We start from the raw sequence: 60948 nt of genomic DNA on the forward strand, positions 1-60948 counted from the left end.
AAGCAAAGAATAATATGGAAGCCGATGGCTGTTTTTTCTATCCTTCAGAATATATTCATCTGTGTTCAACAGAAAAAAATAAATGCTTGGCAATTTATAAAAATGATTTGTAATTTAATTTATAGGTGAGTTAACACTTTAAAAACATACACAGGGCTACAGATATATGCTACATAAAAGTTAGACCACATATTAGGTTACCAGACAGAGATGTCTAAAGTAGGGCCCACTGGCCAAATTTTGCCCATTGTAACCTTTGATTTGGCCCACCATTCCACTAGCCTCAATCAAGTTTGGTTCTTGGCCCTTCATAAGAAAAAGTTTGGGCACCGCTTCTGCAGACCAACGTTATTCAAATGTATGCATCTTAGATTTTAATAAGATATGAATGTACACCCGCTTCATTTTCTTGTAGTAATTCAGATTAAAAAGGAATATGTCGAATTTAAAATCTGTTTTCAAGAACAACCACAAGATGGCAGTGCTGTAGAAAGATGAAAAAAAAACTGTTCGCCAGACATTTCACAAGAAGCCTGTATGATGAAGGCTGAATCAAATATTTGTCCATTTCCAGCTCTTCATTGAAGCACACTTTACCTCACGTAGAAAAATTATAAATTGTCAGTAGTTTAATTAATATTACACATATCATACAAACACAATTGAATACAATTATTTAATAAAATATTTGTATTAATATACATTTTTAAAGTATTTATGCTAAACAATGCTGCATTTATCAGATTATGAAAACAATTATAATGCATTAAAATAGCATATTAAAATTATTTCACAGACATTAATTTTTTTTTAAAGGAAACAAATGATAAAATAATAATGAAAAAAATATCAACCTTCTGTTTTTATGTAAATTGGTCTAATCCTCTTCAAATGAATATTTCTTGCAGAATTTATGTTTTTAAAATAATCCATGAAAGGTTGCCAGATTTTCTAGAGTTTGTCTTTTTTCTTTTTTAGGGACAATCTGATTTTCTCCAGTTCCAAATGTTTCATCACATCCCTCATTAGATATATATATATATATATATATATATATATATATATATATATATATATATATATATATATATGTAGGAGCAGCTTTCTGTTTCCAGTTAAATTATATTGTAATGTAATGTGTACTTATATAGCGCATTTATTGTGTCTATCCACACCACCACCAGTGTGCAGCATCCACTTGGATGATATTAACCTCCATGCTAGTAGAAAGGCAAATGGAATTATTGTTCTGTACTGTTTTTATCTGGAAATCAGTGATGCCTAAAACTGCAATACCAGGATCTGCATCTATTGGCTTTTGACCTATATTTGAGAATGTTAAAAAATTAATTCATTTTTAAATATATTCAAACAGAAACAATTTTAATATTTAAATTAATGCAGCGTTAGTGTAGTGTAGTCAGTACACTGTGCTAACCTACAAAATCAGACATTTTTGTGCCCAGTGTTATTTTAAGGCCAATCTTTTGAACAAGAGTGTGTTTTCAGGGCTTGTTGCCCTTGTCATTCTGGATTACACATGGGGGAGGGAAGAGTTAAAGTCTACCTGAATGAGCCTGTCCGGTATAAGCTGTGCAAGAGCTGCTTGAATGTGGATAAACTGACACCATTAGTTCTTACAACTGCAGGAAGAGGCGTGTTAAGAGGATTAATATGTTCCTCATTTAGATCCTGGATACTTTTGGGATATGCTAATAGTCTAATCGGCAGCGTGTGAATCACATGGACAAACAAGCGCAAAAATGATTGTATGTCTGCTGTAACTTTTTGACTAATTTGTTTAAAAATAAGCATGTATAGCAGTGTTGTTTTAGTAAAACAATCCTTTTAGGAACCATGGAAATTATATAGATCAATATCTAGATATATAGGTCAATATCTATATAATATTTCTATGTATCCACACTAATACATAAAAAGTTAGTTGTGAATTGATTACATTTACACTGTGTATTTATACTCAGCAGTAGTTTATGCGTTTTATAAGGTTATTTTGTGATATATAATTGCAATCTGAAAGCCACTGAGTGCATGAATTCCACATATATTTGTTTTTATTATAAGACTATGTTTTCCTGTTGCAGGGAACGTTCACCCAAAAATGGACATTTACCTATAATACACTCTCCCTAAAGTAGTTCCAAACTTCTGAGTTACTTTAGCCTGTTGAACACAGAGGAAGATATATTTTGAAGACATTTTAACACCTACCATTGATTTCCTTAGTGGAAAAAAAAATACTATGGAAGGCAATGGTTACAGACCGCCAACATTTTTCAAATGTCTTTCTTTTATGTTTAACAGAAGGAGGAAATTCAAGTAAAGCGTGAGCAGGTGATGCCACTGGCTGCAAACCTGATTGAGTTTTTTCTTCTGTTAAACACAAAGGAAAACATACCGAAGAATGCTGCAATAAATGTATTTTTTTATAGATCTGAATGGCAGCTTTTCCCCCCAAATTCGTCACAATATCTTGCTTTGTTCAAAAATTCATAAATTTGAGTGTGGATAAATGTTGATTATTTTGTATACATTAACAAATATAGTTAGACTGTGTTGAGGTGGCAATTTTTGTAGCATTTGATGTAACATTTGATGTTAATACATTGTCATATATGAGCAATATCAAACTCGTAGCAGTGCGATGTGGCTGTATATCGTCACTGGTGGGAGGTGTGTGTTGTCTTAGCGCCCCACCAGTGACGATATACAGCCATATTGCACTGCTACGAGTGTATTGTGTTTATACAAGAGTTCAATGACATAATCGTGTATATAAAAAACAAAATCAAGCACATAGAGTCTCAAAATCCTATTGGTAGAGGAACTATTTTCTTCCGCTTTTCATTCACATCTGCAGCTGATGTCAGAACAGCAGGAACCATTGCTATCACCAACATTACTTTAGAGCTAGTGCTGGAATGATTCTCTAGTGTAATGTCTAAAGTGATGACAAAACAGGTAATTTTGTCGACATTTTAAAGCTGATCGGCATGAAACGTCATCAGTCTACAGAGACTTCCCAGTATTTCAGTTGCAATGGGGAGATCAAAATAATTAACCAAAAAAAAACTCAAAGCAACGCAATCTCAACTCATTGGAAACAGATGGTTATCTTCAGTTTTAAGACTTAAGATGAATCCCATCTCACACTCAACATACTACAATTACTGTGGTATAAATACAGCACTACAACATTCAAAAGAGAGAGATCGACTTAGAAAGTCACTTACCAGTTTTATAATGATTTGATCAGCTGTACATAAAAATTATGCAGGGTTTTTCCTCTCCTGTAAGGGCTTATTATGCGGTATCTGTGGATGGACAATGACAATGGTCTTTAGTCTGCTTAATGACAGGCTAATGGAAATTATAAATATGTTGAAATAGGCACTATATCCTTATAAATAAACTGCATAGTTGCGATCTAAACAACTATTCTCACCTAAAAAAAAACTTAAAAGTACATTATGTTGTCCAACAGCAGCAATATTTGTCAAACTGTAGAGTGTCCTCTGCTTGTTGCTGTACATGGGCGGAGTAATATACAAAGGTGAAGGGTAAAGAGGCTGGACGAGTGCTGTTACTGGCAGAATATAGCATGGCTATCAGCCAATCAGATTCAAGAACCAGACTGAACTGATTTATACATACCATTATCATAAATAAATAATGTGTGATTTTGGTGCACATTCAAAAAATGAGCTTGTTCAAACTAGTTATTTAAAATTATTTTTTTGGTAGGAAACTTGATTGTTTTATGTTCAATCAACTTAAATTTGTAAAAATCATGATGCTAACTTTATTGATTTGTGTCGGGACAATATGAAGGAATTGTGAGGAACCTGACATTTTATTTTATTTTTACAAACATACAGTGTACGTATATATGTATTCACACACTCAGTGGGGTAAAATAAGTATTAACACATCACCCTTTTTCTCTGAAAATATATTTGTAAAAGTGCTTTTAACTTGAAGTTTCCACCAGATGTCAGTAACAGCCAAGGCCGGCGGATCCATAAAGGCAACTTATACCCCTCTTAACTTCGCAAACCGGTCACTTCGGTTTTCATTTTCAGGTTGAGGGCGGTGTAATTGACGTTTGCCTAGAGCGCCAGTTCTTTAGCAGCTTGCTCTGGCCCGAGTAACAACCAATCCAGTCATCCAAAAAGAACACATAAACAAAGGAAGATGTAAAAAGCCATGGAAAGTCCAGACATTAGCCAAAATCTCTCATAGTTAGAAAGCAGCCCTGTGCTTCATTGGTGTAAACAAATATTAGCTGCTTCCAGCCCAACACCTACTTTACCAGAGGATGAAGATGAAACCAGGCTGGACATTTCAGCAAAACAATGGTCTAAAACACAGACAAGGAAACTCACAACTAGCTTCAGAAAAAAAGTAAAGCTGCTGGAATGGCCCAACCAATGACCTGACCTGAACCCAATAGAAAATAAGAACTAAAGATCAGAGTTGAAAGAAGAAACCCACAGAAATTTCAACACTTTGTTGAAGTTTGGGCAAAAAATCTACACCTGAGCAACACATGTGACTCTATTCAACATAAGAGGTATCTTGAAGCTGGCACTACGAAAAAAAGCTTTTTATACAAAGTAATAAAAAAAATTCAGTAGTTCAGTACTTTCTCCTTATGTTATTCATTGTAATTACACATATTACATACTTTATGTGTGTATTTCTGCAAAAAAAAAAAAAAAAAAAAAAGGATTTTTCAGTTTGGATTTTTACCAAAACCTGGTACAATTTCATGTCTGCAGCACCTTCAAAAATAAATTTACCAAGAAAAATTGTGACGTGTTTGATTAAAAATTGTGACTTTTTAGCTCACTGTGCTTGGCCAGCTACCTGGTGCAAAATAGTTTACAATTTCTTTTACAAAACAGAAGAATATTCTGGTGTAAAGTCTAAAAGTAGATTAATCCAAAACATTTATAGGCAAACATCTTGAGGATTAGCTGTTGATTCCTAGAGAGATAAACTGTTTTCTCACAAAAGTAGTCTATTCAGCATGGTCAAGCCTCTCTTAAACATCCATCCCTTTAACTGCATACCGGAAAAACCATTAAACTTTTTTTTTTGTCTAGAAGGGGGGCATTCCATACTCTCTTAACCCAAATAGTTGGCTTTACTAGAACTTGGCATGGAAACCTGTGGCTTTAAACCACTCAAAGTTTTTTAAACAAGGTGAAACTAAACAGCCCTAGTTAAATTAAAATGGAACTTATGGTGTTAATTTACTTTGTGTAAAACTTTAGGCGATTTAAGGAGATAGAAAGTTTCTAATAAAGCCAGCTATTTGGGTTAAGAGTGTAGTTTGCCACCATTTGCACCTATAGACTACCTGACAAAAGTCTTGTAGCAAATCCATTTTGTAGGAACAGCAAATAATAACTTTTTAGTTGATCATTTGGTATCAGAAATGGCTTATATGAAAGGCAAAGGCCTCTAGATTACGCTTATTAAATAAAACATGATCATGCCTTGAATTAAAATTTTTTTTTAATTAGGACAGAAAGACCTGACTTTGCTTAGAGCCATACTGCAGTGGAAAAAGACTGAAAAAGTCTGACTCCCATGAGCTTGAAGGACTGCATCCTTCTCTGTAATGACTCAAATAACTTATTAATAAAGTCATTTGAAATGATAAAACAAGTGTTCTTGCAGAACTCCCAGAGATCATCAAGATTATTTAGATTCATATTCAATGCCTCCTCCATCATTTTACCACAGACATGCTCAATATTGTTCATGTCTGGTGACTGGGCTGGCCAATCCTGGAGCACCTTGACCTTCTTTGCTTTCAGGAATGAACTTTGATGTGTAGGCTGAAGTTTGAGGAGCGCTATCCTGCTGAAGAATTCGCCCTCTCCTGTGGTTTGTAATGTAATGTGCAGCACAAATGTTTTGATACCTCAGACTGTTAAGGTTGCCATCCACACTGCAGATCTCTCACGGGCCCCCATACTGAATGTAACCCCAAACCATGATTTTTCCTTCACCAAACTTGACAGATTGTTGAGAGAATCTTGGATCCATTCGGGTTCCAATGGGTCTTCCTCAGTATTTGTGATGATTGGGATGCAGCTCAACAGATAATTTATTGGAAAAATCTACCTTCTGCCACTTTTTCAAGTGATCAACTAGAAGTCAAGTTATTACAACTGGGATCGACAACAATACTTTTGTCAGGTAATGTACTCTCAAATACAACTATTTAATTGTTTATTGTGCTTCTTGATGCACTGATACAATGAAGTTTAATTCACTTAAAAATTGGCTGCCATCCTCTTTGATGGTATTACTAGCATGAACTCTGCTACCCGAATATATTTACAACAGTTTTACAACCATGTTTATCATTAGTGTTCTAGATGTGAACGTTCTAAATGCTACTATTTAAATACATTTTGTGTAAAAAAGAGCAATATTCTTACAATAATAAGAATAAATATTCGTTGCTATAAACTTTAAAAGACTTTCTCTGACAGTTCTGCAACAGTATGGAAATGAGTTTGCGCATAACGCATGATTGGCGGATTAGTCTGTGAAGTGGAAGCTGAATGGGATATTTTTGATGCCTACACAGACTGACACAACATATCCACGGATGTCAGAAAGCACAAGGCTTTCTTTGATGCACAGACTTTAACCCTCCCTATGAAAACATGCTAAAAGGAGCAGCCAAATGGACAGAAGCGAGATTACAAGGTCTTTGTTAACTCTGCAACTGCGCTGGATGAGATCACAGAACGCAAGGCTGTGACCTGGTTTCCCCACTTTACCATTGTTTGATGACGGTTCAGTCAACTTGACGGGATGGAAAAAGATTAAACGAGAATTGAGGATATGCAGCAGACATTTGGTCTGGACGGGAACCAACAAAACCATCTATAGATGCGTTAAAACTGGACAGTGTTTATTATGTTACTTAGCATAAAAGATCTGCATTGCGTGTCAGAAGATTTGTTTTTGAAAGAAGTCACGAATGCTGATTTGTTCTATGATCTATGCTGAAAAAAGTAATGTTCATCAAATAATGCTGATCCTGAATGCACCAACAATAGTTTCTTTAAAATTGAACATCAAATCAACATATCTAAATCATTTCTGAAGAAACGTGTGACATTAAAGACTGGAGAAATTATAGTCAAAATTATTTAAAATATTTTTTCACATTATTAATAACTTAATAACTAACGATAACTGATAAATAAACAAGCATTAAATCAGCACATTAGAATGATTTTTAGAGGGATCATGTGAAACTGAAGACTGTAATTACACTGTAAAAAGTGCAGGGTTCCACACAATTCATTCATGTTGTCTCAACACAGATTAAGTTAACTAAGACTTTAAACACATTTATGTGGATTGAACAAAAAATTAGGTTGCCTCAATGAAATCTTAAGAATTGTGATGTTTCAGCTAATTTTAAATAAGTAGTTTGAACAAGTAAAATAGTATGGAGTGTGTGTAAAATCTGTTTTTTTCATAATAAAATTAAATATTTCAGATATATTAAAATAAAAGTAAAAGTTTAGCTTAACTCTGTTTTATTCATGCGTATTTGCTAGAGAGATATAGTATTAAATACAAAAAAAATAAAAAAATCACAAGACATCAACTGTTAAAATCTTTCGGCAGATTTTTTTACTCTCTGAATTAAACAATACAATTATGTATTCTTGCATCAAGAACAATAAAAAAACACAAAACACACACACACACAAAAATTACGTTTAACAGGGCAAGAAAATTTTCACAGTATGTCTGATAATATTTTTTCTTCCAGAGAAAGTCTCTTTTTTGTTTTATTGTGGCTAGAGTAAAATCAGTTTTTAATTTTTTTAAAACACATTTTCAGGAAAAAAATTTTCTTTCGATAATCTACAGAACAAACCATGATCATACAATAACTTGCTTAATTACCCTATCCTGCCCAGTTAACCTAATTACCAAGTTAACCCTTTAAATGTCACTTTAAACTGTATAGAAGTGTCTTAAAAATATCTAGTAAAATATTATTTATTGTCACTGTGGCAAAGATAAAACAAATGAGTTATTTAAACTATTATGTTTGGAAATGTGTTGAAAAAAATCTTCTCTCTGTTAAACAGAAATTGGGAGAAAATAATCAGGGTGGCTAATAATTTAGGGGGGCTAATAATTCTGACTTCAACTGTATATATATAATAAGATAGATAAAATAAAATAAAAAAGAAAATAAAATAAAAAAAAAAGAAAGAAAAACGAAAAGCATTTAAACATGTTTTCTCTGTGCTCTAGCATAACTAAGCCAGGGGCAGGCAAAATAGGTCAGCTAAAGATTTTTATTTATTTATTTTATTTTTATTTTTTTCATTTTTAAAATGTGGGAGGAAGGATTGCCAAATAATGTTAAATGTTTCAGTATTACAACAAGCTGTATTGGAATAGACTGCATCAGATCATGCATCCAATGTACAAAACTGGGTGGAGAAGGATTTTTTTAGTTTAGTGTTATACGGGTTTTAGCACTTATAAAACAGAAGGCGAGTGCATTTAACTGTGAAGATGACAAGGAAATATTTGTAGGGCTAAGTCCAAGTAATGCTATAGGGGGAATGGCTCAATGTTTAACAGAAAACTTTCAGATATTAATTTCAATATTAATGCTAAAAAAGTGCTAACTGCTGTACAAAGCCAGAAAGTATGAATAAGACTAGCTGGAGCTTGTTGACAACGATTACGAATTGGAATAAAACCAGTTATTTACAGCATTATAAGTATTTTTGATCAGATAAATACTTTATTTTACTAAATATGTTTTGTTAAAACGAACTAAACTAATGTTTTGACCAGTTCTGTTCTTCTTTGTTGAATGTTCTTGTTACAGAGCACCAATAATCTCTCTTTAAATAGAGAAAAAAAACCTCCAAGGTCCAAGTTCAATTCTTGGAAAAGTTTGAGATTAAGTCTTCGTTTCTGAGGATAATGGGCCCCCTGCTTAGGAGAGCAATCTGAACTTTACCAAGGCCAAGAATATTTTATAACAGCAGCAGAACCTCCTCCCACACTACTGTGGGTACAGACATCTCACATTCATGTTTATTTGATTTAACCGCCAAACCGAAGCAGATACTACAGTAAACCTGCTGGGCTAAGACAATGTCAACAATGTAATGTTCCTCTCCCGCTGGATCTCTGCCTAACACTCCTTTACCCACATAGTAAAGTTCTGTGTCTTCTGTCCCAATCAAACCGATAAGAACATCTGCACTGTTAATACAACACTTTTCCCATGGGATCACCTAAAGCCTCATCATATACAAAGAGTAGTTTACTTAATGATATAATATATATCAATGGAAACTCAGACAGTAGTTGTTTTCGCAAATACAAAGTGTCCAAGGCGACCTTAAAGTGTACGTGAACCAGAAGTTGCTGAGACTTTAATTTCAGTGTGTTGATGTCATTCCAACTGAATCAGAATATTGAGTAGGCGGGGCTTTCTTTGCGCATCATTCCATCATAGCAAACTAACGGTAAAAGAGGTGTGGTTACGAATATTGTGGTTGAAGATGTCAAACTGATGTAAACAGAGAAGCTACAAACGCATAAGTAAATGGACAAACTTAATTATCTTGCACTGATTAACTGCTAAAAAATGACAATGTGCGCTAGCTATATAAAAACTTTAAATTAGGTTTCACACAGGCTTTAAACTGTTGATAAATTAGGGAAATAAATCACCAAAATTAACAAACAGTCCTTGTCAAAAAGTACAAACACATCTGAACTGGCACAATCGTTTCCATTGGATAATTTTGTAATCCAACCTGGAGTGTTCCACCATTCCACCACACTTCATCTGGGTATTTCAGGTGCACTCACTTTTATTATTTTTTTTTTTAAATTTTCATTGTAAACACACTACACTACCTGACAAAAGTCTTGTTGTCTATCCAAGTTTTAGGAACTGCAAATAATAACTTCTAGTTGATCTTTTGGTATCAGAAGTGGCTAATATGAAAGGCAAAGGCTTTTAAATTACGCTTATTTGACCAAAATAAAATACACAGCAAAATATGAGGACCCAAAACAACTCTATGGGTGTTAATTTCAACACTTTGAAAGTGTCTCATGGGGTCCACTCAAAACTTAGTTAAATCAACACTTTCAAAAGGGTTGGCACATTGACACCGAAGTAAGGGTTAATTTTAACTCTGGGCAGAGTTAAAAATGTAACTATATTTAACACCGCCTGGTAGTAATTTTTTTACTACAATATGTTGTTATTTTATTCAACTCTCTTGAGTGTAAATATGGTAAAAAGGTCAAATAGACTGTAAATTACAAAAGAAAAAACATTTTATTTGAAAACATTCACCGCTTCAACAATTCATTCAGTTTTTAAAATGCAACAATGTCAAATATGCTTTAAATTTTTTATTAGTACAGACAGTATCAACAAAATAGTTTCAGTCCTTTAGTCCAAACTTGATGTTTCATCAGTGCAATTTGAAAGTTCAATATAGCGTCACTCATAGTTTTCTGCTAAACGCATAGTTTTCTTCTGAAATGACATTTTAAACAACTTGGCGTGCAAATCTTTCACTTCTGGTGTTTCCTTGGTCCTCCATATCAAACACAGCAGTTTATGAGGGTATAAATGCTGTAAACTTGTGTGAAAACAAACTTTAGCTAGGAAATCTCATCAAGCATGTCCTGTGAAAGATGTGCTTCCCAGCCACAGGATGACCGTTTTATCCATGATGATGTAGTAGCTGCTGATCGCTCGTCTGGTGGTTCCTGATGCACGGATATAGGGTGAAGCTCATCTAAGAACTCTTCAAGATTCCAGCATGACTAAGAAAAATGTTTGAAAACAAATTGCAATCAAATTCTATGATATATTTAAAAGAACATTTAAAGTAAATAAAACATTCAAGAAATCTAAACTCACCTTTTGAAAATCCACATGATGATCCACAACTTGACTCTCCCAGCTGGTTGAGGTGACAGGATATGGAAAAGTAGTAAAAAAACACATACATCACTGTTGGATCTCCAAAAACAATTAGGTTAACCACTATGACTAGAACTGGAAAAACAGGCAGCTGTCTGTCCAGAATCCTCAATTTAACACAACACTTGGAGCAAAATTTAGAGGAGCTTAAAATCTTTTATATCATTTAGTGATGCTGACTTCCCCAAAATATTGGCCACAGTGTAAAAAATATTCATAAACTTACAGTTTTATGTAAGCGTGTGCCTGCGTGTGTGTGCGTGCGCGTTTCTTTACCAGATTTAACTTGTTAGGCCCTTTCAGGTCCAGTATTGACGCCACCTTTCCTGGAGTCTAGCAGATGTTTCAGGTCCAAATATAATCTAAAATATTAGGATAAGCAGAAGAGGAAAAGTGCAAAGCAAAGAGCAAAACATTATTTAAGTAACAGATCATCCACAATACAAAACCTATCACCTTCATGTCATTTGTTATTCTTGAATGCTCTAATACCCTCTCAGCTTATTGTGAAACAAATACAGAACTTTATCAAACATACCTTCATTATTATCACCACATATGACCAAGAAGGTGTGCTTGGTCATTTCACCAACTCTGGAAATACACCATCCGTCACCATCACAGGGTCTTGTGTTATTGTATAGAGAACTGTGGCTGTTAAAAAACAACAACACATTAGTATCTAACACATATGCATAACCTTCAGATAAAAAAGGGAGATGAACATCACAAAGTATGCCTCACACTTTTTCAGATATCTTTTGATTCAGATGTTGATTATTGATAATAAATCTACAAATCAAACCTGTATCATCATTAGGCTGCTCAAATATGAATCAGTTGATTAATTTTACAGACAGGTGGCTGTTTACAACGCACTAAATTGTCTTTAATAAAACGGAAATGTTGTGTACATGCTAGGTTTAGTCTATAAGCACAATATCATGCGGGAGAAAAAGTTTGACTAAGATGTTCCTGACTACAGAAATAGCCTAACTTACTAACGTCAGACATCCCGAGTTGGGAAAAGTAATTTTCGGGGGATACAGAGTTGATTTGCGGGAAGTAGCGGGAGAGATGGGTACCTGAAGAGCAATGAGATGAGTTGCGCGCGACGTACCTAAAGAGCGGTGGGGGTGACTTGCGCGCGACGTACCTGAAGAGCTGGGAGGCATGCGGTGGAGAGGGGTGTGCAAAGTGTTTAATGACCGAGCGGGAGACGCGCGATTTCCGGGAAATAATCATTCATTTGCGGGCATCTACTTGGGCATCTGGGAGTCTCTGTGCATTTGCGGGATAACGTTAACGTTAGTCCCGCAACTTCCGGGAGACTTCTGTAACGTTAAATGTCCGAGAAAGTGCAAACGCGGTCATTTAAAAGGCATTAATGTTAACATTTCGACTTTAATGGTTGTCAACACTTAATATAATTCAAGCGTACGTTATCACACGAGTCTATGGACTTACGGTATATGGACGGCCACGAATCAACCAGTTTAAAAGGGCCGCGGTGTTTAAAATAACCAAATTAACGTACACGAATAACAAACAATCATTTGTTTTAGTCAGGAAGCCTTTTACAAGTAAGCATGTGTTGATTTACTCACCAGATATGTTTTAGAAACTCTCCAGAGCGAATGGAAACCGTCCTGTGTTGCCGTTAGCATCCGGGCAGAGTAGGCTAGGCTGCTCCGGGGATTCCCTTGCTAGTTTGCTTCAAATTAAAGGAGAAGTGTCGATTTTATTTTATAGATGGGAAACAACGCACAAAATGGCATTAAGCGTGACAGAAATGCGTTGAACATGTACATTTGATGTTTTTATGCACTTTGTATGCGTGAGCATATATAAAAACATTCTTGAAAAGAAGTCAATAGTAATGCAGTTAAGCTAGATACACAAACGACCATGAATAAACCGCAGAAGTTTAAAATTGTCACTCCATTCTAAAGTTATTAAATTAACAATATGTTTACAACTGTATTTCCTTAAAGAAAGTCAGTAAGATACCAACATTTAGGTAGTTTGACTCACCAGTTGCTGTTCTAAATCTCAGATGGAAAATGGCGTCTGGAAAATTCTTCAGTGACTGGGGCTGCATGAATTCCCGGATGTTGGAAATAACACCACCAAGTGTAGAAAAGATAACTCCTTGATTTCTCACTGAATAAAATCAATTTTAACTCTTATTATATTCATTTGTCAAAATCTAACTCTTTAACGTCAACACTTTACTCTGAAATGCTTCAACACCGAGAATTTAACTCTGATGAATTTGCTGTGTATGTTCATGCCTTGATTTTTAATTTTTTAATTAAGACACTAAAGTCTGGCTCTGATTAGACAAAAGTCTTGTCACCCAACATAAATAATGTACAGTATAGAATATAAAGTCATGGTGCAGTGGAAAAATTATGAATATTGTGTATGACTCCCATGAGCTTGGAGGACTGCATCCACAGATCACTGCAATGACTCAAATAACTCAAAGTCATCTGGAATGGCAAAGAAAGTTTTCTTGCAGGACTCCCAGAGTTCATCAAGATTCATTGGATTCATCTTCAATGCCTCCATCTCACTCCAGACATTCTCAATAATGTTCATCGCTGGTGACTGGGCTGGCCAATCCTGGAGCACCTTGACCTTCTTTGCTTTTAGGAACTTTGATGTGGAGGCTGAAGTATGAGAAGGAGCACTATCCTTCTGAAGAATTTACCCTCTCCTGTGGTTTGTAATGTAATGGGCAGCACAAATGTCTTGATACCTCAGGATGTTGCTACTCTGCAGATCGCTCACGTGCCCTCATACTTAATGTAACCCCAAACCATGATTTCTTCTTTACCAAACTTGACTGATTTTAGTGAGAATCTTGTGTCCATGCGGGTTCCAATAGGTCTTCTGCAGTATTTGCGATTATTTTGATGCAGTTCATCAGATGATTCATCAGAAAAATAGGTAGTGTACACTATTTAAACTACAAAATGGCATAGAATAGTATACAAGTATGTGATTTGGGATGCTCCAGCCTGATCTCATAAGAAAACATAAACTATCTGATGCTTTGTCAGTAAGTGGCTAATTCATACGATGTTCAGTCATATAAAAATGTACGATTTTCGAAAGAAGCTGTGGCAATAATAAACTCAAAAGTAATTTGGGGATGAGCAAATTGAACTTAAATGTACTAATTAGATCCTACAAATGCATGTGAATTAGCCACTATATCAAAAAGTTACAATTTGGCATGAGATAGCATTGGATGCACCAAAAATATAATAGTGCTGTAGAAGGTTAAAGTATCAATGTCCAAGTTTATGAGCAAAACAAACATTATTTCAGTCTTTCTGCTTTTTCTCATGTTTAATTCAGTCTTACTTGTCACTGCTTTGAAATTGTTTGTGAAATTTAACCTGTTAGTTTTTATGATACACTGAGTGCTTAACACAAATAGGCAACAGGAATGCTAAGGGGTCAACAGTTAAACATAAACCATTCAGCTTTTCAATCACACAGTAGAAACTCAATGCACTTATGACTTATTGATGATCTGCTAAAATTCAAACTCAGTATCAAAATGGGAAAGAAATATGATTTTGAATGTGTTGTGGTTGTTGGAGAGAGACAGGCTAACTATTTCAGATATTGAAAATCTACTGATATATTCATGCACAACCAACTCTAGAGTTACAGATAATGGGTTGAAAATGAGAAAATGTTCAGTGAGTTATTCAGTTCTGAGAATTCAGAGGAATATTTAGTACTGTGTGTGAAAATGCCTTGTTTATGGCAGAGGTCAGCGGATAATGATAATGCGATGGTTTGATAACAGTTTATTCTGACTTCACAATGCAACGTGGATCCTTTATGGCACTGCACGATAAAATTTCTGATGCAATCGAGCTGCTATATGTAATCATATTCTCATATTAACATACAGTTACATCATTAACTGGATCTAGTATTAGCTATAGTGTTTTCCTACTGACTGTGCAATTTACCTAACATGATTTATAATGTTGTTTAATATAAAATTACATTTAATGATATAACCGTATGTTAAGACTGAGCTTTTTCTGCAAAAACCATCAAATTTTGTACCACCTCTGCCTTTTGACACAAATCAGGCAGGCAGTCACGACTAGCACTGCTCATGTGTTTAATTACTTTTAATGTTAGACTTCTTAAATAAAATTACTTGAAAAAATGAACACAAAAAGTGTTTGCTTTAAGTAGTTTGTTTTTATGATGTTTTACTGGAAAAAGCCTGAATAACAGGTAACATTTAATGGTCTCAACTATTTGGCCATATCTCGTTCTGCTATTTTTGCACATCAGAGAAGTCAAACATATGCTTGTCCGGCTGGCTAAGATAAAAAACAAACACAGACAACAGTAATTTAAAAAGGTTTGGAGAAAAGCATCTCCTAATACACAACAGATCTAACCTTAAAGCAGATGAGCTAAAGCAGCAGCAGAAGTAGAAGAAGAGCACACCGGGGAAACTCCTGTAAGTCAACAACAGCAAAGGAAAAAAAAACATCAAATTTTGTACCACCAATGCCTTTTGACAAAAATTGGGCAGGCAATCACGACTACCGACAGACCCCAAGTGAAGCTCAAGTCATGTGTTTAATTACTTTTAATGTTAGCCTTCTTAAATAAAATAATGTTTTACTTGAGAAGATTACAAAATAAACACAAAATGTGTTTGTTTTAAGTAACTCACATTTCATGATGAGGCTACTAACACAAGCGACGCAATGGTGCAGTAGGTAGTGCTGTCGCCTCACAACAAGAAGTTTGCATGTTTTCCCTGCGTTCACGTGGGTTTCCTCCAGGTGCTCCGGTTTCCCCCACAGTCCAAAGACATGCAGTACAGGTGAATTGGGTAGGCTAAAATTGTCTGTAGAGAGTGAGTGAGTGTGTATGGATGTTTCCCAGAGATGGGTTGCAGCTGGAAGGGCATCGGCTGCGTAAAACGTGCTGGTTAAGTTAACGGTTCAGTATGAATGAATGAATGAATGAATGAATGAATGAATGAATGAATGATATTAACACAGCCAAATTTTGACCAAGTAAAAACCCTGAATACCATACAACATTTGATGGTCTCAAATATTGGTCCATTTCTTGTTTTGCATTTTTTTGCACAATCACTAATCAAGAAGTCAAACATATGCTTGTCTGGCTAGCTAAGATGAAGAACAATCTGATATGAAGACAACAGTAAGTCAAATAACCAGAGGTTTGGAGAACAGCATCTCCAAACACACACATCAAACCTTGAAGCAGATAAGCTACAGCTGCAGCAGAGGAAGAACAGCACACGGGGGAAACTCCTGTATGGCAACAACAGCAAAACAAAAGTTATTTACACAGGCTCATCAAAATTGGACAAAAAGATCAAAACTGACTGTGCAAACGGATGAGTCTTGATTTCTGGTGTTACATTCAGATGATATAAACGTCCTAAAACTAATGCAGTTCTGAATGCTAAAGGAAACCCAATCCATTACTGGTAATGTGGACCTAATATAGTGAACATATAGTGAACACTGAAGTTTGCAACATAGTGCATACAGAGTTGATTTGATAAGACAGATTTTTTTTTCCTTGTGTACTCCAACAAGTGATTCAAAACTTCAAAGTAAACGTATTGATACCAATGTAGTTAATTTGTAGTTTTGGACAAACTACAAAAGAACACTAACATCAGATTAGATTAGACCTAACTTTACAATCCCTATATGTACTCACAGACTCTGCAAATGTTTAATCTAATCTGATTTTAAAGCTCTGGCTGAATTGAACAAACTGAACATTCATTCATTAAATTTCTATCAGCTTAGTCCCTTTATTCATCAGGGGTCGCCACAGTTGAATGAACCGCCAACTTATCCAGCATATGTTTTACACAGCAGATGACCTTCCAGCTGCAACCCAGTACTTGGAAACATCCACACACATTCATTCACGCACATAGGCCTACACTATGGCCAATTTAGTTTATTCAATTCACCTGTGGCGCATGTCTTTGGACTGTGGAGGAAAGCTAAGCACCCGCAGGAAACCCACATGGACACGGCAAACTAAACATAACAATTCAAAAAAATATACTTTAAAGAGAGAAACAGGATAAAAAAAAGCTACTAACAGCAAATTTTACAGAGTAAATCATATTTTAGATAGATGAATAATATATGCATATTTAGATAAAATACATTGTTTTGTTTTACATTAAAATATAAAACTAGCAGCCATTTAAATTTCTAGATTGTATCTTAAAAATGCATTCTAAAATTCCTGAGCCTTGTTATTCATAACAAGATGCCACTATCATTGTCATCAAAAGTAACTGTTAAAAAGTCATCTGTCTTTTGTTTTTACCATTCCATCAACAGTTTTAGTGTAAGTATTTAGCAAGGCGACAGGATTAAACGTTAAATCTTCATTTACCAGTTATATTTGTTGAGCTGTACTGCTTTTACTTGTTTAGTGTAGATCTGTCGATATGAAAATGAATCATTTACTAAAATACTATACCATTAACGTCACCTTTAACGTAGAAGCAGTGAATGGAAACGCCCTGGAAGCTGGTTGGTCCTTCAGCTGAATGGGTGGATAAAGTATGCGTGTTACTATTTGTTTATGTGCCTACGTCATAATCCCCCCTAGCCACAGTGGCCAGCGTCAAAACGTAGAAACCGGAGCCGAGGCTGATCATTTGCACTCGGGCAGACAAAGTAAATACAACAAACCGAAGTTCCCTGCATCACAAGCCAAGAGGTAACTATTTACTCTTTTACATTCATTCGACGTCAGCTATTGAGATAAATAAGACGGTTTGGTAAAAATCCATTATGACTCCACATCCACAATGGATCAACGTGGATCCTTTATTGCACTGTACGCTGAATTTTCTGATGCAATCGAATCGCTTCATGTAATCATATAACGTTACTCGTGCTCATGTACAGCTACAACGTTAACGCTAGCTTTTAATGTCTGCATATTACATATGTTAGCTACATTATTGTGAATAAAAACGATATGCAAAAATATGTGTAAAATTGTAAAGTGGACCAATGCACTCTTGTCAACAGAATAAGGCAATAATTGATATATAATTGATATAATAATATATGTGGATTTGCTGTCAATATGATGAAATTCATAATTAATTAAATCATTTATTCTTACTCCTTCCTGCAAAATTGTTTACATGTAACATTACCAGTATTGAAATATTTACATGTTATACTCCGTGCTATGAACATAACGTTATTATGATTAAACAGTTATGACATTGCCTATTTTAAAATGCAATTTACATATATAACCGTGATATAATAGTCACAACAATTCGTCTGTCTGTTATACTTTTATTTTGCAGGATTATTTATCGAAGGTTCAAACATATGTGTGTCTAGCTCGCTAAGACAGAGAAAGTACAGCATTCACTTCTATATAAATTCAAAGCCAGTCTTGCATGTCTCGTTTTTATGTCTAAATTTGCTCTATATTTGATTCAAATTGTTCGCAAAACGCCGTGTTTTTATTTTCGGCGCGATTCATTCATTCACCCGAGTTCCCGCTCGCTGGGCACATTTTGTATTGTAGTTGACGTCACTTACCCGGAAGTTGTAACGTTATATGCTGTAACAATTGCATCAGCCCAGAACTGACTGGTACCGGTTCTGACTGGCCGGGTCTCATGCCCACCCCGTTACAAATAATGAGTTTGAGTATTACGTCAAAAGTAATATTTGATTCACCCCGTGACGTTCGTTGTGTTTGTATGTGTTTTTGTTGTCATGTGTTTTACACAAGCTGAAAATGTAACTTTAAGATAGCGGCTTTGTTTTGGTAACCAACACATTTGTTTAATTTGCTTCACGTGTTGTTTTTATTTGTTTTCATACATTTTACAACTTTTTGGACTGCTTTAGCACATGAAATGTGGTTTGTATATTACGTATACAGTTCATTTTTTGTGACTTGTCACTAGGATTGTGAATGTAGGAATTAAAAAATGTAATTACCAACTCTTTACCTAATTATTTAAAGTTTTATTATAATATTTTAAGAACATTCAGACTCTTGTCTTTGCAGTGGTTTTCATCACAGAACCAAATGCTTGAAGACTTGATTGACTATTATTTTAAATTAAACAATTTCACAATAATCTGACCTATAACAGATTTTTATATTATAGCACTCTATTGTTTGGTAACACTTAACAGTAAGGTTGCATTTGTCAATGTTAATCTAGTCTGTCGATTAAAAACTAGTTAATTTCTTAGTTAATTTTTAATCACAACCAGTAAAGTTGATGTTATCAATTGGGAACCCTTGTCACTTGATTTTTGCAAACAGTATTGTGGAAGTAATAAATTACAAATGAAAACATTCAATGTGAAAAAAAAAATTAGTAAAAGGCAACACAGTGCTTCAGTGGTAAGCACTGTCGCCTCACAGCAAGAAGGTTGCTGGTTCGAGTCCTGACTGGGTCAGTTGGCATTTCTGTGTGGAGTTTGCATGTTCTCCTTTTGTTCGCGTCTACGGGTTGGGGTCTAACAGTATTTAGGTACAGAAATGGAATAATCTCAATGCAAAAAAAATGCATTTCTTAATCAAGTAAAAATATTGTTTTGTTTTCCCTAAAACAAGCGAAACCATCTGTCAATGGGGTAATTAAATTATTTTATTTGGACTTTATTTGGACTAGAAGACAAAAAGACTTAGTAAAATTTTTTTATGCATAAATAAATACAATTAATCTTTGCTACACTTCCAAACATACATTTTTTAATGCCCAAACTCTCTTGAAATGCTCAGTAAAAGGCTTTAAAACACATGTAAATGATAATCTTTCACTCTATTATGGTTAAACTTAGTAGTGACTCCTCAGATCAGATGTATTCTGTGGCTCCTGGTCAACTATAATTCTGACTCATCATTGCATGTCTTGGTTGCCGATGCGCACATTGCGATATCGATTCTGAAACGATATATTATGCAGCCCTAATCCACACTGAAAGCGACATTTAAATGTATAAATATTCCTTGTTTTATAACAAGCTGTTCACACATTCCTAATTAAAAAAAAAGAGTAAACCACAGATAAAAAATCTCAAGCTTCAGCCCTCAAGCTTGAAGCGTCTCTGGTTGGTATTTTGCACAATCTTTGGAGCCCCTTTAAAAGGGGTCTGTGTGATGGCATCTCGCCAACTATTCGAGAGGTTGCCAGGTTCATTCACAGCAGCATGTGCCACCCTGAGGCCTGAATAAGAACCTTTCATAACCACGAACACTAGAGTTCTCCCATTAAGAAACTCTCATGCTGGTTTCTGCTTGTAATATGGCACCAGTGGGCTGTGGACACCTAAAGAGCTTTGCAGTATCTCCTGGTCATTGTTTGCTATGAGAAGACACGTATTCCTGTTCTGTGTTAATGTTCACCACATGCAGACACCTAAATGTCCATTTACCCACAGATATCATGCTTCTAGGCTCTGCTTATCAGAAGTAATACTAGCCCTGGCTTAGTCAGAAGCAGAGCATGAGAGAGTTTTTCCTTCAAGGATTTAGCAAATCCTGTTATGAGGGGTAACAGTAATACATCTAAATGTTTCTCGAGTTGTCAAACGTAGCATCGATCGTATCACGAATAGTTCACAGTATATTGCAGCATGCCCATTGTTTGAGGAGAAAACAAACTGATTATACTTTGGATATTGGGTTCATGGTGTTTGTTTTGAAAGTTCCGAAGATGGAAACACATTCATTGACCTGCAATACAAAATCCATTGTGCAGAAAGCAGAACCAAAACAAAAACAACACCTAATGTAAGCCAATCGAAAGCCTCGCTCTCCCGTTAAGAAGGTTAACCGGTTGGCGGGTCTTTGTGTAAGCCTCTTAGAATTCATTGAGGTATTTATTTTGAGAAAAGCCCAGTGAGTCACTGTAAAACACTAGCATCACACATACACACACTGTTAATGGGTACTTGAATCTTTAATGTACACGATGACTGTTTAAAGATAGTAATTAGCCTGTGCTTTATGTTATCTTTTAGCTGGTAGCATTTTTGATATCGGTTAACACACCTTGAACCAGATTTACTTCCTCTTACTTTACAAACATTTTGTTAGTCTCATAACTATCTGGATTTACTAAAGATGCAGTGTAACATTGCATCACTACTATAAAAATCTTTTATCTGGTTAACAGTAAGTTTCCTTCGTAGTTCATATCTAGCGAATAACCATGAATTGGCTTTTCCAGAATTCCCTACATGACACTTCACTGTTTTGTTGTTGTTGTTGACATTACTATGGTTATTTTTAGTTTGTTTTCTCATCAGTGATGTACATTAGAGTTTTATGTTACATCAAAAGTTGATAAATAATGTGTATTGCACTACTTTAGTGTCAAAGGTGTTACCATGATGGTATTTAGTAAAAACACCTTGGCTGCATTCGAAACCGCTTACTAATTAGTAGGTACTGCATTTGAATTTAAACGTACTACCCAGCTGTTGGAAAAGTACGTTCTATACAGTATGAATGTGAAAAGTATGAATGGAATTCAGATGTACTACATCCGTCATTTTGTAATGGTCATGTGACCTACCTGCGTGAGTTGTGTCGCTTCACTCCCATTCTTGAATTCTCTCGCGGGGCATCATGGGATAGCACAGTGTGCATGGGATGCGCACTTCAGAATTTCGTCGGAATAAGTAAGCCCTTCTCTATATTAGTATTTTTCTCTTCTAGAGGATTAGCATTGGCTTCTAATAAAAGATGACTTTTTCATCCCCACACGCTTTTGGTGCTGTTTTTGTTTGTATAACTAAAATGCGTATACTGTATGTTAGCACTTCAAAATATATGCTATAAATACAGTAAGTTATTGTAAAACTTGGATTTTTTATGGATGGTACTGAATTTTTAACAGTAAAATTCTGGCCAACCACAGCTGCTGTTTTTATATTCTGTGGATTTTAGTGTTGGACAAGCAATTTTCTAAGGTTTGTAATAACCAGTTATTTTATTTTTGTGTCATTAACTGACAAAAAGGGATGTCTAAATACACGATTGAATTTTACCATCATCGGAGCTGCTTGTTTGGCTTTGGATTTGCTTTGGTAATGCACTGCATAAGACGTTATGTAAATGAGCTGTTGCATCAGTCAGTGTTCTTTTATTTGCACATTGATAATAGAATCATTTAAATTACTCTTTACTCCCACTGTGCTGTCAATAGATTTGAACTTTGAAAAAGGAGCGGTAAAAACTGAAATTTCTAGTCAATATACCAACAATATTATAAAATAAGAATAATTACATTTATCAATAATAATAATAATTATAATTAATAATAATAATAATTACATCATCATCCTTAACTTACCCTTTACTTTACACCAACCTGTTTGTTTTTTTAATGTTGAACACGAATATATTTTAAAGAAAGTTAAACACCTCTAACCATTGACCTCTAAAGTATTTGTCCTCCATCCTGTTTGTCAATGGTTATCGGTTTCCAGCTTTCTTCAAACTATCTTATTGTAGGTTTAACAGGAAAGAAAAGAAAATCGTAAAGGTTTGGAACCACTTAAGGGTGAGTAAATGGCAATTAAATGCAAGTTTGTACACTTGTTAAAAATGAATTGGCAGAAAGTCAAGACAACACATATTTTTATGTTGATTTAACTTAACTTAAAGTTAATCAGGTTTGAACATTTTCAGTTATACATAGTTTAACCTAATACTTTTAGTCAGTTTGATTAATGAATGAATAAATGAATTTATTTATTTAACAGGGACATGCACAAAAATTATTATTTTCCAAAGGACATAAAAAATGTAAGTTGATATGACTAGAAAAGTCCATGTGATTCAACCAAAAATTTTAAGGCCACAAGAATACATTTATTAAATTTTTTTTCAATGTTGGTATTAACAAATACTAATAAATGCTTCAATATTACTATTACTAAATAGATACTAGATCCAATAGATCGTAGATGGATGCAAAATACTATTAAATAATTCAATTGTAGACAAAAACTTCAAAAGTAAAAATTGATTTTGATATTTGGCACCAGTTAAGCAGGAAGTGACAATTTTGTTTGAATGGAAGTGCTGCTTTATTTGCACGTCTTTCATGCAATATTCCGTTTTTGCACAAAGTTAATTCGCATTTTTGGATGCAAACATAGCTAATGATGGCACAGTTTTCATATTTGTATAAGCCATCTCTAGAACTCAAAATTAAAAGATGTAAGATATTAACTAACTTGTCAAAACAGGCACAATCAAGGTCAAAATTGTCCCTTTACAGTAGTTTACCTGTAAATGTGTTTTACAGTAGCAGGGCTGCAATTTCATTTTACAGCAAAATAGCCCTAACACAACTTTTTAGGATAAAACATCATTTACTACATTTTAATTTTACAGTACATGACAATTTTTACAGTATTTTACTGTAATTTATTTAAATTTTACATTAGCAGTACAAAACCTTTATTATTAGTATTTACTGTTGAATAATTTCTAAACAAGTGACATTCTTTCATTAACTCTCACATTTTTGTACTACAGAAGCATTTGATTCAACAAAAACGTTAAGGCCACAAGAATACCTTTTATTGAAATTATTTTAACGTTGTTAATAAAAAAAATACTAAATAATAAACTAATAATAAATAGTTAATGTTAATTAATGCATTTACTTACATGAACAAACAATGAACAATACATTTAGTACTGTATTTGTTCATGTTAGTTAATAAAAATACAGTAGTTCATTGTTAGTTCATGTTGACTCATGGTGCATTAACTAATGTAAACAAGCATGGGCTTGGATGTTAATAATGCATTAGTAAATGTTCAGTTATGATTAATAAATGCTGTACAAGTGTTGTTCATGATTAGTGCATGTTAGTAAATGCATTAACTAATGAACCTTATTGTAAAGTGTTACCAAAAATACTATTAACCCTATGTAATAGATGTAGAGATAGCTAATCACACACACACACGTTTTGGTCATGTTCTAAAATTATCAAGTTCTGGCATTTATTGTTTAATTTCTTTTCAAATGTTTTGCATGTATCAATTGACACTTGTCCTTTTGTAGGAATATTTGGTTTAATTAAAGATCCCAGTTTACACAGCAAAAATATGATTTCTTTTTCAACAAAAATTGCTAGACGTCTTATACTGCTCAAATGGAAGGACAAATTTCCTCCAACTTTTAATCATTGGATTAGGGACCTTATGTACCATCTTACAATGGAGAAGAGTCGGTACTCCACCAAAGGTTGCAGTAAAAATTATTTTCTTATTTGGCCTGTGCTGACATTTATAAAACAAATGGATCCAAACTTAATATTTTCAGTTTGATTGTTGTTTATTTGTTTCTCACATTTTTGTTTCCTTCCCTCCATTTTATTTCTATCTAAATTATTTTATTTCTTGATTTTACATTTGCAAAGCCTATTGTGACTCTAGTTGTGCGTATACAATACAAAACATACAAAAACATATACTGTTTTTTTTATCTTCTTGTGGGCATAACATATCGTAAAGGAATGGTGCAGTGGGGCGGGGGGCTCTGAGCAAATATAATTTGTCTGTTTTTTTAAGATATATTTTAGAAATTTATGTTTTATTGACCAAAATGTTAAAAAAAAATACTATTAAATATTTTAATATTACTAAATAAATACCCAAAATACTATGAAATAATTAAATGATGGACAAAAATTTTAAGTAAAAATAAATGGTTAAATATAACATTTTAATAAATGGGATTTCTTTCAAGTACTAAAATTATTATTACAATTAATTGTACTTGGTTAATCCACATGGCACAATGCTCCTTTTCAAGAAAATTGTTGAGCATTTTAGCACAACCAAACGAAACCAACTTGCAACAGGTGTGTTTAATACTACGATTTTGCAAAGAGATTCTTCTTAATTCTCCCACATCCGAATCAAAGTGCTACGGCAAAATGTGTAGGTCTCGTCGCTGTGCCAGTTTCCCTCAGGAAGAACAGGCGTCATGGTATTCATGAATTTCTCATGGCCAGATCAAAAGCCTTCCAGATTTAATTTCGCCTACGTGTCACCCAGCCATCCTCGTGGAGACCACAAGAAAGAGATTAGCACTGCCGCCCTCGCCGCAGCCTATCGTACATGTGTGCACTGTACAGTCCGAAAAGAAACATTTTCAAGGCTACTGATATCTTTGCACTCTGTAACCTCGTTTAGCCGGTCAACACGTCCAAAGGAAGGGATAATTCTGGACGCTCTCGGCTGCTAGATATATCAGTGCCGCAATTAATATGTCATATATGCGTATTCATTTCTCGATAACAAAAAGATGTGAGTAGGGAAAGAAAGCATCCATTGTGTGCGTTGTGTAAGGCTTAAAGTCCTGAGCCCTTGCCCAGACTGAGCTCGATTCAAACCGCTAAGAATCTTGCCAGCTGCTGTGCCAAGTGAAACAAACCATCTTGCAGATAAAAAGAGTCTATTTCAGCTCCTCTATTGTACGGTGAGTTACAGGGATGTTTTTGTTTTTCTCACCCCCTCCTCAGTCCTCTTTGTCAAACCTGTCTTTGATCCAGCACACAGAGTTCTCTGCAAGCATTTCCACAACTTTCATGAAGACATTTTTAGCCATTTTCATTGTTCTGGCTTTGTTGTTTTTTGCTATAAGTGTTATTTATAAGTGTTAAATAATTATAGGACGGGAAGTCAAATCGTCACGATGTAGCGCTCCATCATGTTCCTGCTTTCTTCACTTGTCGCTGCATCTGTGTTTGTGTGGTATTTGATTGCTGAAGGTTGAGTGTGACCTCATTTGTGCACGTTTACAAATCATCATTTTTATGAGAAATAATCTTTACATCTTGCAATACTGAGTTAAAGAAATCACAAATTTTATTTTATTTTTTATTTTATTTGAAACTTTGTATCTCACAATTTTGACTGTGCATGTTTTGAATTGTTAGTTAATATGGCAGCACTGTTCCCAGCAAGTTACTGCAGAAATACAATAAAGTGTGCATTTTGGACATACGCATAAAAAAAATACACACTAAGATGCGCACAAATTCTAAAAATGGGCATTACTGAGTAGGAACTTTTTATTCGATAAGAAAAAATTTGCTTAAACTATGATGGAAACATTTTTACCGAATCAATTCCAGTGTCTGATGATAAAAATGTGTGTGAATGTACAAACCAGCGGGCCAGCCACATGTAAAACATCTGAAATGTTGTTTTGGTCGTTTTTAGACATCGTAAGCGTTTCAGCAGTTAGTGTTATTACTTTATGAATTACCTCTAGAATAGTCAAGAGTGTCTGTGCTCCACTTCTCACGCCCTCAAGCGCCACCTCGCGTTCAATGCATGTCAGCATTGTCTTTTGAGGCTCAAGTCATTTATTAAACGAGTAAAAGATTCACACAGCTTATCTGACCAAAGCAAATTTTGCTTTTACTTTTAATATTTGGTGCCAGTTGAGTAGGAAGTGACGATTTTGTTTTCTTTGACTCGTTGGATGAAACGCATGCTTTAATCTCACATCTTTTATGTAATAATCCAGTTTTGCACGTTCAAATGTGAATTAGCATTTTTGGATGAACTATTCCTATAATTTAAATTTAAAAGGGATTAACTAATTTGTCAAATCATGCACAATCAAGGTCAACATTGCCCCTTTACAGTAACACATTTACACACCTGTAAATGTTTTCTACAGTACCGCAATGTATTTGCCCTACCGCAATTACATTTTACAGTACAATAGCCTTACATCAACTTCTTTTTAAGGGTAAAACGGGTAAATTATTATTATTTACCATTAAATAATTACCACTCAAGTGAATTTGTTTTTCATTAACTGTTACCTTTTTGGACTATTGAAACAGTACCTGATTACATTGATTACAGTAAAATGCTATAAATATGCAGTAAGTTACTGTAAAAGATTTAAAATGGTCTACAATGCAGTGCATATTACGGTAGTGAACTGTAAAGATTGTATGTGGTTGTTTACTGTTTTTTTTGTAGTAAATAACTGTAAAATTGTGGTGTCAGTGTCGCTCTGGCTACTTTTTTTTTTAAACTGTTGGAGTTATTTAATTTTTTTTTTGTTGAATAAAACATAAAATATTTAGAAGAATGTTGGAACTGGCAATATAGTACATTAATTATATTTATTTCCCTTTTAATCCGGGTGAACTGTCCCTAGTACTATACGTATGATTTTTCTTCAAAGACCAACGATGTTTTAATTTGTCACGCGTTTTATTAGGCCGCAGATTTTTCCCCTAGGTTTACAGTTGTTTTGGGCGGAGGTGGATTGGGGCTACGGCGTGACACGGCCCAAAGCAGCATGGCTGTTCAAACAGCAGCAAATAACTGAACTGTAACTGTACAACCGTTTGTAAATGATAAATTAACATTTATTTTATATCTTTTTTATTCACAAACTGTGCAGCTTTTGTCACTGCAATGTATCTTTTTGGGCTTCTGGAAGAACATTTCCTGAGCCTCTTGGTATGGAAAGTCTAAAAGCGCCCTCCTTACATAATGGTAGGGGAAACGCTGGACTGCATTATAAGAGAACTGTAAATTTATTTAGTATGATAAAACAGCAAAAACTCTGTCCCACGCATGCTTATGACCAAAAAAACTGGAAGAGGTTGGCTGTGGCATAATAAAAGCTGCGCTAATTTTGTGTTTTCATGTTGCGTTTGTCGCTCATCCACAAATTCTTTATAATTCTTGTCTCGCGTTGGCAGATTTCAACATTACTACAATACATTTTGAATACTTTATCTCAATGGTCTCAAACTCAATTCCTGGAGGACTGCAGCTCTGCATAATTTAGCTCTAACTCACATCTGCTTAATAGTCTCTAGTTTTGAAGAGCTTGATTAGTTGGATCAGCTGTGTTTGATTAGGGTTGTAGCAAAACTGTGCAGAGCTACGACCCTCCAGGAATCGAGTTTGAGACCTGTGGTTTATCTCATCCACGAACATGATTTTTTGAGGAGTCTCGTAGGATGTAATGAAGACCACAACTTCCATGATTCCACACTTGTGGACGTCATCAAAATACTCCTTTGTTTGTTGTGAATACATGCCCTCTAGTGGTAAAAAAAGACATCCTCTGCCTTTACAATTATCCAATTGTTGTCTGTTGTCTGTCCAATAGTCTGAAAATTGTGAGGAATAAGTCAGATGCAGTAAACCACTGAACGCCATGCAGTGGGAATCAGTAATCTATGTTCACGTTTCTTCACTGTTGTTGCGTCAGCGGTTTTGTGGTTTTGATAGCTGTGCTGCAACTCAATGTTCAGTTGTGACCTCGCCTGCGCATGTTTCCAAATCATTTGTGTTTGGCTCAGCTGTAAACGTCACCAGCGAGAACTGCACAAAATGTCAACATCGGTGTACTGCTGTTTGCTCAGACGTAAACATGACCATGTAACCCGAAGAGCAGGCAGGAGCGCTTTGGAATCAGAAAACGCCGATAAGGGGTTGAGCGGGTCAATGAGATACTGAAAAGTTCACACAGAACATTGCGGAGCTTGTTGGTTTTCAGAGCGCTTGCATGAGCTGTTATAATTGAGCTGCAGCAGGTTTTTGCGTGGGAGAGTCGAAGTCTTCAGCCATCTGTCTAAATATACAGGAGACTAAATCGTGTTTGAAGGATTCTTTCAGACTTGTACGGTTTCAGTCAGACTGTGACAACTTAATAATTTAAGAATGCTTCAAATCAGGCTTCTAGGTCACATTAGAGAAATGCTGGCAATTGTGTTTGGTACATAGGAGGGATATATGACGCACAGTATAATCAGAATTCCATGGAAACTTGTTTCTGCCACTGAATATGAAACTAGGACTTTCTTTGTGTCAATTACAAGTATATTTCCCAAATCTTGGTTCAGACTTTTCTTCTTTTTTTGGTTGAAGAGATTGTTCACACAAAAATGAAAATTCTGTCGTTTACTCGCCCGTGTTAGTCATTTCAAACATGTTTAAAAATGTTTCCCATGTTGAACACAAAACAATATATTTAGCAGAATTTTGGAAATATCCATTGACTTTCATATTATTTTATTTCCTACTATAGACCACCTGACAAAAGTCTTGTCGTCTATTCCAGTTGTAAGTGCAACAAATAATAACTTGACTTGTAGTTGATCATTTGGAAAAGTGTCAGAAAGTAGATTTTTCAGATGAATCGTCTGTTGAACTGCATCCCAATCATCACAAATACTACAGAATACCTATTGGAACCTGCATGGACACAAGATTCTCACAGAAATCAGTCAAGTTTGGTAAAGAAAAAAGAATTGTTGTTGCCCATTAGATTACAAAACACAGGAGAGGGCAAATTCTTCAGCAGGATAGCGCTCCTCATACTTCAACCTCCACATCAATGTTCCTAAAAGCAAAGAAGGTCAAGGTGCTCCAGAATTGGCCAGCCTAGACAGCAAATATGAACATTATTGAGCATGTCTAGAGTAAGATGGAGGAGGCTTTGAAGAAGAATCCAAATAATCTTAATTAATGGAGTCCTGCAACAGAGCTTTCTTTGCCATTCAGATGCCTTTATTAATAAGTTATTTGAGTCATTGCAGAGATGTATGGATGCAGTCCTCCAAGCTCATGGCAGTCATACACAATATTAATTATTTTTCCACTGCACCATGACTTTATATTCTATATTGTACATTATTTCTATTGTGACAAGACTTTTGTCTAAGCAAAGGCAGACCTTACTGTCCTAATTAAATAATTAAAAATCATGGCATGATCATAAATTATTTTGGTCGGATATGTGTAATCTAGAGGCCTTTGCCTTTCATATTAACCACTTCTGATACTAAGTGATCAACTAAGTCAGGTTTTTATTTGTTGTTCCTAAAACTAGGATAGGCAACAAGACTTTTGTCAGGTACTGAATGGATGTTACCGGTTTCCAACATGTTTTCAAAATATCTTGAAACTTGATTTGTGGTCAACAAAAAAAATAAATCTCTTTAAAATTCTTCAGAACTACTTGTGCTTGCGTAAATGGTAGGAAATTGTAGGAAACTAACTTCAATGTCTTTTTTCACAGAATCGTTCATTACTCTACTCCACAAATATTGAATCACTTAAAAAAAATTACAATTTTAAGTCTTAGCTTATTTTTACTCTAAATTGATGAGAAACATGAAAAATATGACACATTTTTGGGGCAAATATATTGAAATCACAACCCCTTTTCAGCTGAATTTTCTTTATACAGTAGCATTTACAAATGACAGCAGTACAATTTAAAAACGATAAAACTATTAAAATAAATATTTCTCTTTCTAATCGACTTTCTTTCCATTCAAGAATCCTGGAAAAGTGTGTCGGTTTTTAAAAAAATCACAATAGGACAAAAGTTCATCACATACAGTTTATTGCCTGATTTTTCCTCCGGCAAGTTTTCCTTCTTCTTCTTCTTCTTCTGGCTCATCGTGTAATACATTCCATTTCTATATCCACCCATAACCACTATTTAATTGAAGGCCAAGAATCTGGAGATTTAGGACACTGCACTCCTTGTCCTCCAGGAATTAGGGCCATCTTTGTATTTACTTACTACTTTGGAAAATCACAAAATGGTGCATTCACTGAAGTCTGGAAATGATTTGTAGTGAACACTATGTTCAGCAGTAAAAAAAAAACACTTTGAAAAAACAAGTCCTGACTAGATCAGTTAGATTAAAACTAGACGTACTGTCTTGTGTAACCGACTTTTACACACCCAGATGTGTCTAATTCTTCCTTCCTCTTTTCTGGGCTCTTCTAGGCAAATAAAAACCAGCACAACCAACAACCTCACCAGATCTCGAATTAACCATGGTGGACAAGATGGCCTCTTTCGGACACATCCTGCTGCGGCGGCGGGCGCTAGATTTTTCAGGAGAGGAGACGCGGTTCGCTCGGTGTTTGTCCACACTGGACCTGGTGGCTCTCGGCGTGGGATCAACACTAGGTGCTGGAGTTTACGTACTGGCTGGAGAAGTTGCAAGAGAGAAGGCTGGTCCTGCTATAGTGTTATGCTTCCTCGTGGCCGCTCTTTCCTCCATGCTGGCTGGATTGTGCTATGCAGAATTCGGCGCTCGAGTCCCGAAGACTGGATCTGCATACTTGTATAGCTACGTAACAGTAGGCGAAATCTGGGCCTTCATCACTGGTTGGAACCTCATCCTCTCATATGTTATAGGTAAGTTTGTCTAGTACTAGAGTGCCCTCCATTGATATTGGTACTTTTGGTTAAAATGAGCAAAGTGTTTATTGATTAGTGTGTTTATTGATTGAATGAATGTAAATTACCTTATTTTCTCTTCCTCATGTGGTTTTAAACCTTTATGAGTGTCTTCAGAAGAAAACAAGATTCTGAAGAACACCGGTTGTCGGGGGGTTGTCAGCATTTTTGCTATAATTAATATATCTTCTTTTATATTCAACAGAAGAGTTATGCTTTGCTTGAAAGGGGTGATCGTTAGACTGTCACAACAAATTTAGAATTATGACATGACACTTGTCATAAGCACCTATAAAATCTCATTTATATTTCTGACACATTTCATTAAGTGTCATTCGCTCAGTTATGTCTTTTTAAATGCAATGGTGACACTGTTTGAGTCGTCTTTGTTAGGATGACTTGACATAATCAAATACAAAATAATCTGTGTTTGTCTTGATGAAAACTTGACATTACCACAACAGCATGATTTTTCATAAATTCGTCATAAACATGATTTTCATGAGGCCATAATAATTACGAAGGCATTTCTGATCACATTTAAATCAAATAATGTGTCCAGGCTCTCAAAAGAGGCTTTAAAATCCACAGCAAGAGAGGCTCTGAGCTCTAATGGCGCTAATTTCAGCTAGCTTGATGCTTAAGCTAGGTGAGGAAGACGCTTCACGGTCTTTTTCCATATATTTACCCTTTTTTTTAGACATGTTAACTGACAATATAATACTACGCACTCTAAGAAAGTCGGGTAAATAAATGTAGGTGGCCAAAAGGTTCTAAAACAATGAGGTTTGTAAAGATGGAATGATAAGTTAATGGGAGCTGGTCGCACTTACGTCTATACCGAATGCGACATTACCGAATGTTTTGTCAAATAATGTTATAACAGGATCATTGATACTTAATGACATTTAATGACTAATGAAATTTGTTCTACTGTTAGGTAAAGAAAATCCAGTATTGAGCTAGCTACTTGAAAAATGTAGTAAGCTAGCTATTAGCTACTTGACTTAAAATGTAGCTCAACTACACTAAAATCTACCTCCTGGGAAATGTAGCAAGCTAAGCTAAAAACTAAATGGCAAAAGTAGCTTAGTTACATCTAAGCTATTTTTACAATTTTCATTTTTAAATCGAAGCAACTTAAATCCCAAGTCAATCATATCTTGGTGATCAATGAAACATATGAGGCATTATAGTTCAGTTCAGTTATTTACTGTAAATAATATGCTGTACCAAACAGAAACAAATTATAGCATACAACAGCAAAAACAAAAAAAAAACAATAAAACCAGGTGTCACACATTTAAAATACTATAGTCGTTTATAGTAAAGGGAAATGTTTTGGAATAAACATTACAGTGTATATGATACGGTATATATATATCCCTGCCTCACAGCTCCGTGAATGTCGGTGCCGTCACTTTTTGATCCGTGATTGGTAAATGTAGCTTGTGTGGATGCTACTGCGCTACTTGACTAACAAAATAGCTTCGCTACTGTAAAGTTATTTGATATAGAATGTATCAGCGCTACCACTAGCTACTGAGAAATGTAGTTAAGTTAGTAGCTTCACTACTTGTAGCGACGCTACTGCCCAACACTGAGAAAAACATTGCTGTTATAAAAGCCATGACAAAATTATATTTCCATCATGACAGTCATGTTTATGACAGATTTATGATAAGTTGTCTTTGCTTATGTCAAGTTGTCACGAAGACATCTCAAACTAATGCCAACTTTGCATTTAATATGATGAATGAATGAATAAATAAATGACACTGAATAATACATAAAAACTCATTCATATTTATTACATCTCATGTTATGAATCTTTTATGACAGTCTTATGGACACCCCTTCAAGTAAGCTGTTTCCACTAAACTTTTAGGCTTTTGATCTTTCTTTTTTATCTTGAGGTGCTTCAGTTGTTTTTGAACAAAGGTTTTGTGAACTGTTTAAAACCAAACTGCAAATCTCCAGCTGCAATTCAGCAGAGATTTGCCACTCACACCACCAGTGACAAAGACAGACACACACAGTCACACATTCACTTACCAACACTTACAGATTTTTGGAATTTCATTTCATTATCGTCATGATGGTGATGATCCTGATAGTGTTTTTGCTATTTATTTAAAGCCACTCAATAATTAAACTGAGTGAGTTTAGCTGTTAAGTTACCTCATATGTATACCCCTGTTAAACTAATATTTTGTTGACTAATATATTAATTGATAGGTATTCTAATAATCATGGCACACAAATATTTGATCCTTGATAAAACTAAGTTTGCAATAGTGAGATGTACAGTTGAGTTGTTGAGTATGAGTAGTTTTAGTTTTTATTACATTTTAAGGACAGTGTATTTGATGCACATTTGAAAGATATTCAGAGTTTAAATGAAAATTGCTGGTGTGTGTGCTTTTTTTTTTTTAGGTACAGCTAGCGTGGCTCGAGCTTGGAGCTCTACGTTTGATAACTTGATTGAGCAGAAGATCTCCAACTTCTTCAGGGCATCGATGGCCATGAAAGTTCCTGGGAAAGTCCTTGCTGAATATCCAGACTTGTTTGCCCTCATTCTCATCTTGCTACTGACTGGTGAGCAGTCGGAGAACAGACATTATCAGTTAAATGTGTTTTGAATGAACAAATGATGAAAGGAAAGTATATATTTACAAAGGGATAGATAGACAGATAGACAGACAGACAGATAGATAGATAGACAGACAGATAGAGAGACAGATAGAGAGACAGATAGAGAGACAGATAGAGAGACAGATAGAGAGACAGACAGATAGACAGGCAGATAGATAGACAGATAGATAGACAGGCAGATAGACAGATAGACAGATAGATAGATAGATTGATAGATAGATAGATAGATAGATAGATAGATAGATAGATAGATAGATAGATAGATAGATAGATAGATAGATAGATAGATAGATAGATAGATAGATAAATAGATAGATAAAATGTTCAATATTTTTGTTGTGCAATAAAAAAACTCATAAAAAAACAAATAAAAACAAACTCTAAATAATAGAGTTTTATTGGTTAAGTGTGCAGACATATAGCACTGTGGTGCTCATGGCGACCTGAGTTCGATTGCCGGCTCAAAGTCCTTTGCTGACCCTTCCCTTTTCTCTCTTCCCATTACTTTGCTGTCTGTAACTTTCAATATTCTGTCCAAATTAAAGGTGAAAAAACCCTAAAAATTATACTGTATTGTTGTGAATAAAAACTGCCATATAAAATATAATCCTGAAACAGAACAGATTGTAAACACAAAGATCTTAAATTAAGAAGTCCGACATGATGTTTTTTAAGTAAGAACCACTGAATCAAGTACTAGACCAGTTTGATTAAATTAATAATAAAAAAAAATACATTTTAATATCAATACATACAATTTGATATTGGTGAAATATTACATTTAAATGAATATGCATTATTAAATTTGGTTACAGTTACATGATGAAGAATGAATAACATAAACAGAAAATGAGCAAGCGTAAGGGACATTCATTCTTTCAGAAACGCACATTATCTGTCCCTGAAATAAAAACATAAATACAGCGAATAAAACGTATTTCATCTCAGAAATGTCTAAAATGAACTGATGGTTGATTTCTGTGAGTTGTTCTGTAAAGCATTATGTCATTCAATTTGTTCTTAGATTTTTGTTCTTTATTAAAAACACTTTACCAATGTACAAACTCTGTCATTGTTCTTGTCCTCAACCCAATTAAACCTACAGCTTTAACAGTTTTGTTATGCTAAAAACTGATTTAGAGAAAAGAAACCTCAGAAATAGCAAGTTTAAGTTGTTATCATTTTTTATTGCTATCTACAGTTTATTTATGTTTAGATCTAATAAATCTGTGAGCTAAAAAAGCTTCTTCATGTGCTTTTCACTCAGGATTGCTCGCTTTCGGTGTGAGCGAGTCTGCTCTGGTCAACAAGATCTTCACCGGGATCAATCTGATCGTGCTGGGCTTCATCATCATCTCCGGCTTCGTCAAAGGCAACACAGCAAACTGGAACCTGACCTACGAGTACTTCATCAACGATACAAACATCACCGAACCAGAGTAAATCCAAACTTTGAGCCACAGACTGCTCATTTAGCAGAGCAAATGCAGATCTCCAAGAGTTGTGAAGTGGATAATGAGATTTTCCTCCACAAGATTTAACACATCCGTTTGTCCTCACAGACGGATAGAAAGCACATTTGGAAGTGGAGGCTTTGCTCCGTTCGGCCTTGGCGGCATCTTATCAGGCGCAGCCACCTGTTTCTACGCCTTCGTGGGCTTTGATTGCATTGCTACGACAAGTACGTCTCTGAAATGTCACAGTCATAGAGCACGAATACTGATTTTGTTTTTGTCAGATGAGTCATAAATGTGTGTGCGTGGTTGACTTTAACCTTGTTTTTGTTTTTTTCTATATATATAAATAGGTGAGGAAGCCAAAAACCCAATGCGCTCCATCCCTGTGGGCATCGTGGCCTCGTTGCTCATTTGCTTCTTTGCTTACTTTGGTGTCTCAGCTGCTCTTACGCTCATGATGCCCTATTACAAGCTCAACACTCAGAGTCCTCTGCCTGAGGCCTTCAGTTACGTAGGCTGGGCACCGGCACGATATATTGTAGCCGTGGGTTCACTCTGTGCTCTTTCCACAAGGTAAATCCAAGACTTTTTCTGTCTGTCTTGTGTGCTGTTTCCCAAATCACATATTATTATTTCTGAGTAGTACTCGAAAAGTTTTTGTATTTTTCAATGTGTTTTTCAAAATTACCAGGGTGAGCAACTTTTTCTGGTAGACATTCAAAGTGCAGACTTCAAAGGTCATGAATCGCAATCTTTAAATATTTACTTTGTATAGATTTATTTTACATTCTTAAGTTATTCAAAACATAGATGTTTCAGCACAATGCCTTTCTCATTGCATGGCACAGTCCTCTCACTCCACCCTTTTATCCCACAATCAATCACACTACATTACTAGTTAGACAGCCACTCAATAGTTAAAAACATTTTCAAATCAATATGCTGTAATTCACCACACAAGTTTCTGTTTTCATTTTATTATTTGCATCATTGCTTGCTCAAAATCCGTGATTCACAATATTATAGCGAAACTACAAACTGTTAAAGAAACACAGAAAGGTCCAATTCCTTGTTTATTCCTCTTGGTGTAAGTGATTTTTATTTAAGAATGCAGAACTCGTCTCTTTGTAGTAATCCTTTATTCAGATTACCTCCTCTATGTGACCCAATTACTTCCTCAGTTCCTATACATTTGTTTACGTCATGTCCAAAATCTGTCTTGGAACTGCCGAAGTTATATCTTGTCGCCGTATACTTGATTTATGTTGACTAATTCGGAACTTCAACTGACGTAATGACTTCCCTAAATATATGTATCTTTTGGCATGGATATTTAAAGCTTGAGATTTGATAAACAGATTAACGCAGTGGTCAAATCCCGCTTTTTTCAGCTTCGACTTTTAAAAACAGTCAAACCAATTTTATCTAGTAAAGAATTTGAAAAAAGAATTTATGCTTTTATTACTTCTAGATTGGACTACTGTAATTCACTATATTTTGGGATCAGTCAGACAGCTCTAACTCGCCTACAGTTTGTTCAAAATGCTGCTGCAAGGCTTTGAACCGGTACCAAAAGGTACCAAAAAATATGACCACATCACACCAGTTTTGCGGTCTTTGCACTGGTTTCCTGTGCACTATCTTGTCACTATTAAAATTCTTCTCCTGGTTTTTAAATCACTAAATGGCCTGTCAGACCTGTTGACTGAACATCAGCCTGGTCGGTCTCTTCGGTCATCTAACCAGAGACTATTATACATCCCAAAGTCGAGGCTGAAATGCAGGGGTGACCGGGCTTTTGCAGTAGCTGGTCCTACCTTGTGGAATGCTCTGCCCCTCTGTAGTTGGTCTATATCATCCCTGTCTTTTTTTAAATCTAGGTTGAAAACTTACCTTTTTAATTTGGAATTTTATCAGTAAGAATTGTTTGTTTTCAGGTATAATAACTATTGGTGAGATTTGTTTGTTTTAGCTATAATTTGTTCTTTGTGATTTGTATTGTTCAGCGCATATTTTAACCTTTGGTTGTGTATAATAGTGCTATATAAATAAAATTAACATTGACATTTTAACATATAAAGCACATTACGAGTAGAGCAGGTAATACAGGTTTTTTATTTTAACATATAAATCACATTACGAGTAGAGCAGGTAATACAGGTTTTTATTTTACCATTTGTACCTGTTACTCTATTCAGAAATTCCATTCCACTGGATTCAAAAATTCCTTTACTGAATTCTGACATGCGGCACAATTTCTGCACAGACAAACAATCTTGAATTGTATGATCAGTAAACTATTGTATTTGCTAATGTATACAAAACCGTGTTTTGTATCACCTAAGAATGTAAAATAAAGCTATGCAAAGCATTTGCTTAATAAGTGCGAATCGAGACCTTCTGAATAATATTATTGAGTAGAGTACCGCACAAAAAATACTGAATTGGCTAATATTTCCCATAATGCTGGGTGCATTAGGAAAGTGGCGCAGTACAACACTTGCTCTAGTTTACTCAGAGGATGTTTTTCTTATAAAAATAATTTCCCACTGCAGTTGAAGCATTTAACCTTTCACTGAAGATGCAGTTGACATGATTTCCGCACTTTTGCAAGAAACGCCAAAATCAAATTATGTGCTATTCATGCCGCCTGTTAGAAATACACCAATATTCATGCAATTGCATTGACTTTGTATGTAATCTATTCGCATGAATGCTTAATTTAGCTTTTGGTGTGAACCCAACATGACATTAGGATTGGACATAGTTTTAATTGAGGGTAAAAATGGTTTAAAAACGACAAACATGGCAGCCGATAAGCTAATGTGATTAATCCCTTTTAGGTAGAGGTTTAAAAGATTAATATCTAACCTGATGAAATATACTCATTTCATATTATTCCATTATGTTCATCCGCAACAACATTGTGAACGTTCGAAAAGCTAGTTAGCAATATTTGAAATATGAAGGAAATTAATATGTTGCTTCATCTACAATGTGGTAGAAACTGAGATATTAGAAATGTGGAGGATTTGACGGAAGATTGTCAGTGTAAAACTAACTAACTGAGTTCAGACAGTACGATTTTCAAAGTAGTTGTGTCACAGATCTTCACACTACATGACTATCTGGCATAGCGTTTCGTCGGATTTTCAATCAAAACACATTTTATAGGACATGATTTTGAATTGCCGACAGCTCCAGATATTTAGCATGCCAAATATCTCGCAGGCAACTCATCGGCTATTCTCTCAGATCACTTCTTTGATAGTTCACACTGTGACCCAATAAGTTAAGGTAACTCAAACCATTTGAGGAAACCGATTGCACCAAACCATTTAAGTTCATAAACTAATTCTAATGAGTAGTGTGAACTTAAAACTTTTGAGTAAATGAAGCAATTTGAGCACAGTAAAACCCAATAAGTGAAGAGAACTCTACATTTACTGTACTGTACTGTAAAACCCAATATGTTAAGGCAACTCAAACCGTTTCAGGAAACTGATTGCTACAAACAATTTGAGCTAAACTAATCTATATGAGTACTGTGAACTTACTCCATTTAAGATGAAGTAATGAGGTATTCAATGAACTCATTACCTTCAACACTAAGTTCAAAACTCTTTTCATATGAGTAGAATAAACTTTCAGTCAATTTTGAGGTAACTACACTCATGTCATGTGATATAGTTAACTCTTGATTTTTACAGTGTACTGACGTGAGAGATTTGTCTGTGATTTCTTAAAACCTGTTGGCGATTTAAAATTGGGGCTAAAATCATGCAGTCTGAACTCAGCATAAGCAACAGAATAAATTGTTAATGACAAAGTAGTTTGTCCCAAAGCCTGTGTACTCCTCTGTTACACACTTAAAACCTTGTTCTTCATAAAATACACATATAAGAGTAGATGGGATTATGTGTTTGTGTTTAACATTTATCTGAATGTGATGTTTGTTTGTTTTTCCGCTTAGTTTGCTGGGCTCCATGTTCCCTATGCCTCGAGTGATTTACGCCATGGCCGAGGACGGGCTACTCTTTCGTTCACTTTCCAGGATGAACAAGAGAACCAAAACTCCTCTGCTGGCGACTATTGCGTCTGGCATAGTGGCAGGTTTGTGTTACAGCTTGTTCTGATTTTGCACAGCATGCATCATGTGGTCTAGTCCGAATTGAAAATGTAAATGGGATAAAGAGTAACCATTAAGGACATTATTGCTTCTTTAATAGAGAGTAGCATTAATAACTTTGTTCCTTTTCTACATAAGCAAACTGATTTTTGATAGACAAAACTGTTAAACATTTAAAGGCAGACATGTTTTGATGTTGTTAATTTATTTATTTTTTTTAAAATTTAGTTTGTGCTGAAAATTACCCATGATTCTGTGAGGAAAATCCACCAGTCAGAAAGTGCGGCACAATAGGTGTTTAACTCCACCAACTGAAGCTTCTCTATCCTTTTAGAATACTTATACATTTCAATATAATTATATATTCGAATTCAGCTATAATCTTGAAGTAAGCCTTCCTGTTGTTCTAATATTTGAGCATGGAGCTTGCAACAGCACTCCACGTGATTCAAATGTTCTTAAAATTTGATTGTAAAAACCTGCAGATACCCCAAATATATAAAGCATACAACCAATGAAGCGTGTTGTTGTGGCCCTTAAGAATAAAAATATTGTTTTCGCTTATCACATTGCTTTTATCACATGATGTTTGACCTCTAATAGCTGGTGATATCTTAAGCTAATGTTTGTAAGGTTTGTCATCATGTTATGACTGGATAAGATTTCAAACATGTTTATTTTGTCTTCTTTCAGCTCTCATGGCGTTTCTGTTTGATCTGGCTGCGTTGGTTGACCTCATGTCCATTGGGACGTTGCTTGCGTACTCTCTTGTGGCCGTTTGCGTTCTCATCCTCAGGTGGGTTTAAACCAGCATCACAAACACTAAGAAATTAGTTCGCCTTGTTTGTTTTAAAAAGCCATATATACACTTTTTTTTTCATAGATGTTTAATGTAATTCAATTGTGATCATTTCGTTTTACATGACTGTTTTAAGAAGTAAAAGGATTACTTTCTAAAGTTTTACTGATCTCAAACTTTTGAGTGTTATTAAGCACATTTACATGCACACAAGGGGTGTTTTTATACCTGCCTTATTTAGTTCGGTTGAATCGCACTAGAGTTCGTTTTCCCTCTTGGTGCCGTTCGCTTGGGCAGGTGTGAATGTAGCAATCGCTCCGAGTGCACTCCAAAAGTGGACTTAAACAGCTTACAGAGACCTTATTGAAGAGGGAAAAACATCAGCTGATAAATCGTTGGTAATATTTCGGGAAGATGACCATGTCGCAGTTAAACAAAATTAATTCACACCTCCTCCTGAAGTGACATACAATGCGCCTTTGCTGTTTGCAATGCATTAAAAGATTGTTTTCCAGCTCTAGTCGCACTTCATTCTCAAAATGTATCGTTTGTCTAAAGTGATGTATATACACTGTATAGTATACTATGACCAGGGATACAATACCAGAGCAGTCCTCCCTCCATAATAAAAAGCAACATTTTTTGTCTGCCGGTTTGTTTACTTGCAGGAACTCCTTTGGCATTTTCCCACACGTGAATTCTGACCAATCAAAAAGCAGTTTAGGAAATATGTTCAATAATATCGGGCCAATCAGTGATGTGGATTTTGTCACATGACTGCATTTTGTTTTTTTTCTACTGGTTCAGACCAAAAAATCAATTTGGTGTGAAAAGAATGCAACAACGGCAGACAAAATGTTACAATGTATCATTTGTTTCCCTTGGTCCAGACCAAATGAACTGAAACACAGATGTGAAATCACCCTAAGGATGTTTATACACCTGTGAATCGATTCATTTGTTCTGAAACGGGATTAAAATAGTTACAATGTTGCTCTTTGTTCTTGGTGCGGTTCGCTTTCACACAGAAAAGTTTCTAAACAGACCAAAATAGCTAAAACAAATCATGTGCGAGTAAATTCTCCTCACATTAGTCAGAGTTTCAGGGTTTATTTTACAGAGTCCCAATGAGCTGTCATGCGTCCTTATTTTAATTTATGACGATGAGCAATAAGACATTATAAGCGAAAATCTGCTCTTTAATTTTAAATGGTGACACCCACAATTAAATGGTCACTATAGATCAGAGGTAAGTATACAAAGCAGATGGCTCATGCATTATAGGCTTTACATTATAGAAAGAAATACCAGATAAACTACTGCAGTTCAGTCAATTTTCGGATAAACAGCTCTTGTTAATAATTCAGCATGCTTTCACTTTCGTATTTTACCAGTTTACCAATTACCAGTAGAAATGACATCCCGTCCTACTCATCATTCTCTTTTCATATAGTCGCATATATGCCTATTATATATCCATAATACACTGTGATATAGCTGGGCTCGGATCGTATCGCTTTTTCACTACAATTGGTCTGCTTCAGAGTTTGTTTTAATCGAGCCGAGTCCACCTCATTCAGGTGATCTCGGAGCGATTGATTTGGCGCGGATCCAAGCACAATTGCTGGATTCACATATGCCAAATGGTCGCGCTAACTGGGGAAACGAGACAGGTTCCAAAACAAAAGTCTAGGTGTGAAAGCACCCTAATACTCTGAAAACTCTCAAAAATCAACTTAATGAAATAACCTGTTGTCCCAGTTTACAATCAAGCCACTAGCACAACGATGTAAGTATACACTGTAAAAAATGCTGGGTTCCACAATTACTTCCACCTGTCCCAACTCAAATCAATGAAGTTAACTTCATCATCCCCTCAAGATGCAGCATTTTGATTCTAGCACTTCTGATTAGGCATGGGCCTGTATAAGATTCTGACAGTATGATAACCTTGGATAGAACTATCACGTTTTACTGTATCACGGTGTTGTGATTATCACTGTAAAATATATTCTTTTAAATGTCTGAGTAAAAAAAAAACTTTTTCCCCATTTATAACATTTTGGAGCGGTACACGTCAGGCTAAATAATTTAAAGGATTATTGACTGAAAAACACAGATTTCTTTACCATTTAAACCTCTATTTTTGTATATCTTTTCTGCTGGAGATATTTTCTCAAAAAAATGTATATAAAAACAAAAATCCTACACATACCCTAGGAACGGTATTACAGAAAATGTTGGCGGTTTTATAACCTTGACTTTTCCAAACCGCGGTATATCTTGAAAACGGTTATCATCCCATGCCTACTTTTGATGCATGAGATGAGAATTCAATTTTATAGCACTTTGGGTCAGCACTCAAAAGTGATTTTTGTTGCTTGTTCAAACTACTTCGAATGGAATGACCTCAATTCTTGAGATTTGTTTTGGGACAACTTCGTTGTTTTATACTCAATCCATTTAAGTTGGTTATGTTAATGAATTGTGTGAAATCCTGATTTTTTTTTTTTTGTTTTTACAGTTAAACAGTTTGTGGTACATTTCTTCCACACTTAATTTAAAACATTTTCTCCTGTGGCTCTGCAGTAAGGAAGTGTTCCTGTTACATTTTACATTGTAGTTAACCAACAGAAAGCAGGTTAATATATTTACATATTCTTCCTGTGACTATCAGTTTATATTCATCCTTTATGGCCTAACTTTGATTAAGGACAATTTTACCAGACCATGTACATTGACTGCTTATTCAGCACACTCGGGTTAAGAATGTACATGTAAACGTTGTGTGTGAAATGAATACCAATGTTTTGTCAATGCTATCTTACCGTAATTCGTAACTGATTTTGTGGCTAATTCGTATGAATTGGTACAATCTCATTCGTACAATTTAGTATGATTTGCTCATCCCTCACTGACAGTTGAGTTTGGCGGTGGGGTTTGGTGACATACCTCCTTTGTATTTTTTGTATGACTAAACTCGTACAACTTTGTACGAATTAGTCACTAAACTGGCTAAACAAAATAGCATTAAAAAAAGGACCTTTTTTTTGTGTGAGATCAGTCTGTTTAACATGTGCATTTCTTGTTTTCAGATATCAGCCAGGGAACCTGAGCTCCTCCAGTCAGACTGAGAAGCTGGTGGAGCTGGTTGGTGGGGAGAAGGTGGCCGTTTGTGGAGACAGTGGAGATGAATATGGCGTAGAGCTGGATGACAGTCCTCGTAAGGAGAAATTCACTGCCAAACTCCTCCTGGTTCCCTCCAAAGACTCGCCAACGGAAATGTCAGGAACTATCGTCTACGGCACAACTGCAATTATCTGTGAGTTGAAGATTGCTTTTTCACTTCTTAATGAATGCAAGTTGAAGAAGAGAGAGCTTATTTCTTTATTTATAAAGAAAAATGTCTGAAAATATTAGCCAAAAAAGTGCATGCATCGCAGTCAAAGTACACAAAAGCTCAATATCCCACACTTGTACATGAATACTTATCCAAAATGTAACCATACATGCTCACCAAAGATAATGTATGTTTCTATTTTGTATGCTTGTTCCAGCTGCTTGCAATAAAGCTACAGTGCTGCCATGGCAAATATACATATATTTATTTTATTTTTTTTTAAGAAAATTATTTTGTTTATAAAGGCAGCATTTATTAAATGTAAATTGATTTCAATTAAATTCAATTGTTTTACAATTTTAAAGGAAATAATTACTCCAGTCATTATTGATTTTATTACTATTACCCGTAATTTTTTGATTTGCTAAAATAAATGCAGCCTTGGTGAGCAGGAGAAGCTTAATTTAAAACATTTAAAAATCACACTGAACCCAAACTTTTGTCCGGTATTGTACATATATTTGTTTTTAAAGTCTTACAATAAATATTTTATTTAATAAAATAACAACTATTATTTTAGCTCTTTTAAATATTACTTAATAATAATAACTATTACTAATATTTTTACAAAGCATTTTCAGTTTGGGTTTTTGGCCAAATGCATCCAGGATTTTTCATTTCAGCTCAGAATTGTAATTTGTAGTGCATTTCTAGTATACAGTAGTCAACATTTGAAGTGGATCACCACCATTCATCAAAATTGTCCTAAAACTATTGAACAACACCCATTCTTGTCTTAGGACAATTGTGAAAAACATTTTTGATTCATTTCGAATTCTGACTACTGTATATATATGCTGTGAAATTGAAGAAAAAACTGAAACCTCATTTGATGATAATTTTGATAATATAATATGATAATATAATTAGATATTGCGGCTCCGAGGCTCCGACTTCTTTCACGTGGAAATCTTCCCAGCTCATTTACTCTGTTCAGTGTTTTGAGATCACATATTTGCAAGTAAAAATAAAAATAAATTTAGTATGTCATATTAAAGAGGTAATGGATATCTAGAGTGTATAGACCATTTTGAGGGACATAAGCAAGAACATTACTAAATGTATTTCCTATTCTGCATTGTTAATTTCTATAGCGTCCGACAATCCAAAAAGAGCCACATATCGATAAATAATGTTAACATTAAGATATGATTGAATTGTCTCTTATTAGTCATGAAATAGTTTGATAACGAGCATGAAATATTCATAGGCCAATGACATGACCACATTGAAATGGTCTATATATTGGTTTTGTAAAATCAGCACATGATATCTTAATATCAGTTATACCACTGAATTGAGTTAAAACTAAATACTTCACATCACAGTCTCACTCTCTTTATCAAATAAATCCTGTGATGCTGAATAAAAAATACTATTTATTTACAATGATGATTGGGAAATCTTGATCAATAAATATATGTTCACAAGCTCCTATTTTTGATTCAGTAACAGGGTGTCCGCTGGGTCTTAAAAAGTATTTAAAGAAATTTAAGGCCCTTAAAAGTTAATGAAAAGTCTTAAATGATAATGCAAGGTATTAAATTTTGCATCAGCATGCGAAAGTTTGCCTGAATTTAATCTGCAACTATTGGGATCTCGCTGGAGTTGAAATCATGCTTTACTGCAGTAAGGAAACACCATTTTTCTTGCTGTGGATTAGTATTTTTATTCAGTATTTGAATAACATTTTAGTTTAGGATTTGTTTCTTACAATTTAGTATTTATATATTATACTGTAAATTAAAATCTCGCCAATGTTACTGATTGAAACCTAAAGAGGTTTTAAAAGATTTGTGTCTTAAAAAGGGTCTTAAAAGGTGTTGAATTTCACTCTCTGATTCCTGTATATACCCTGACTAAATACTCTTTCATATTTGTAAGAATTAACAGTGAAAATCAGTCAAGTGAAATGACGTCAAGGAATGAAAAGCCACAGACCTCGATATTACTGTTTTTTATTTTATTTTTTTTAAATATATATAAATATACATACAATATGCATTTCAAGTACATAAAACACAACCATGTCTTTCATTTAAGATTGACATGGAAAAGTTGCTTCTATTTATCCTCTTAGAGGCTTGTTTCTGCATGAATGTTGTTGATCTTGACGAGTGCTGAGATTGACTGATGGATCTGGCAGTGCTTTCTAACTCCAGCATCTTGTGTTGTGTGTAGCTGTGCTGATCACGGTGCTGTGCGTGGTTTTGGCTCAGCGTCTGGAGTCCATCATAAATCTGGAGATCGTGTGGGTGACGGCGTGTGTCATTCTGGTCCTGCTGTGTGTCCTGTGTGTGATTGTGATCTTCAGGCAGCCGGAGAGTAAAGAAGCTCTCACCTTCAAGGTACCCGATGTCCCCGATATTATTGATTTTGGCTTTTAGTTATGCTACAAATATTCACCTCGAGTCTGAGCGCAAGTAAAGTGAAGTAAACAAGAATGCGTTATTAGATCCAAGGTTATTTTAGAAATTAACTATAGTTTAATACTGTAATTAATATTGTTTGTCTAAAACATTTTTGTAAACACAGAGAAATATAAATGTCTAAAGTAAAAATCTGAAATAAACAAAACTAAATGATAATTTAATTAAAAAAACAAACTGAAATAAAAAAACAACTAAATGTCTGTAAAACAAATATCAGCATTTTACTCAAAAAGAATAAATAAAAAATCCAGTAAATCAATATAAACACTGTCAAATGTTCTCTTAATTTTTTCCATAGCTGTATATAAGATATATAAGATCAGCTAAAGGAACTTATTGTTAATTGTGTATCACTAATTAATCTTAATAGTCGTTTTTTAGCACCAAAAGAGAGTTTGCTCTGGATGTTTGTTATAAAAAAAATCTTCCTTGCCCTAGTTTTGCTTACAATTCTGTTCCCAACTCAGGTAATATATACCATCCTAAACAGGATCTGTTCCTTTATGCAGGTGCCTCTGTTGCCTTGGCTTCCTCTGTTCAGCATCTTCGTCAACATTTATCTGATGATGCAGCTGGACGTGGCCACCTGGTGCCGCTTCACCGTGTGGATGGCCATCGGTGAGCACATCTGTTCCTCTCAGAGCGTTAGTTTGCTTCCAGAATCAACATTTCCTGATCATTTCCTCACCCTTTTATTATATAAAATGCTCATTTCTTACTTTCAACAGAAAAAAAAACTACTTTTACTTTCAAAAAAGAAGTTTTCAATGAGATTTTAAGTTTTGTAATGACCCGTTTACAGTAAGAGTGGTACGGTATGAAATGGTTCGGTTTGGTACGCTTTTATGACCGTTTCCACCGTCAATTCAATTCATCTTTATTTCTATAGCGCTTTTACTATGTAGATTGTGTCAAAGCAGCTTCGCATAGAATATTATAGTAAATAGAGACAGTGTCAGTTCAGTTTTTCAGAGTTTAAGTTCAGTTTAGCTTGGTTCAGTGCGTCAAAAGGTGCCTAAAAGCAAAGAGTACCGTACCACTTTTTGGGACCCTTTTAAAGGGTACCTAGCATAACAAAAGGATATCAAAAGGTGAAGCTAGACGCACAGCTGAACGCTATTGGCTTACAGAGAAGCGCCACTCATTTTGTTTTACCCCAGTATTTTCAATGGAGTTTCTGCGCCTGCCAGTTGATCTTGATGGTGCTAGCAGTTACACTGTCTTTAATCTCATTTTACGCTTGAGCAACTAAATGAATGCTTAAGGGTGCTTTCACACCTGTGAATCGATTCAGTTGTTTCGAAACAGAGATTACAAATGTTACATTGTAGCACTTTGGTCTTGGAGCGGTTCGCTTTCACACTGCAAAGTTTCTAATCAGACCAAAAGAGCTAAAACAAGTCACGTGTGAGTTAACTCTCCTCACATCGGTCAGAGTGTCAGGGTTTATTTTGGAGCGTCCCACTCAGCTGTCAGGAAAGGTGGTTGTTTGGTGATTGACAAGGTGCGTGAGCGTGCGACGTGTCTGAGGAGAGATGCAGTGGGAAGGGGTGAGAAGGGTGCGCGATGATGCCTATTTGAGGACCGGGAGGGAGACGCGAAATTACCGGGAGATCATCACTTGTTTGCGGGCATCCGGAGACTCGCGAAACTTCCCGCCCTTATATAATTCTCTCTTCATATAGCCGTATGCCTATTACATATCCATAAAACACTGTGATATAAACACGCTCGGATCGCTTTCTCACTGCAATCGAACCGCTCCAGGGTTCGTTTCATTCGAGCCGAGACCACCTCACTCAGGCGGTCTCGGAGCGATTACTTTGGCGCGGAACAGCACGATTGCCCTGTTCACATATGCCAAACGAACCGCGCTAACTGGGCAATCGAGACACGTTCCGAAACAAAAGTGTAGGTGTGAAAGCACTCTAAGTGTATTTAACTGACTGTATTGTGATTACATTACAACATCAATGCTGTAAAAACAACCTTGTAAAATTGAAAATAGTCACATTTAAGCTTTCACCGGGAGTTTATAATTGGCTGAAAACACTAGCTGTGCATATACCCCATTATGAGTGTGCTCTACACTGGTGAGTGGGTGTGACAAACCAGCTTTAGGACACACTTTTCCGCTCAGTATGCTACCTAACTTAGACTTGTCATGGCATTAATATACTGCTACACTCTGAAGTACTTTTATACTTGTAAGCCGCATCGGATAAAATTGTAAATCTAAATAAATGTAAAAATAAATGTAATCTTCAGCCGAATGAAGATGAAGAGTCATCAGGAGATATTCATACTGGAAGTGAACCAATCTCTCGACTGCAAAAGCCTCCTGTTTGTTTGTTTGTTTGTTTCCTTAATTTCAACCCTCCCATTCCTGTTCTCTATTTCCAGGTTTTGCCATCTACTTCGGCTACGGCATTTGGCACAGCACTGAAGCCATGAATAGCTCGGTCCGAAAATACGAGCCCGCCCTTCAGAACAAAAGCCCCATCTATTTAGGCGGTGAGGAGAGTGAAATTGAGGGCATTTCTCCTTGATGAAGAAAAAGGAATGAAAGAAAACCCCGACAGGCATGTTTCCGTTCAAGTCTACAGATTTAATTTTATTGTAGAGACTGCCCCGAACCTCTTAATTCAGGTTGCTTTTAGCAGAAGCGTTAAGTGTTTCCCGTTAGAAGTGCAGCCTTGGCCCCTCAGTGCTGTAGATGTTGGTTTAATGTCCGTTCGGCTGCTGCTGTAATTCATAAGTACTGTAACAGCCATATTGTCTGGCAGACAATGAGCTGACTGTGTACAGGGTATTATGTTTTCATCATCGAGGTCCAAGAACATTTTTTTATTCGTGCGCGAAAAGCCTCCCGAGTCCAAACTGTTTATTGTCAACCTTGTGGTTTTTCAAGGTTGTGAAGTACAACAGAGGCCCCTAGTGTTCAGAATGTGAAAACGGCAATACCTTCAGACAGTATTTGAGGTCATTGGTTACTGTTAGGCGGAGGAATTGAAGAATTAAAACTGACAAAGCTTTTTTAAATATTTTAGCATGGCTGAGGTCCCATGTGTATGAGAGTCGTCCAAAGAGTGCGTGGAAAATAACATAATCGTTTCCATTTTCCTAAATATGACAGCTGTGTGCTGTATGTTGGGATCAGCCATTAAAATGATGTATTTTTAAGCGTGTATGAGAGTTTTGAATGGCTCATAAGAGGTCAAGCCAGAAAATGTTCCATTTTACAGAAAAAACTAAAATATTTTTTTGGGAAAAACCTGTTTTATATGAATATTTATAGTTTACCCATTCACACAAGTTCCTTAGACTTGATTATACTTCAGAAAACTGTATAACAGCGATCATATTTCCAGACGCTGCTTAAAAAAGTTGCTATGTAACTATAGTTTCTGCTGAAACTACTTGCATTACCGTTCAAAAGTGGTTGTGTTTTGACCAAATATGTTTTCTTCCAGAAAACATTCAATTGTAGAAGACAATATATATATTTTTTTTTTCGCAAAAGTATTAAGCTACACATCTGATTTCAACACTGAAAACAAGATGAGCTGTAAATCAGCATACTCTGACTTCTGAAGTATCAACACTAAAGTAACGGCTGCTGAAAAATTGGCTGAATTTGTTTACGCAAATGTGTATACTTCAGTTAAACCTGCAATCACACCATGTCATAATTACAGAAGCCCAAATTGTGATGAAACGTACTAGAATATACTTATACACAGACCATCATTCATTCACATTACATCTAAGGTATACTTTGACTTTTGGAATTTCAAATATGCCCTAAATTATGATTATTCACTGTTTTTGTAAAGAAAGCAGACACATTTTAACGGTTAACTGTTTAATTGCCGATAAAAACTACTGCTGACTTGAAAGATTCTGAAAAGCTATATGGTTAGAAGGACTTTAAACAGTATTAGCTGAGCAGAAGCTGTAGTTACCGCTCTAGCTTTGTTAGCAAGGCTAGTCTGCAATAATAACCAACTCACAGGTCAAGGGTTAAACCTAAACTTGCCTAAGGAATGAAGATCTAATGAAACAGGCTTCGAATGGCCTTTCTTTCATATCTGAAGGTGTAGATACTTGAGAAATAAGTGTCTCTATTGCTTTTATTTGTATTATTATTGTTGTTGTTTTTCATTGAAACTTGTTCTTGGCAGCTTGGCTGTTGAGCTCATGTACCGTTCTCTACTTTTGTTCAATATTGTAATGTAGTGTATTACTATTGTCACTTATCTTGTTCACACATCATATCTTTTTGATTTGTTTATATAGTATGACTATTTAACCCTTTGAGGAGCTGAGTTTCAGCTCTGTTTCAGCCAGTTTTGGTGGGTTGTGTTGTTTATTTTTGTTAGTGTGTTCAGATAATCAGATAGAAATGAAGGCTTGTCTTTAAGACAAGATGGAGGTTTAAAATCACTTTTTAAACACTATTGTTTAATTTAAAACCACTGTTGTTTTGAAACCCATTGCTCTCTTTAATGAATTAACATGATTAGAAGCCTATTTTTGTATAGCTTTACTATCTGTTTCGCAATCAACTGAGTTGTTGTTTACATGTACCAGACATGTAAAGTTTAGCATGTAAACATGTCCAAACACTGTCTGATTCCAGGCATTACAAACTTTTGATTCAATATGGAGGCTTGTGTCTCCTGTAGATCAGTGCCTGATGTTTCAAATGTACCTCAAAGTTGGTTGGTAGGTATCAAAATAAATACCAAGTCCTGTTATATGCCTTTGAGATACACTTGTAGTGTTACATGTGTCTGTTTATCAGCATATGAATATATATATATATATTGTTTGTCCTTGGGTTTTTTAAAACTGTAAATAGTCATGCCATGTACAAAGAAAATGACCTGTATTATAAACATTTCTGTTTTTCTTTTTTAAAATAAAATGTTTCGCAAAACAACTGTGGATTTGTGCCGTGGATTTTCAGCAAAAATATATGTGAGGGAAATCATTTTTAGATACAAAATCTTTTGTGTCACACATTTTATTGATAGTTCATCTCATCTCTCACACAAGATGAATAAATACGCAGTTAATAGTCATTTCAGTCGGCTAAATGACATGGTATTAGTCTGTAAGTAAAAAAAAAAGTACATTTCAGCAGCTACTATAATGTCGAGTGACGGGTAACAGTTTTGAAAGTGAAGTTTATTAAGAAGAACCAAAACAGGAAAAGGGGACATCAGTTCTGTAGAGATATCATGACTGACTTTAAAGAAGAAAAAGGCAGGAAACTCATATGTGCTTCCATATTAATGTAGATGTTCGGAAAAGATTAATAGTTTTCAGTTTAGCAATTTGCTAGCCTAATTTAGCAAAATGCATCACTTTTGTTTGGTCATTAAAAATCCCTTTGGTCATTAAAGTTCACCATAATAGTTTAAATTTGATAATACATTTGCACCATTCACTTGTAGCAAAATTCTTAGTTTCTTTCTCATGTAGAATGCAAAAGAAATAATAAAAAATATTTAGAAGGATGCTGGAAACTTTTAGCTAATAAATTCCAAGATTTGGAAACACAAAGGGTGAGCAAAATTTTAATTGTGATTTTGTTGGACGAGCTTTTAATGTTAGACATTGATTTTTAATTTTACTGAAATAAAATTTAAGTGTGCGCTTTGAAGGGAAAATAACAGTAATCATATTCCCTGTGAATGTCTCCCCCTTCTGTTGAATTCATGAATTCACAGGTCTCAAATACACCACTATTTATGTTTGGGTTTGATTACTTTTAAAGTCCTTGTTCATCAGAGCTGCATTTAAATGATTAAAATGTTGTTATTATAATTTTAAATGCTATTTAGTTCTCCAATCTACAGTGATGAAACCATATTTTTGTGCTGCTTTATATTTTTGGGGAAAATCATGATAAACATTTAAGTAATTCATTTCAAAGATCTTCTACATAGTTTAAACGTATTAACTGTCACTTTTGATCAATTTAATGCATCCGTTTCCAGTAAATGTGTTAAAGGGTTTGTTCGCTCACCACAAAATGAACATTATCATCATTCACCTATACTCATTTTTGCTTTCCAAAACCAAATTTGTTCATGTCCTGTGCTTTCATGAAACAAATAAACAGTCCAGCATCTGCCAAAAATCAGCAGACATGTTTCTTTCACTGGGGTTAGTTACTATTCCTCCAAAGAAAACAAACCTGTACACCTTGAAGCAAGCCAGAATGCAGGTGCTATATTACATATTTATATTTACAAACACCCAAACAAGTTGAGTATGTAATCTAAATCTGCACCTATTTGTTTTAATATGTCAGGCAGGTTGAGCTTAAAGGGACAGTTCACACAAAAATGAAGATTCTGTCATCATTTACTTCTCCACTATTTTGAGTTTCTTTCTTCTGCTGAACATAAAATAAGATATTCTAAAGAATGTATGGGGCGGCATGATGTCACCTCACAGCAAGAAGGTCGCTGGTTCGAGTCCCGACTGGGTCAGTTGGCATTTCCGTGTGGAGTTTGCATGTTCTCCCCGTGTTCATGTGGGTTTCCTCTGGGTGATCCAGTGTCTTCCACAAGTCCAAAGACATATGGTATAGGTGAATTGGGTAAGCTAAATTAGCCGTAGTGTATATGTGTATGTCCTGGTCCTCCAGGTTGGTGGTTGAGCTTTGGGCTCGTAAAAATGAGACTTATGAAACATCAACATGGTGCGGCTAAATATCAACTTGGTTATAAACGGCCCTGGGAGTAAGTAAGTAAAGAATGTTGTAGAAAACATCCACTGACTTCTATAAAATAGTATTTTTTATGAATGTCCAGATCTGATCACATGATTGGAAATTGGAAACCGGGTCTGATCACGCGGTTTCAGATTAGATCGGAATCAGACATTATCTCCCGATCAGGTCTTGAATAAACATGTAAATATATTTTTATTCTTGATATTTTTTAACACATCTATAGTTATGTGGTGGCACAGAGTTAGACCTCTTTCTTGACTTCACACAGAAACAGCAACACGTGCGGAATGACATCACTTTGTTGCAGAGACGCTATTGGTTAAATGCCGGCAAAGTAGAACATGGAAGCAGCTTGAAGCGGAAAGCGCGGTGTCTGCGGCAGGGCCGGAGTGGGACTCTTTTTCAGCCCTGGAGTTTCAAGCCTCAGACCGGCCCACCTCAATTCACCACTGACTATATTAAAATAAGGTTATTTCCAATTCAGTTTCTAATTACACTATCACGTCTTTTTTTGAGAAAACAGCACTTTTAGAACTTCAAATGTTCAACAACCCTTACAGTATTATGTCTTAACAATAAAAATGAAAAAAAAAAATTGTTACTCAGACAAGGACCGAACCCAAGATGGCCGCGTCATAATCTAACGTACTAACCACTGTACCGCAACAGCTGTACGTAAAATGGTGACTTATCTAGTTATATCATCATTAACCTGCATCCTGCTCACTAGGCTACGAGAAAATAGATAAAAAGAGCAGAGCTGCGGTAAAATAATGAATAAGAAGGCTGTGGTCAAGTAAATAAATAAATTATTTTTAAAAAGTGTGATGACTGCTGAGAGCAACCGATTCTGGAACTAGGGACACCGGCCCTCACGGCCAAAAAACGGACCGGCCCACTGGGAATGCTCCCGGTCCTCCCGATTAGCCAATCCGGGCCTGGTCTGCAGTCTGGAGGTATTTTAAAGGTGATGAAAAACATTTCCATAGCAAACTGTGAGATAAGTAAACTTGGCCTTGCCTGCCAGGTATTTTTAAGTTGAGCTGCTATTTGTTTTTATATTAGAATTTTTTATATTTACTGTTGCACTAAAGTCCAAAAGTGAAGAATTGATGTTAGTTATTACTCGGTTGTTCAATCTACCTCACAGAAGTGCTCTGTTTGTTAACAGAGTAGTTGAATGTTAAAATAAGATGAACTAAATAGAAAATAAGGAACATCCTGGATCTGTTTCTTTGCTCTTCTTTATTCTTTTTTTATGTATTATAGAAGTATCGGATCGGGTTTCAGAATCGGTAGATACTCAAAGCCAAATGACTCGGATTTAGACTTGATTGCAAAAAATCTAATTGTGACATCACTAGTATTTTTTAAATTCCTACTATGATATCAGTGGCTTCATTGATACAATGGATGTTCAACAGAATAAATAAACGTTTTGAACCACTTGAGTGTGAGTAAATTTCAGTTTTGGGGTGAACTATCCCTTTAATGTTTAATTATGAATAAAACCTTAACTCTGTTCATCATGTTAGCTGATTATTTCTCTTCAGATCAATTGAATTGAACCAACTTGATTCGTATCGATTTACTTTTTGATCTCTTTACGAATGATGTGAAGCATCAGATTTTCGAGTAAACAATCTTTCAGTGGAGAGACAGAAATCTCACATATGTGAGGTAAAATACAAACAAAAGTCTTGTGTATTTGAAACAACACGAGCGTGAGTAAATGATGACAGAATGTTCTCCGTTTTCCCCTCATCAAACAAACTCTTTAATATCCAACAAACAAAAAGAGCAATCACCGAAAATCATTTTAAAAGGCTAACTTTAGTGAACACATAAAGGGCTATTCAGTCCGGTGTGACATTTGCCTTGATCTTCTCATGTTCTGAAATCACTGCCTGAACATTTTGTGTAAACAAAGGATCGTTGTGTTCCTGCAATCGTTTACTCCGACCTTTCCCACAACTCAGTCCTCCAGACTAATCAAAGCTTCAGTGAGTTCTCCAGATATACTAAAGTTTGCAGACCTGCAGCTCACTCTATTTCAGCGAACAGGAAGTGTGTTTAAAGTAACTATGGAAGCAGGAGACACTAGTCGAGAGGTTGGAGAGTATATGTGGGCATGGCGATAGTGGGAGGGAGAAAAAGTTGCAGTAAAGTATGGTGAAACGAGAGTCTGGTGATCAACAGAGGCAGCGGCGGTCACTCTTGGTCACCTCCTCGGACGAATGCACCACATTGGGCACGAAGCCGCTCTTGACCCCCTCCCAGCCCTCCTGAATGGTAATATCCCCACATTTGACCAGCTCGAAGATGTCGCGTGTGAGCTCGGTGAAGGCCTTCTCCACGTTTATGGCGTCGCGGGCAGAGGTCTCCACATAGCGCATGCCGTAAGCGGCTGCCAGCTTTTCGGCCTCCTGCTGGCTGACCTGCCTCTGCTGCTCCAGGTCGCACTTGTGTCCCACCAGGATGAAGACAATGCTGTGCGGCTGTACGTGACTGCGCGCCTCCTCAAGCCACTCGTGCACATTCTGGAAGGAGCGCCGGTTGGTGATGTCAAAAAGCAAAAGGCCACCCACTGAATTGCGATAATAAGCCCTTGTGATAGATCTAGAGCGCATGCAGAGAAGAAGAGCAGATGATTTTTAGACAGCCGCTGGATCAGGTTGTGTATTACACAACCTTTGAGCTGTATTTTATGTACAGATGATTATTATTATTACTGAATATTATACTATGGTGCTGTTGAATGCTTGATTTTGATTGGCTCATAATTATAATGACCACAATTACTAATATTATCACGCTTTTGTTTAAATGACTTGTAAAAAATGTAAAAAAGTAAAGAAAATAAATGACATATACTCACACTTAAGGTATAATTACTTAAATGTGGATCCCTGCATTTTAGAATATTTTACTTATGTTTGTATTATTTTATGTCCCTTGTTTTATTTTATTAGTACATTTGACTATAAGTACATTTAAATAACTATTGTTATTCAAGGTATTGTTTGTTAAAACCTGCACTGCAAATCTACCACACAGTTTTTCACAAAATTGCATAAAGCTGCTTTATATAAGCTAAAAAGGGCTGTGTGTTTTGACGAAAATATCTAATTGCAATTGTTTTGACTGATTGATTGATTTGCGATTTTGTTTTGTGAAGTCAAGCTTCAGCTCAGTATTCTCAATAGTGTGCAGCACACACTTTAAATAAAATAAATACAACATACTTTAACTCTATATACTACATATATAGATATATATTTATTAACTGCCTGTATAGACATGCATTTAACAACAAGCGTTTTGCGATTAGATAATTACAAAAATATATATCTATACATACATACATACATTCATACATACATACATACATACATACATACATACATACATACATACATACCATATATATATATATATTTCTATATATAAAAAATAAAATTAATATATTTTGGGAAGTTTCTCCTTTAATGGATAAAACAGCCAATTGGAATGTTATCACTCTATTGAATGGGCCATCCATACACATTATTAATCAGCTATAGATCAGCTATAGATCACATACGGCTGCGGCCAGAAGTTAACAAGAATTATTTATATTATTTATTTCCCTTTAATTTTATTTTACCTCTACCCCAACCATCACAGTAATGTAAAAACAGATCTGGATCTGGAGTCTTCTCTATTAGTATAGCTGATTAACCATGTGGATTGATGATAACATTCTTTTGAGAATACTAGTAGGCATAGAAGGCTCCTACTGGCCCATATTTATCAGCTGATAACCACTGATAACATCTATTCAATCGAGTGATAACATTCGAAGTAGAGAGAATTGAAAGGAAAGCATGGGGTGCTGAGAGAGGAAGTATTGACATAGGACCTCGAGGAATTAAACTCTGATCACCGTGAGCACCAGAGAACTTGTGTTAACACATCAACCACACTACACCATTACAGCCGACTGATTAGATGATTGAATTGTTACAGTATTTACTACGAGTTTTCAAAATCATGGTAATCGATAATTAAAAAACAATAATACGTTTTAAGTGATAATGAACATTTAAAAATGTAATACAAACTATCAAAAAATGTACCATTTATCATTTACTAACACTATTCTGAGGTTTTGAATGGATAAATTTATTAAAATACGTGAGTAATATATTATTAACCAATTTTCATGTTTAACAAAGATATTACATTTTAGTGACACAAAATAAAACACCTAAACAATGTTTTTTATGTCTGGTAAACATAATATAAGCTTTGACTTTTCGAATCATTAGATAAATAACGCACACCCAATCATTCATTCATTTCCCTTCAGCTTAGTCCCTTTTTTCATCAGGGGTCGCTGCAGAGGAATGAACTGCTAACTTATCTAGCATGTTTTACACAGCGGATGCCCTTTCAGCTGCAACCCAGTGCTGGGAAACGCTCAAAAATGTACTCAAAAATGTTGCAAAGAAAATATAGCAAGTTTTTAGGGTTCTTATATCAAGACCTGACCTAGTATAATATTTTTAAAAACTATAAAAATTGTTGGAATCATAAAAGGTGTGAAAGATGAAAACAGTTTTAAAATATCCAGGGTATTATGAAGATTATGAGAAAAGTCCTCACATTGTTTTTGTATTTAAAAGTGTAATAATAAATTTTTACTTCTATTGATGTATTTATCATTTGCTAAGATTTTTGTTAATGTTCTGTTTAGTGTGTTTCTTTTTTTATTTTAATCTAATATCTGGAAAATTATATAACATCCACAAACTAGCATGTACGACCATTATTACATTCATTTTAATCAATAAGTATCTTTATAAACACAATGTCTTTGTGTTTCTCAATAAAGTCTTACTAAAGTAATTGAACAGCTGTGTTTTCTAACTGAACAGGACATATCAAATAACTTGTCTTTTTAAAAATAGCTAATAGGCTTAAGTAATTTCTGAATTCACAGTAAATTTCTGAATATTTGTAAAACTATACCAGTTTTACCTCTGTGCAAACTGTTATACACTAGCTTAGCATTTTCTTATTTGATTTTGATTGGCTGAAAATCTGACTTGTGCAGGATGAGTCATCAATAGTTTTATCTTGGTTTCCATTGAAAAGAAAACTATAGCCTATTTTAGACGCATATATCTGCTAAAAACCTTTGTTAAGGTGTACACTAGCACTCAAAAATGAATAAATCTCTCATTTTGATTTCTTTAAGCCATTAAACAGTCCACAAAGCTTAGATGTCTGCATGTAAATATCATCAAATACCACCAGATGTACCTGAACCTCTCCTGGCCTGCTGTGTCCCAGATCTGAAGCTTGATGCGCTTGCCAGGTTCAATCTCCACCAGCCGGGAGAAGAAATCCACGCCAACAGTCGGGTCAGACACCTGTGCAAAACGTCCTTCTGTGAAGCGTCTGATCAAACAAGACTTCCCCACTGTCGAGTCGCCAATGACAATCAGTCTGAACTGGTACAGCCATATAGCTTCCATATCTTACTTGATCTGTCAAGAAATAACAGTGTGATTTGATTACATAGTAAAACAATACTTAATGTAGCTACAGTATATCACTGGAATATGCCAGAGTTACTCATTCTTAAGCTTTCTGTTTTGATTTACTGAACTCAAAATTATAATTATGATCTTAAAAGTCGTTAAAATAGACTATAAATTGAGCCTTGTTTTATAAATGAACGGTTATTATTCGTGTTTTGTCGAATTACCTTAATACACATATAACTCGCGACTCCTAATTTGAAGCCCAAACCAAAAAATACATTTTATATTCGAAATATTTTGCAAATTAGCATGTCTGAGGTGAAATTGTTCAAAAGTGGTAGGCCTATATAAATTGTATGTGCTTATATGAGTACATACATTTTGTTAAATAACTAAATGTTCATAAATTATGATGTATTAATCAATAATAAACAGTTTCATGCTCCCTCTTAAGTATTAAAACGATGACCGATGAACAAAAATCGAGTCTTTTTGGTAAAGCTAGTTCCTTAAGCTAGCTAAACATAAAATGCTTGCAGGCCTACGAGTCGAGCATTGCATTTATTTAGATAAATCGCTTTATGAACGTTTATTATACACGTTATTACCTTCGTTGTGCTTCTCAATGTATGTGGATGGCAAGCCCCATATTCTTCGCTTTCTTTGAATCAGGAAGCATTAACACGGTGACGATCCCAGGCAAGTCACCTAAGCGTTTTTGAGGATAATTGTGCAACTAGTCCCGCTTTGAATGTGCACTAAATGACCAAACGAATGACCATGGTCGGTCTGGGGCGCCTGCATCAAGACCTGCTAGTGTCGGAATGCCCGTAGATTCTTTGTAAATTCATATTGTCAGTCTTATCATTAGAGATAACGAGATGTTTGTGGAAATGTGCTGATGAAATGGCAGTATCATCAGCATCATATAGCCTGACTCATCCCTCATCAGTACCATTACCGTAAAGGCCAATGGAGCGACGCACTGTTGGACGTGGCCCAAATCTCCGCGTTTCTCACTGGACACTTCCGGGAAAACCACTGCGGGCCAACCAACTAATAAATAAATAAATAAAAAAATTAAAAAATAAATAATATAGAGAAAGCTAAAAACAACAATTACAACAACAACAGCTGAGAGCCTTGCTAAGCAGGGATGGGCAAAATACATTGAAATTTATTTTTAAATAAAATACTAAATACAATACGTACATTTTAAGTGTGCCAAAACAAACTACAAAATACTGTAAATACATTTTTGTATTTTAAAAATACTACAAAATACTTTTTAAAGGTAGCATGACTTTTTAGCAAACCTTCCATCAATAAACATATTCAATCAGTTCCTTCACCATTAAACTAACATAGTAAAGTAAACAATGTTTTTATAACAGTTGTGGTCTAATGGTTAGAGAGTTGAACTTATAACTTAAAGTGGGTTTCTCTTTGGGTTTGCTATTAATTTTGCACAAATTTCACACAGAAAGTGCTGTCTTGAAGATGATATGCTTTGGTTTAAATCATTTAATTTAAAGCTAAGGAGTCAAAACATAGTACTATATGTTGATTATGTTTCCACACATTGTGTGGCCAATAGAATTCCCATCATCCATATCTCATTTCTTTAACAAAGATGCTGAGTTGTACACTACAGCCATTATAAATTTCTGGTCTTAACATTGCTCAGCAGCTGTTTTTTCAATGGTTGTTGCTCCTGAATATACCCTCATCGTTTGTCTGTTACTTTCTTTAAGCGTAATTTTCATCCACCCAATCATTGGAACCACTTGAATCATTGACCACCTTCTTAAAAACAAATTAGTTTTCTTGTTCTGATCTCAAGCAGGCAAATAATGAGAAAGCACCAATCAGGCTTCATTTTTATGATGTCATCATGTAGACTTCTTACAAAGTATTTTACAGTATGATAAAAAGTACAAAAAAATACAAGACATTAAGGTATTTTATACAAGATATTGACCCATTTTTATCAATTTCATCAAAATTACAAAATACTATTTTGTATTTGAAATATGTATTTGAAATACATGTATTGTAAATACTGCCCATCCCTTTTGCTTAGCATCAGTGAATTTCATACGAACTGTCAAAAATACTTATTATGGATAAAATTTGGGATTAAAAAACAGTTTGTAAATGTTTTAAATCTTTATTAAGGCTCAAAACATAAACAAAATCCTAAAAACCTAAAATAGACAGTGCTATTGTTGTTGTATCGGTTGAATAAATACCCTTGAAATTTTATCCTTCTTTGTCTTTCTTGTGTGACTGTGACAGAGACTGGCAGAGTTTTTTTTTTTTTAATGCTGTTTTAGGAAAATTTGTTTTAGTCTATAATTTAAACCAGGGGGCTGGGGTTTGGTGGATCCAAAGACCCACCCC

General features: G+C 35.2%; 2 protein-coding genes and 1 long non-coding RNA gene across 4 annotated transcripts; 1 reads left to right on the forward strand and 2 right to left on the reverse strand.

Moving 5' to 3' along the window:
* Positions 1 to 10377: 10377 nt before the first annotated feature.
* On the reverse strand, positions 10378 to 13134 carry LOC147838890 (uncharacterized). The gene is made up of 6 exons (XR_015520461.1): positions 13088 to 13134; positions 12661 to 12767; positions 11592 to 11707; positions 11330 to 11415; positions 10991 to 11033; positions 10378 to 10893 (listed from the first exon to the last, which is right to left on the reverse strand). It is a non-coding gene; the product is annotated as an uncharacterized LOC147838890 (long non-coding RNA).
* Positions 13135 to 17771: 4637 nt separating this feature from the next.
* Positions 17772 to 51208, forward strand: slc7a3a (solute carrier family 7 member 3a). Its single transcript, NM_001007329.3, is given in 12 exon segments — positions 17772 to 17839; positions 30933 to 31349; positions 33828 to 33989; positions 35314 to 35485; positions 35609 to 35727; positions 35854 to 36076; positions 39477 to 39616; positions 40326 to 40428; positions 43527 to 43753; positions 46013 to 46179; positions 46773 to 46881; positions 48667 to 51208. Coding segments are annotated over 11 exon segments (1935 nt in total). The 5' UTR covers positions 17772 to 17839; positions 30933 to 30982; the 3' UTR covers positions 48813 to 51208.
* Positions 51209 to 51276: 68 nt separating this feature from the next.
* On the reverse strand, positions 51277 to 59485 carry rab39ba (RAB39B, member RAS oncogene family a). Of its 2 annotated transcripts, XM_087300018.1 has the most exons (4): positions 59154 to 59485; positions 58322 to 58548; positions 53964 to 55633; positions 51277 to 53392 (listed from the first exon to the last, which is right to left on the reverse strand). In XM_087300018.1, the coding sequence occupies exons 2-3, from the start codon at positions 58534 to 58536 to the stop codon at positions 55207 to 55209; spliced, it is 642 nt and encodes a 213-aa protein (XP_087156144.1). In that variant the 5' UTR covers positions 58537 to 58548; positions 59154 to 59485; the 3' UTR covers positions 51277 to 53392; positions 53964 to 55206.
* Positions 59486 to 60948: the final 1463 nt, after the last annotated feature.

This window comes from Danio rerio, chromosome 21 (genome assembly GCF_052040795.2).
Source record: "Danio rerio strain M-AB ecotype USA chromosome 21, GRCz13ab, whole genome shotgun sequence".
Lineage (NCBI taxonomy): Eukaryota > Metazoa > Chordata > Actinopteri > Cypriniformes > Danionidae > Danio > Danio rerio.

Bases quoted from the DNA above. Each gene is read 5' to 3' on its own strand.
- rab39ba (XM_087300018.1), bottom strand. From the start codon at position 58,536: ATGGAAGCTATATGGCTGTACCAGTTCAGACTGATTGTCATTGGCGAC. The intron at 55,634-58,321 runs GTACATCTGGTG...CATGCGCTCTAG, and splicing joins GCAGGCCAGGAGAGGTTCAG to ATCTATCACAAGGGCTTATT.